This window comes from Rutidosis leptorrhynchoides, chromosome 11 (assembly GCF_046630445.1).
Source record: "Rutidosis leptorrhynchoides isolate AG116_Rl617_1_P2 chromosome 11, CSIRO_AGI_Rlap_v1, whole genome shotgun sequence".
NCBI lineage: Eukaryota > Viridiplantae > Streptophyta > Magnoliopsida > Asterales > Asteraceae > Rutidosis > Rutidosis leptorrhynchoides.
Window position 1 is genome coordinate 309,616,973 of NC_092343.1, and position 72,089 is coordinate 309,689,061.

Sequence of the window (72,089 nt, forward strand, 5' to 3'; positions counted from 1 at the left end):
TTAAAAAAAAAAAAAAATAGAAAGTACCTCAAATTTTCTTCAAGGTTTTGAGAGAATAACTTAATTTTTATTTTTGGCAAGAAAAAATGAATGAGGAGCCATGTATTTATAGGTAAAAATGGTTGATGAACAGGAAAAAAAATAAAATAAAATAAAATAAAGGTGCCAATTTTGACAAAAAAAGAAAACATGTTAAAAATGTTTTTAATAAGTTTTTGTCTTTGAAAATATTTAGTCAAAATTCATGGGCTCATTATTTAATATATAAAAAAAATCTTATTTTTTATTATTTTTTTATAAGCTAAAAATATAAATAATGATTAAAATAACTTATCATTTAATTAATAATTATGTTACATATAGTTTTATATATAATACACATTAATATTAATATTAACTAAAGTTATTTTATATAATTAGTATAAACTTTAGTTAACAAAACGTGTCGACTAAAAATAAATATTTAATCAACATCGAATTTAATCATATATTACGTATAGATAACAACCCTATGGGCAAATTAGTCAATTCAAGTATGGAAATATGAGGGTTGTTATAGTGACTAACCAACTTTATTTTTTAGCAACTTGTAAAGCAAGGTAATGGACTTTTAAGCCCCTCAGAAGATGGAAATCGGGAGATGATTGATATAAATTGAGGTTACATTTTGTGAATTAAATTTGAAAAAGAAAGTAGTAGTATTTATTAGACTACACTGTATTGATTCTATGTGTAGGCTTACTTAAAGAGGGACTTTGTTTCCTGAGCGTAGAGGAGGAAGAAGAAATCGACGACAAAAAAATGCAACAAAGTTATTAGAAGGACAACAACTTGTGTCACCTGGGAAAAAGACAACTGAATCTGGACAAAGTACATACGTTGACCATATCCAAGGTGAGTTTTGAGTAGATGTATATAAAAAAGGGATTATCACTAAAATGCCCATTTTCTCTCCCATATTTGACTCAGAGCCTATAAAAATAAAAATTTGACAATTTGCCCGCACAAGACGCAAGGGTGCAAGGTGCTCTTTGCGACCTTGCTCCCCGGTGGACGCAAGGACACATGGTGCCTCTTGCTCCCTTGCTTCCCGGGGACGCAAGGATGCAAGATGCCTCTTGCGATGAAACGACCCGTCCATATTACTATAAATACAGTACGTTGTCTTTGGTCCCATAGCGAGGTATTTGATCTCTATATGATACGTTTTAGAAAATATTGCATTCGTTTCATAAAAAGCACATCATTATTATACATAATGCATGTTTTAAACAAGTGGGCGATTATTTAAGAAATAATCCTCAAAATACATCGGTTTCTAAATACTACACACGTGACATAACAGTCGAATATAATACATAACAAAGGTTTTATTAAATGCAACACTTTATTTATATAAAAGTATGAGACTCCATGCACAGCTTGCTCAGATAATGCAACAGCGGAAGACTTTCTTAAGGACCTGAGAATAAACATGCATAAACAGTCAACACAAAGGTTGGTGAGATATATAGGTTTATCATCGATATAAATATAGACCACAAGATTTCATAGTTGTAAATATATGTACACTCGCAAGTGTATAAAAGTATTCTATAAGTTGTTGAGCGCTTCGGTAACCATACTTAACAATTATAGTGGCATATTCCCTTTAATATGAAATCTCCCTACACTGTACCAAGTGTAGTAAAATGAAGTACTATGCAACCGTTTACGATAGTAGAGCGACTACTCCGGTTGGGGTTGTCAAACCTGATAGATCTATCAATAGGATTCGCGCTTACATGTTCTTACAACATGTAAATATTAGTTACCAAGCTATTATGGAAGATATGCAATGTGGTACAACTCAACGTAGAATATATTTTAAGTACTTGTGTCCATGGCGTAAAATATAAAATGCATGTATTCTCATCCCAAAACATTTTTAGAGTTTAAAAATGGGACTATATACTCACAGTAGTAAAAGTATATTAATAATAAGTTTTTAACTTATTAAAAATATGACCGTCGTCCTTGGATTCACGAACCTATAACAATAATAACGATTCAGATAATAATACGACATATGAATAAAATAAAGCAAGTTCATAGAATACTTATATAATAATTTTTAACATTTTATGTTAGTAGTCCATTGTTAGTAGTCATTTGTAAGTAGTCCAAAATAGTCCAAAAAGTCCAACAGTCCAATAATCGGTATATATATATATATATATATATATATATATATATATATATATATATATATATATATATATATAATCTTAGAATTACCCCACGACGTATTGTATATGTATTGTATTTTCATCAACCTAGAGAGGTATTGTATACGTATTGTCTTGGAATTAACTGAGACGTATTGTGTACGTATTGTCTTAAGATTTATTAAAACGTATTGTATACTTATTGTGTTAGGACGTACCAAGAATATTATTATAGATATATACAATCACATGATTAACCAAGATTATAATATTTTGTTATACTACTGATAACATGTCCAAATATATATAGAATATAGGAAAAATTTAACAAGGATATGGTTAATATAGTTTTTATAATATAAATTTCGTCCATACAACGTTAATTTTAGCAGATTTTGTTTTGCTCGCCAAATATTCATTACAACTCCGTTTAAAGTGAATCAACTTGCTATGGATTCATTAAGAAGTAAATTTTACAAAAACAATTCAAAAAGTACATCCCAAGTTGTAATTTTTAGAGCTTTATCCTCTTTTTGTGTCGGTGGACAGATTTAGAAAAATCCCGACATCCACCCAATATATGATTTTTGATAAAATACTTTCACTTTGTCTAAAATCATGAAAAAAATACTGGAAGTCTTATTTATATATATTAACATATTTCCAAAGTCTTAGCCTTGAACTCAAAGTCTAAGATAGGTTTTTAATTCTCAACCCAAAACAGCCCGCTTTTTACCGAATGGAGATTAAAGGATATATGTTAAGTTTTAAGGTGTTCTTCATATGTACAAGTTATAAGTTCTTATATTAACTTAATATAACATCATAACACATATAAATAAGTGTTATTAGAGTTAAGTTATAAAGATTATATTAGTTTTTCAAACAAGCTTGGTGTTCACCAAAACAAGTTCTAGTTTTTAAAAGTTTTATAAGTTTAATAAGATAGCAACTATATAAGGAATTGAACAAGGATTTTGAGAAGTATTTTACCTTGATTATGAAGAGAAAATTTGCTGAGATTAAAGTATGATATGAGAGCATTCAAGTGTATGTTTTTACTTTAAGAAAATGTGGAGTAAAAATGAGTTAAAATGGTCCTTATTTATAAGTTTATAATTTTGACTTTTAGTAAAAATATCTAAGATAAGTTAAATTGTATTAAGTCATGCATGACATATTAAATTGATTAGGTCATGGATGACATATTACACAAATAATTTCAGATTTCTATTGGTATATACCAATAGTAAATACTTCTAGAAGCTGTGTATAATACGGGTAAAAATACTGTATGAATGCGAGTAGAATTCTTTGAGGAAATTGAACAGAAATACGAGTATAGCTATCCTTTATATGTATTGGTATATTATAAAGTGTATTCAATACTTGTAAGGATGTATTTACACTCGTAATACATTATATGTAAATACATTTTATCATAAGTTAATCACGTCGTTTAAATAGTAATATATATATTGTTTGAAAACTCTTTAAATTAGTAGTATGAAAATATATATATAATACTTTGTTAATATACTTAATGAGATATTTAATTATCATATTTTCAAGTTAAATTTATATAAATCCATATATATACACAATAATTAAACAATTAAATAATTAAATCAAGTTATGACGTTCGTGAATCGTCAGAATAAAAGGGTGACCAAAAGCTTGTGTAAAACTCTTTTCGAAGGTTGAAGATTTATTAAAATTCATTGCTTATCAAGTCAGAATTATATAAAGATTAAGTTTAAATTTGGTCAAAAATTTCCGGGTCGTTACAGTACCTACCCGTTAAAGAAATTTCGTCCCGAAATTTGATCGAGGTCGTCATGGCTAACAATAAGAATGTTATTATGACGAATATAAGTTGATTCATAGGGTTTTATCATGATTGAGAAATATGGATAAAATAATTCGATTACTCAAAACGTATGAGTGAAGCCATCGTAAAAGAGTGAAATGAGAAAATAGGGATTCGTCTTATCTTTTGACGTCTTCACACTTGATCTCCGAATTAAAGAAAATCTTTGTAATCTATATAAGATTTGATTCTTCGAAGATTAAGGAAATTATGATCCTCTTCGATTTAATGCAATAATCTGTCTCGATTTCTCTGTCGGATATTTTACTATAAATCAACCTCCTACGTTTCCTTATTTCCACATCTCCCATCTTTTATACTTTTTTCCTTTCTTTGTACTTCTAAAACATTCGTAAATATGCTCCATCCAGTTTTAATTCTTGATATATTCTTGACTATCACATCTGTCATTCTTCTTTTTCATCTTCCATCGGAGGAATTCGTTAATTTCTACTATGCTCTTGGGTTTATAGTGTTCTTAGTTTTCCCGTGTCTTTATATTGCTATACGCATCGATATACACGGTTTGTAATTTCTGCATTGTCTTCGTGCTTATATTTTTTCCTTATATTTTGGAGTTTCATGCTTTCGTCTTCTTTTTCCGACTTCAAGTCAAGCGAATAATGGTCTAGAATTCATAGATATGAAATTCGGAATGAACATAGCTAATGCTCTAAGAGAGAAACTGTAATAGCACAATTAGACTTGTGAAATTACCAGAATCCAAAGGAAAAGATAGAGCTATCAATAGAATATGTTCTTGATATGTTTAGAGATTAGATTGAATGTAAGAGTCATGTAACATGGAAAATGATGACGTTATGGTCTGTGAATCATTACGTTTCATTTAGAAACTCAGCATGACTTACTGTAATATAATCACGTTGATCAAGTGTCATTATATTATACTAACTCATGCTTCAGTTCCCAACATTACTTCAAAAACATTCATACTTTACACTCAGAGGTTTCAGATATTTAGAAACTAAAACAGTTTTCTTTATGATGTGATACAGATAACGTGAAGGAATAAATGATTTCAGATAAGAATGGTTATGAAAATATCTTCAGAAATATGAAGGATATTTATAATGGAAGATACGATGATATCTTAGAATATTTAAGATAAGAGGATGATGAAGAATATTGTCCGCAAGGGTTTTAGAGTAAGGAGCAAGGTATTTGTTAAGGATTTTAGCAGATACCGAATCATTTGGATCCTTTGAAGGTAGATTTCGTCCTTGTGATTTGTCCACAGCCTCCTTCAGGGTTTGCTCAATCTATTTTCTAGTTCCAAACCTTCTTTTTTTCTGTGCTTTGCTAACACAATATTCTTTATCATCAACTTTTGACTGTTATAGTTGTCTACAGTTTCTACTGCTTCATTCAGCTTTTTCAAAACTTCATAGTACTGATTCGTAGGCTGAAGTGCTATTCTGGATTTCAGAATTATAATTCCAGGAAATAACGTTATATGTATATGCAGAAATGATGTGAGATTCAAGAATAATTATTGATGCTTCCTGGGGTTTGGTATGACAATTATTGTTACAAGATGTAGATGGGTACATGACAAGGTTTTATAGTGATCTTTCAGAGAGATTTAAGTCAAAGAGCAATAAAGTTGCTGGTAAGCTTACTACTAATGTGGTGGAATATAAAAGGTTCCCCAGTAACGATGGCGAATAGAAAACGTATATATCAAGGTTATAATAAGGCTACTCCGGATGAAAAGTCGAAGTTGTCTTTTTGGAGCTGTGATAAAATTGGCTATTTTGAAAAGAGATTGTAAAGTTATTTTGGGTAATAATAATGCTAAAGGATCTGACACAGATACGTGTTGAACCTTTGCTTAGGTTCAAGTATCCTCCGAATGAATATCTATATGCATATATTCTTCGTATGTATCGTGTGATTGGTTCATTCTCTCGATTGTTCCTTAGTTGAGATGTTTTCAAGAATTTTGAAGGGTTTAGACGCAGGTTGTCATCGTCATTATCCGTATAATGAAGTCGTCATGAATATTGAATGATACGAATATCTTTATAAGTTCTGTGAATGAAAGTGACGTTCTAGTATAGTTTGAATTTAAAGTATGATTTTGAAGGATGTAGGAATTTGAGATTGATGGCACTTCTTAAATCTCGATTGATGGTTGTCTTGAAATTTGTGAAATGATGTATATTGCTATGAAAGGAGAGAGTATAATTAACGATTGTCGAAACATCATTGAAAATGTACAGTGTAACATATTAATGTGAACTTAAGTATTTATCGGGTATTACCTACCCGTTAAAATAAAATTTCACAAGTAATATTTTGTACAAAAGAATTTTTATTACAGTCTTTATGAAAATATATGAATGTATATTTTCTTCAGATGTAATATGAATTTAATGAGTTAATATTATATTAATCTCATTTGTTTTACGGTTAGAACTAGAAATGAATAATCCCTAAAACTGTAGAGATTACATAATTGCCGCGGAATATTTCTTCAACGTGAATGAAATAATGAATTAATACTTCATCACTCATTATTGTTGGTATCCCTCAGTGCCTGCGGTGCGTATGATGTTGATGCTCGTAATGCCCTTGCGATGTTGAGGCTTGTGATGTTGTTGGTAATGCTGGTGCTGGTGCTGGTAGTGGTTTGATGTGAGTATAGATGATGAGAATTTCTTTTGTTTTGTATTGTGAAAGAATATGTTTAAAGTTTCTTGAATAAAAAGAGAGGTCAAGAGCTTTATAAAGGGAATGAAATGATGTAGGATGCACTTGCTAATGAAGTTTTGCTTTTCATAACAGTAAAAAAAAAAAAATTTACTAAATAATTCACCATGCAAGATACGGAGTAAAGATCAGATAGCCTCAATAATATTAGTAATATTATACTCGTTGCGGCATATCCTGGAAAGGAGAGAGAAAATGGTGTTACGAACGGGTTCGCCGGTAAGTGCCTCATGTTCTTCACCAAGAGGGCAATGTGGTGGATGGAAGGGATCACCTTCTTCTTATCTCCAATGATTAAGTAGACTGCGAACCCATCCCCAATTCATCCAGAATAGATGATGGCTAATTGGTTGATCCATTTCAGTCACACTGGTTTCAGAGCTCGAGTGAAACTCCATATCGGAATCCGAGGGACTTGAACTAGTGGCGAGTTCCATTTCGTACGATTGAATAAAGGATTTTTTTGATATGAAATGATTTCCGACTATCGGATGGTATTCTAATTACATAGAATATCTATATATATAGAACAAAAGATTTCGTAGATTACGGAGGAATTTACGGAATATGTCACGCAAAGTTTATAGTAACAGATACGCTAAGATATGATTTAGTAGATATACTAAGATATGAATTTTGTCTATACACCATTCATGCAATCAATGCAGTAAGATGTGCCTAGACTAAGAATGATAAGCAAGTAATTTCCGACAAGAAATGATAAGCAAAACTTTTGACATGTAGACATGGCCGAAGTCCAGACTCACTAATGCATCCTAACAACTATCAGTTAGACACACTAATGAAAGACCTGGTTCACTAAGACCACCGCTCTGATGCCAACTGAAACAACCCGTCCATATTACTATAAACGCAGTACGTTCTCATTGGTCCCATAACGAGGTATTTGACCTCTATATGATACGTTTTAGAAAATATTGCATTCGTTTCATAAAAAGCACATCATTATTATACATAATTCATGTTTTAAACAAGTGGGTGATTATTTAAGAAATAATCCCCAAAATACATCGGTTTCCAAATACTACACACGTGACGTAACAGTCGAATATAATACATGACAAAGGTTTTATTGAATGCAACACTTTATTTAAATAAAAGTATGAGACTCCATGCACAGCTTGCTCAGATAATGTAACAGCGGAAGACTTTCTTAAGGACCTGAGAATAAACATGCATAAACAGTCAACACAAAGGTTGGTGAGATATATAGGTTTATCATCGATATAAATATAGACCACAAGATTTCATAGTTGTAAATATATGTACACTAGCAAGTGTATAAAAGTATTTTATAAGTTGCTGAGCGCTTCAGTAACCATACTTAACAATTATAGTGGCATATTCCCTTTATTATGAAATCTCCCTACACTGTACCAAGTGTAGTAAAACGAAGTACTATGCAACCGTTTACGATACTAGAGCGACTAGCCCGGTTGGGGTTGTCAAACCCGATAGATCTATCAATAGAATTCGCGCTTACATATTCTTACAACATGTAAATATTAGTTACCAAGCTATTAGGGAAGATATACAATGTGGTACAACTCAACGTAGAATATATTTTAAGTACTTGTGTCCATGGCGTAAAACATAAAATGCATGTATTCTCATCCCAAAATATTTTTAGAGTTTAAAAATGGGACTATATACTGACAGTAGTAAAAGTATATTAATAATAAATTTTCAACTTATTAAAAATATGACCGTCGTCCTTGGATTCACGAACCTATAACAATAATAACGATTCAGATAATAATACGACATATGAATAAAATAAAGCAAGTTCATAGAATACTTATATAATAATTTTTAACATTTTATGTTAGTAGTCCATTGTTAGTAGTCCTTTGTTAGTAGTCCAAAATAGTCCGAAAAGTCCAACAGTCCAATAATCGGTATATATATATATATATATATATATATATATATATATATATATATATATATATATATATATATATATATATATATATATATATATAATCTTAGAATTACCTCACGACGTATTGTATACGTATTGTCTTTGTATCAACCCAGATACGTATTGTATACGTATTGTCTTGGAATTAACTAAGACGTATTGTGTACGTATTGTCTTAGGATTTATCAAAACGTATTGTATACTTATTTTGTTAGGACGTACCAAGAATATTATTATACATATATACAATCACAGGATTAACCAAGATTATAATATTTTGTTATACTACTGATAACATGTCCAAATATATATAGGATATAGGAAAAGTTAACAAGGATATGGTTAATATAGTTTTTATAATATAAATTTCGTCCATACAACGTTAATTTTAGCAGATTTTGTTTTGCTCGCCAAATATTCATTACAACTCCGTTTAAAGTGAATCAAATTGCTATGGATTCATTAAGAAGTAAATTTTACAACACCAATTCGAAAAGTTCATCCCAAGTAGTAATTTTTAGAGCTTTACCCTCTTTTTGTGTCGGTGGACAGATTTGGAAAAATCCCGTCATCCACCCAATATATGATTTTTGATAAAATACTTCTACTTTGTATAAAATCATGCAAAAAATACTGGAAGTCTTATTTAAATATATTAAAATATTTCCAAAGTCTTAGCCTCGAACTCAAAGTCTAAGATATGTTTTTAATTCCCAACCCAAAACAGCCCGCTTTTTACCAAATGGAGATTAAAGGATATATGTTAAGTTTCAAGGTGTTCTTCATATGTACAAGTTATAAGTTCTTATATTAACTTAATATAACATCATAATACATATAAATAAGTGTTATTAGAGTTAAGTTAGAAAGATTAGATTAGTTTTTCAAACAAGCTTGGTGTTCACCAAAACAAGTTCTAGTTTTTACAAGTTTTATAAGTATAATAAGATAGCAACTATACAAGGAATTGAACAAGGATTTTGAGAAGTATTTTACCTTGATTATGAAGAGGAAAGTTACTGAGATTAAAGTATGATATGAGAGCATTCAAGTGTATGTTTTTAGTTTAAAAAAATGTGGTGTAAAAATGAGTTAAAATGGTCCTTATTTATAAGCTTATAATTTTGACTTTTAGTGAAAATATCTAAGATAAGTTAAATTGTATTAATTCATGCATGACATATTAAATTGATTAGATCGTGGATGACATATTACACAAATAATTGCAGATTTCTATTGGTATATACCAATAGTAAATACTTCTAGAAGTTGTGTATAATACGGATAAAAATACCGTATGAATGCGAGTAGAATTCTTTGAGGAAATTGAACGGAAATACGAGTATAGCTATCCTTTATATGTATTGGTATATTATAAAGTGTATTCAATACTTGTAAGGATGTATTTACACTCGTAATACATTATATGTAAATACATTTTAACATAAGTTAATTACGTCGTTTAAATAGTAATATATATATTATTTGAAAACTCTTTAAATTAGTAGTATGAAAATATATATATAATACTTTGTTAATATACTTAATGAGATATTTAATTATCATATTTTCAAGTTAAATATATATAAATCCATATATATACACAATAATTAAACAATTAAACAATTAAACAATTAAATCAAGTTATGACGTTCGTGAATCGTCGGAATAAAAGGGTGACCAAAAGCTTGTATAAAACTCTTTTCGGAGTATCAAGATTTATTAAAATTTATTGCTTATCAAGTCGGAATTATATAAATATTAAGTTTAAATTTGGTCGGAAATTTTCGGGTCGTCACATGCGACCTTGCTTCCCGGGGACGCAAGGACGCAAGGTGCCTCTTGCTCCTACCTGATGTCATAATTAATGTTTTCTTTCAGACATTTCATCAAACACCTTACGTGCATATCTTTGGAGATGGTCAATGTATGTACTTTGTAGGAGCAAGGTGCCTCTTGCACGTAAGGTGTTTGATGACATCAGCTATTTATATTTATACTAGTAATATGTTTTTTTAATTAAATTTTCAAAGCAGTATCATTTCAAAAATATGTCATAACTTTACTTACCTAACATTTCAAGTGTATTACTCCGTAATACATAAGAAGCCTTACCCAAAAGACAGCCACACATATTTTCAATTCAATCAAATACCCTTACAAACAAATGATCCTTTAAATTATCTTCAAAAAGGCAGTTAATGGGTGAAACAATTGTTAGCGCAGCCGTGAATGTGCTGATCAAGAAGCTAATCTCTGGTCTGTTGTTGAATTTGGCTAAACATGAAGGAATCGAATCTCAGCTGAAGAAATGGAAGAAAGATTTGTGCCTAATCCAAGATGTGCTCGTTGATGCAGGTCACAAGCAAATAACTCATAATGCTGTTAGAACATGGCTAAAGGAGCTTCAGGAATTGGCTTATGACATGGAGGGTATAGTGGATGATATGGCCATTGAAGCTATGAAGCGCGAGCTGAATCAAAAATCTGATACCAGCACCAGTACTAGTCGTAAGTTAATTAAGAGTGTCCGTGGTGTTTTTACTCGGTACGTGTATGGTCGTAACATTAGTTCAAAGCTAGATGAGATTTCCATTAGATTAACTGAACTTATTTATCAGAAAACTAATCTCGGTCTAGATGTTTACGGGAAATTCAAAAGATCATCAGATTATTCAACAGACGGTTGGAAACTTCACTTGTTGATGTGTCCAAAGTTTTGGGTCGGGAAGCGGATAAAGAGGCATTACTCGAGCAGCTATTGGGGGGTGAAGCAAGTACTCAAAACGTGAGCATCTTGCCCATAGTTGGTATGGGTGGCGTTGGCAAAACAACTCTAGCTAAACTAGTGTACAACGATAAGAAAGTTAAGGATCACTTTGAACTCAGGGCATGGGTTTGTGTTTCTGACGAGTTCGATGTATTGAGTATTAGTAACACCATTTATCAGGCTGTCACCGGGGAGGAGGATAAAACATTTACAGATCTAAATCTACTTCATGTGGCACTTAAAAAAAACTGTCACAAAAACGGTTCTTAATAGTGTCGGACGACGTCTAGAACGAAGACAACAAGGTGTGGGATATTCTTGAACAACCACTTGTAGATTTACCTGGTAGTAAAATTATCGTGTAACGCCTCACTTTTTGAACCCTTCGTCTGATGAATATGCTCTGTCTTTATTTGCCAAAGGCGCGCTAGATGAACATAACTTTGAGAATCTTCCCTCACTTGTACCATATGCTCAAGGTATCGTTGAGAAATGTGGTGGTTTGCCTTTGGCTTTGATAGCACTTGGGAGGGTCTTGAAGAATAAAGTAAACGATGAAGATGAATGGGAAAAGTTGTTGAACAGTGAGATATGGAGTTCAGATGTTGGAAGTGATCATATTCTACCGGCTCTTAATCTAAGCTATTATGATCTCCCATCTCAACTTAAGAAACTTTTTGCATATTGCTGCTTATTCCCAAAAGACTACGTGTTCGATAAGAAACAACTGGTGTTACTTTGGATGGCAGAGGGGTTTCTAAACCCACCAAAAGGCAACATGTCAATGGAGTTTTTGGGTCATTTTTTCAACATTCTGTAGATAGTGAATCCGAATACATCATGCACGACTTGATGAATGACCTGGCCATAAGTGTTGCGGGTGAGTTTTTTTGTATGTTGGATGAGAAGATGGATCTAAATGGTAGGATAGAAGCTTTTGAAAAGTTCCGTCACTTTTCATTCATACGTGAACAAGATGTAGCATATAGAAAGTTTAAGGAATTACACAAAGCTACACTTAAGAACCTTCCTACCTGTGTCAGTGCGGGAATCAATGCATCAGTATTATTTTAAATATAAGTGGGAATTTAAAATCGGATTGGACAACGTTCTTGTTGAATTACTTCCAAAACTACAATTGCTAAGGGTGTTGAACTTGAGTTATTGTAACATTACCGAGGTTCCAATGTTTTTTGGGAATCTCAAACATATAAGGTACCTTAATTTCTCAGGAACTAGTATTGAAAGATTACCTGAACAATTCGGTGAGCTACGTAATCTGCAAAGCTTGCTGGTTCGTGAGTTTCCTAATTTAGCTAGCTTGCCAGTTAGTTTTGAGAAGTTGATAAACTTACGACATCTCGACTTTGATGATACTACAAGGTTGATGAAGACTCCATCAGGGATTGGTGAGTTGACTCAACTGTAGACTCTACAGAAGGTTTTCATTGAAGGAGGTAGTGGGTTTAATTTATCAGGACTGAAACACCTTGTTGATCTTCAGGGTGGATTTTCCATTAATGGGTTGGAAAATGTGATGGATCCAATACAAGCAAAGGATGCCAACTTGCAACAAAAGAAGGGTCTTGATGATATTGTTTTGAAATGGACATACGTGTTTGATGATCCTCGAAATTTGCAGGCTGAATATGAAGTTCTTGAATATCTAAGACCTCACTGTAAGTTGAAGACACTCGAGATTTTTTGGTACGGGGGAGTGAAATTTCCTAGTTGGGTTGGAGATCCATCATTCAATCAGTTAAGGAAACTTGAATTAAATGGTTGTAGAAGTTGTACACAATTAACAACTGATGATGGTAACAACGCTAGAACTTGTGACGATCGGTCCAAATCCATATGGACGAACACGTCATTCATTGATTTCATTGCGAGGTATTTGACCTCTATATGATACATTTTGTAAACATTGCATTCTTTTGAAAAGGCACACCATAAATGAATATTTAAATCAAAGGTTTTCGACATCTGATGATTTCTACATATAGACAATCACCATAAATAATAGTTTACAACAGTATTTCTGTTGACAATGCAGTCAAAATAAGATACATGGTGATGATTTGGTGAATGCAACGTCTCCTTGAAAAATATGTCATGTAAGACTCCATGCACATAGCTTGTTTAACATCTAAGAAAACAGCGGAAGACTTCTAGGAAACCTGAGAATAAACATGCTAACAAGTGTCAACACAAAGGTTGGTGAGTTCATAGTTTTAGTGTTTCGCATAATCTGTATATAAAAGTGGATCACAAGATTTCAGTTGTTTCATCCAGAAACGTTTATCAAAATATTCTACGAAATTGAGCACCCTGGTAACTAAACTTAGCGTATATATAATTTGTACCCTTTGTATAATCATCTTAATAATACACGCAAACCAACGTGTACGCTTCTCAAATAGCATACGTCCGTTAAAAGGCTAGTGCTCTAGCTCGGACGGGGATATCAAACCCTATGGATCCATATACTACTACTCGCGCCCACCAGTTCTTATAACTGGCAGTTACTAGTTACCAAAGCTAAGGGATTTTCGGTTCAAACTCAGTGTAGAATTTAGTATGTACTTGTATCCATTGTTTTTAAAATAAAGTGCATGTATTCTCAGCCCAAAAATATATATTGCAAAAGCAATTAAAAAGGGAGCAAATGAAACTCACGCATATAAATATTGTAAATCAGTTAATAAAGCATTTGCATGTATTCTCAGCCCAAAAATGTAGAGAGTAAAAGGGATCATATGAAACTCACCTTAGCAGCATATAAAGTCGTTCACCAAAATGTGATCGAAACACGGATTACCAAATAACCGTAGATCTCAACCTAGAGAACATATGTTGGTCAATAAATGTCTATCAAGCTAGGTCAGGTCATAGTGTATCACAATCCTAATGCTCGTTATTGACATACAAAAGTTATCCAATGTTGTTTCAAAAAGTCAATTTTGATAATAGTTCAACAAACGAGACGTACCTTATATAAGGATTCATTTACTCGGTTGGTAATATTTAAAAGTTCACTTTATCAATCTCGTAAACAAGTTGTTTAAATCTTAATTGCAGATTCAAAAGCAATTTCGATTAACGTCAATCATAATTCAGTTGATCATATCTTTTAATCCGTTCATCGAAACTATTCGATATCTAAATGAAAAGTTATTGATTTTTCGCCGGCTTTCCAAAAACATGTATATCATATACCTTTTGCCAGTAGTATATGTATTTAATTAGTGATTCATTATAAACTGTTTAACGACGAAATTTAGTATACAAGCATGCATAAACATATATACTCGAGCACTAGACATGGATACACTATTAATTTATAAAAGATAAAATATAAATGCTTACGTATCAATATTGTGATTCAATATTTCAGAAAAGTACGTAGAAGCAACGAAGATGATAAACACTAGGTTTGACTTGAGAACAATACCCTTGAATATTATCCATAATGTCCATAGCTATAACCCATAGTTTTCTTATCTCTATCCCGCTCGAAAACCCGTTTTGAAAGTGACACGCCCATAACCTCGTCGTAATATTTTATGTAATAATATTACTAATAATAATAATAGTAATAATAATAATAATAATAATAATAATAATAATAATAATAATAATAATAATAATAATAATAATAATAATAATAATAATAATAATAATAATAATAATAAGATTAATAATATATAAATATAATACGAGAGAGATAGATAAGAGTTGGAGTGCATCAGAAATCAGAAAAACGCTCGAATTTATAGATGTGGCCAGATACAGACTGCCATGCGATCGCATGGCCTTCAAGCACATTTCCCATGCGATCGCATGGGAAGGATTTACAGCTCACAAATTTTTGTCTCGTTGTTTGTCGACATATTATTTAATTATAAATATAATATAATTAATTTATATAATTAATTATATATTATATTAAATTCACGTGCATAGTGGACTTGTAATTTTTGTTCCGATAAGTCGTACGTTGTCACTCGACTTATGTCCCGGTTCCGGTTTCTCGAACGCATTTTCGTACGCTTAGAAAAATAATACTTTATGTTTCGTGACACGTACCTTTGTCAAAATATAGCCTTAAATTATCCATAAACTGTACCACTCAAAGTATATCTTAAACTTTCGAGTGTTTTGGTCATTTACTTCTATAAATTATCGTCTCGCTATTTGTTAAAATACATTTTAAAATAGTGTTTACTGTAGCAAAGTTACTGTAGCAAAGTCAATTTTTACTGTAGCAATTCACTGTAGCAATTCAATTTCACTGTAGCAAGTAGTGATTTTCGAAAAAACTGTAGCATTTTGGGTACTGTAGCAATTTGAAAATACTGTAGCATACTGGTTCATCTTAAACGCTTTAGTTAACTTATCTGAATATCAATCGAATCAATAAACGAATGTTACTATCGTTTACTAAATAACTTGAAATTATATATATGTATATATCTTTTTAATATACATAAATCAGTTTTTAAATACACATTAGAAGTTATTTATAAATAAATTTTAATAATAAGTATTTCAACTTATCATATATATTCAAATAGATATTTAAACCAATAAGTTTAATGTACGGTATCAAACAATTAATACATTGTTAACTTTTCAAGTTATAGTATATATGTATCTATTTACATATAATTGTTCGCGAATCGTCGAAAACAACCGAAGGGTATTTAAATATATAAAAGTAGTTCAAAAATTTTGAGATTCAGTTTTACAGACTTTGTTTATCGTGTCAGAAATATTAATCATACAAAGATTAAGTTTAAATTTGGTCAGAAATTTCCGGGTCATCACAGTACCTACCCGTTAAAGAAATTTCGTCCCGAAATTTGAGTGAGGTCGTCATGGCTAACAATAAAAATATTTTCATGACGAATATGAGTCGATAACTAGAGTTTTATCACGGTTGAATAATATAGATACAATAATCCAATTACTCAAAGCGTATGAGAGAAGTTATCGTAATCAAGTGAAATGGAGAATAGAGATGCGTCTTATCTCTTGATGTAGTAACAATTGATTTCCGGATTTTAAGGAATAGAAAATCTTCATAATCTAAATAAGATTTGATTCTTCAGAATTTGCGGAAATTAGGATTTTCTTTGATTAAATGTGTAATCTGCCTCGATTGCTATGTCTGATATTTTGCTATAAATTGACCTCTTCCGTTTCATTTATTTTCACCACTCCTATAATCTTCTTCCTTATTTCATACTTCCTAATAGATTGTGAAAATGCTTAATCCAGTTCTGATTCTTGATATTTTCTTAGCTATCGTATCATTCATTCTTCTTTTTCATCTGCCACCAGAGGAGGTTATTTTCTTCTACTATTACCTTGGGGTTATATTGTTTTTCATTCTCCCGTATCTTTATATTGCTATACGCATTGATATACACGGTTTGTAATTTCGGGGTTGTTTTCGGGCTTCATATTTTCCATTATATTTTGGAGCTTCATGCTTTCGTTTTCTCTTCCCGACTTTAAGTCAAGTGAATAATGGTCCAGAATTCGTAGGTATGAAGTTTCAGATGAACATAACTAATGTTCTAAGAAAGAAATGGTAATAGCACAATCTGACTTGTCAAATTACCAGAATACCTCGAAAAAGACCGAATCATTAAGAAAATATTTTCTTGATATTTTTAGAGATTATATAGAATGAAAGAGTTATGTAACATGGTTCATGATGAGGGTGTGATCTGTGAACCTTTGTCACGTTCCATTAGAAACTCAACATGACTTACTGTAATATAATCACGTTGATCAAGTGTCATTATATTATACTAACTCATGCTTTAGCTCCCAACACCACTTCCAAAATATTCATATTTTAAACTTGAAAGTTTCAGAATTTAGAAACTAAAATAGTTTCTTTTATAGGGTAACACAGATATCGTAAAGAGAAAATTGATTTTCGATAAGAATGATTATGAAATTATCTCCAGAAATATGGAGGATATTTATAATGAAAGATACGATGATATCCTAGAATTTCTAATATCAGAGGATGATGAAGAATATTGTCTGCAAGGGTTTAGATTCGGAAGCAAGGTATTCGTTAATGGCTTCAGCAGATACTGAATCATTTGGATTCTTTAAAGACAGGTTTCGTCCTTGTGATTTATCCACAGCCTCTTTCATACTTTGCTCAATCCGTTTTCCAGTTCCAAACTTTCTCGTTTACAGTTTTTGCTGCTTCATCAACATTTTTCCAAAATTCGGAGAACTAGTTTCGTAGTTTGGGGTGTTTTTCGGAAACTTCACATTCGAAGTATGTAAGTCCAGGAGGTAGACGTTATATGTACACATATAACTGTTGGCGTAGACGTGCTACAAGATTTCAAAATACTGATTGCTAATTCCCGATAGTTGGTATGGCAATTGCCGTTACAAGATGTGGATGAGTACATGATACGGTTTCAATGAGTATAAGGATTTTTTTGGAAGGTCAAAGATCAATGAAGTTGTTGGTAAATTTACTGCTAATGTGGTGGAACATGAAAGGTTCCCCAGTAACGAAAACGTATATGCCAAAATTACAAGTCTGAAAGGTCGTCGTTGACTGGTTGAATGGTTGATAATACTGGATACTTTGAAAAGGAATTGCAAGGTTATTTTCGGTAAAAACAATTTTAAAGGATCTTGCATAGTTTTGAAGTCAAAGTATAGATTTGAAAGATGTAGAGATCTAAGAATGATGTCACCGGTTCAGAGTTATGGCTTGGATTCTGATCCGTCGATATCAGAATATGTGATTGAATTTGCATGAAATGATTGTGTATCATTGTGAAGATAGTAAGTATAGTTAATGATTTTTGAATCAAAATTGAAGAATGTACAGTGTAACATATTAATTGTGAACTTAAATATTTCTCGAGTAGTACCTACCCGTTAAAGATTTCACAATTAATACTTTGTACAAAAGAATTTTTTTTTTTTTTATTACCGTCTTTATGAAAATATATGTATGTATATTTTTTTTTTTTCAAATCTAATACAGATTTAATGAGTTAATATCATATTAAGCTCATTTGATTTTCGAATTGACTTAGAAATGATTAATCTCTAAAACATTAAAGATTACATAATCTTTGCGGAGTATTTCGCTAATGTAATCGATACTCCATTATTTATTCTTATTTCTCGGTGAAGGATGTTGATGCTTGTGGAATCTTTGTGAACCTTACAAGGCACAGATGATGTTTTCTGGAAAGTTTCGAGTACATCGAAAATGAAAATGTAAAATCAATTATGTAATTGAATAATACACTTGGTTTATTATGAAATGAAATTCATTAAGTTGAAACAGAGATTGTAGTTAACAATGGTTAAGTTATTAAGGAAGGATGCACATCATTGCATATTAGTAATATGAACTAACCGAGTAGTACCTACCAGTTAAGATTCACACGTAATAGCTTAGTACGAAAAGATTTATTTTGATTTCAAAATTCATATATATTAAATATACATAAAATTCCTTCAGGGGAAATAAGTTAATACTTCATCGGTTATTGTTGCTGGTATTTCTTGGTAACTACGATGCGTATGACGTTGATGTTCAAAGTACATATTGTGATGTTGAGGCTTGCGGTGAGGATGTTGTTGGTGGTGGTAATGGTACTGTTGGTTTTGTTGTTGGTGGTACTGTTGATGCCGGAGATTCTGCTGGTGCTTGTAACCTTTGCACCATATTCTCCAAAGCCACTACCCGAGCGCGAAGCTCGTTGACTTCTTCTACTATACCGGGATGATTGGCGGTTCGGACGAGCGGATGAATAAGATCCAGAATTTGAGAGAGTATATGATCATGACGAGATATTCTGGAGATGAGAGAGAAAATGGTATTACGAACAGGTTCGCCGGTAAGTGCTTCGGGTTCTTCGCCAAGAGGGCAATGTGGTGGATGGAAGGGATCGCCTTCTTCTTGTCTCCAATAATTAAGTAGGCTACGAACCCATCCCCAATTCATCCAGAATAGATGATGGCTAATTGGTTGATCCATTCCGGTTACACTGTCTTCGGAATTCAGGTGAATATCCATATCGGAATAGCTGTCGGAATTTAAGGAATTTGAACTAGATACGGGATCCATCTTGTATAATTAGAGAGATGATTTTTGATATGAAATAGATTATAAAATTTGATTGGTACTCTTCAATACATAATTTACATATGTATATATAATACCAAAATCCCGTAAATTACGGAGAAATTTTCGGAAGATGGCAGTCAAAGTTTACTGTAATAGATATGCCAAGATATGAATTTTGTCTATACACTATCTATGCAATCAATGCAATTAGACGCATTTAGACTTAAGATGATAGACACGTAATTTCTGATAAGAAATGATAATCAAAACTTTTGACATGCAGACACAGTCGAAGTCCAGACTTACTAATGTATCCTAACAACTATCAGTTAGACACACTTATGCAAGACCTGGTTCACTAGGACCAACGCTCTGATACCAACTGTGACGATCGGTCCAAATCCATATGGACGAACACGTCATTCATTGATTTCATTGCGAGGTATTTGACCTCTATATGATACATTTTGTAAACATTGCATTCTTTTGAAAAGGCACACCATAAATGAATATTTAAATCAAAGGTTTTCGACATCTGATGATTTCTACATATAGACAATCACCATAAATAATAGTTTACAACAGTATTTCCGTTGACAATGCAGTCAAAATAAGATACATGGTGATGATTTGGTGAATGCAACGTCTCCTTGAAAAATATGTCATGTAAGACTCCATGCACATAGCTTGTTTAACATCTAAGAAAACAGCGGAAGACTTCTAGGAAACCTGAGAATAAACAAGCTAACAAGTGTCAACACAAAGGTTGGTGAGTTCATAGTTTTAGTGTTTCGCATAATCTGTATATAAAAGTGGATCACAAGATTTCAGTTGTTTCATCCAGAAACGTTTATCAAAATATTCTACGAAATTGAGCTCCCTGGCAACTAAACTTAACGTATATATAATTTGTACCCTTTGTATAATCATCTTAATAATACACGCAAACCAACGTGTACGCTTCTCAAATAGCATACGTCCGTTAAAAGGCTAGTGCTCTAGCTCGGACGGGGATATCAAACCCTATGGATCCATATACTACTACTCGCGCCCACCAGTTCTTATAACTGGCAGTTACTAGTTACCAAAGCTAAGGGATTTTCGGTTCAAACTCAGTGTAGAATTTAGTATGTACTTGTATCCATTGTTTTTAAAATAAAGTGCATGTATTCTCAGCCCAAAAATATATATTGCAAAAGCAATTAAAAAGGGAGCAAATGAAACTCACGCATATAAATATTGTAAATCAGTTAATAAAGCATTTGCATGTATTCTCAGCCCAAAAATGTAGAGAGTAAAAGGGATCATATGAAACTCACCTTAGCAGCATATAAAGTCGTTCACCAAAATGTGATCGAAACACGGATTACCAAATAACCGTAGATCTCAACCTAGAGAACATATGTTGGTCAATAAATGTCTATCAAGCTAGGTCAGGTCATAGTGTATCACAATCCTAATGCTCGTTATTGACATACAAAAGTTATCCAATGTTGTTTCAAAAAGTCAATTTTGATAATAGTTCAACAAACGAGACGTACCTTATATAAGGATTCATTTACTCGGTTGGTAATATTTAAAAGTTCACTTTATCAATCTCGTAAACAAGTTGTTTAAATCTTAATTGCAGATTCAAAAGCAATTTCGATTAACGTCAATCATAATTCAGTTGATCATATCTTTTAATCCGTTCATCGAAACTATTCGATATCTAAATGAAAAGTTATTGATTTTTCGCCGGCTTTCCAAAAACATGTATATCATATACCTTTTACCAGTAGTATATGTATTTAATTAGTGATTCATTATAAACTGTTTAACGACGAAATTTAGTATACAAGCATGCATAAACATATATACTCGAGCACTAGACATGGATACACTATTAATTTATAAAAGATAAAATATAAATGCTTACGTATCAATATTGTGATTCAATATTTCAGAAAAGTACGTAGAAGCAACGAAGATGATAAACACTAGGTTTGACTTGAGAACAATACCCTTGAATATTATCCATAATGTCCATAGCTATAACCCATAGTTTTTTTATCTCTATCCCGCTCGAAAACCCGTTTTGAAAGTGACACGCCCATAACCTCGTCGTAATATTTTATGTAATAATATTACTAATAATAATAATAGTAATAATAATAATAATAATAATAATAATAATAATAATAATAATAATAATAATAATAATAATAATAATAATAATAATAATAAGATTAATAATATTTAAATATAATACGAGAGAGATAGATAAGAGTTGGAGTGCATCAGAAATCAGAAAAACGCTCGAATTTATAGATGTGGCCAGATACAGACTGCCATGCGATCGCATGGCCTTCAAGCACATTTCCCATGCGATCGCATGGGAAGGATTTACAGCTCACAAATTTTTGTCTCGTTGTTTGTCGACATATTATTTAATTATAAATATAATATAATTAATTTATATAATTAATTATATATTATATTAAATTCACGTGCATAGTGGACTTGTAATTTTTGTTCCGATAAGTCGTACGTTGTCACTCGACTTATGTCCCGGTTCCAGTTTCTCGAACGCATTTTCGTACGCTTAGAAAAATAATACTTTATGTTTCGTGACACGTACCTTTGTCAAAATATAGCCTTAAATTATCCATAAACTGTACCACTCAAAGTATATCTTAAACTTTCGAGTGTTTTGGTCATTTACTTCTATAAATTATCGTCTCGCTATTTGTTAAAATACATTTTAAAATAGTGTTTACTGTAGCAAAGTTACTGTAGCAAAGTCAATTTTTACTGTAGCAATTCACTGTAGCAATTCAATTTCACTGTAGCAAGTAGTGATTTTCGAAAAAACTGTAGCATTTTGGGTACTGTAGCAATTTGAAAATACTGTAGCATACTGGTTCATCTTAAACGCTTTAGTTAACTTATCTGAATATCAATCGAATCAATAAACGAATGTTACTATCGTTTACTAAATAACTTGAAATTATATATATGTATATATCTTTTTAATATACATAAATCAGTTTTTAAACACACATTAGAAGTTATTTATAAATAAATTTTAATAATAAGTATTTCAACTTATCATATATATTCAAATAGATATTTAAACCAATAAGTTTAATGTACGGTATCAAACAATTAATACATTGTTAACTTTTCAAGTTATAGTATATATGTATCTATTTACATATAATTGTTCGCGAATCGTCGAAAATAACCGAAGGGTATTTAAATATATAAAAGTAGTTCAAAAATTTTGAGATTCAGTTTTACAGACTTTGCTTATCGTGTCGGAAATGTTAATCATACAAAGATTAAGTTTAAATTTGGTCAGAAATTTCCGGGTCATCACAGAACTGGATCGTTTGCTCATCTTGTTGAACTACATATAATAGATTGGCTTATGGCATGGAAGATGTAGTGGATGATATGGCCACTGAAGCTATGAAGCGTGAGCTGAATCGAAAATCTGATGCCAGCACCAGCACCATCACTAGTCGTAAGTTATTTAAGAGTGTCCATGGTGTTTTTACTCAGTACGTATATGGTCGTAACATTAGTTCAAAGCTAGATGAGATTTCCATTAGATTAACTGAACTTATTGATCAGAAAACTAATCTCGGTCTAGATGTTTACGGGAAATTTGAAAGATCACCAGATTATTTGAACAGACTAATCACCAGATTATTCCATTAGATTACAAAGTTTTGGGTCGGAAAGCGGATAAAGAGGCATTGCTCGAAAAGCTATTGGGGGGTGAAGCAAATAATCAAAATGTAAGCATCTTGCCAATAGTTGGTCTTGGCGGGGTTGGCAAAACAACTCTAGCCAAACTTGTGTACAACGACAATCAAGTTAAGGATCACTTTGAAGTCATGGGTTGGGTTTGTGTTTCAGACGAGTTCAATGTATTGAGTATCAGTAACATCATTTATCCGCCGGGGAGGGGGATAAAACATTTACTGATCTAAATCTTCTTCATGTGGCACTTAAAACAAAACTGTCACAAAAACGGTTCTTAATAGTGTTGGACAACGTCTGGAACGAAGAATATAAGGAGTGGGACACTCTTGAACAACCACTTGTTGGGTTACCTGGTAGTAAAATTATCGTGACAACCCGGAAGACGAGGGTTTCATCGGTAATGACCAGTGTAAAACCTTACATTCTGAACCCTTTGTCTGATGAATACGCTCTTTCTTTATTTGCCAAATGTGCGCTAGATGAACATAACTTTGAAATCAGAGGCGGTACTATGTGTTAGTAAAAGAGGGCCATGGCCATCCTTAAATTTTGGCTTCTAGTGTAAAAATTACTTATATTATAAGATAAATTTAGAATATTACCTTTATGGCCCTCTTAAAAGTTTATAAATTTAGCAATAGCCCTCCCAAAATAGTTTTTCACCTTCCGCCACTGTTTGAAATCATCTGTCACTCAAACCATTTGCTCAAGGTATCGTTGAGAAATGTGGTGGTTTGCCTCTGACTTTGATAGCACTTGGGAGGGTCTTGAAGAATAAGGGAGATGATGAATGGGAGAAGTTGTTGAACAATGAGATATGGAGTTTAGATGTTAGAAGTGATCATACTCTTCATGCTCTCAAGCTAAGCTATTATGACTACGTGTTTGATAAGAAACAACATGTGTTACTGTGGATGGCAGAGGGCTTTCTAAACTAACCAAAAGGCAACATGTCAATGGAGAGTTTGGGTTTCCGGTATTTTGAAGAGTTACAATCAAGGTCGTTTTTTTCAACATTCAACATATAGCAAATCCAAATACATCATGCACGACTTGATGAATGACCTGGCCATTAGTGTCGCGGGTGAGTTTTTCTATATGTTGGATGAGAAGATGGATCTAAATGGTAGGATCGAAGCTTTTGAGAAGTTCCGTTACTTTTCATTCATACGTCAAGGAGATGCAGCATATAGAAAGTTTTGGGGCGGGAAGAGGATAAAGAGGCATTGCTCGAAAAGCTATTGGGGGGTGAAGCATGTAACCAAAATGTGAGCATCGTGCCCAAAGTTGGCCTTGGAGGTGTTGGAAAAACAACTCTAACAAAACTAGTGTACAACGATAAGAAAGTTATGGATCACTTTGAAGTCATGACTTGGGTTTGTGTTTCAGACGAGTTCAATGTATTGAGTATTAGTAACACCATTTATCAGGCTGTCACCGGGGAGGAGGATAAAACATTTACAGATCTAAATCTACTTCATGTGGCACTTAAAACAAAACTGTCACAAAAACGGTTCTTAATAGTGTTGGACGACGTCTGGAACGAAGACTGCAAAGTGTGGGATACTCTAGAAAGACCACTTGTTGGGTTACCTGGTAGTAAAATTATCGTGACAACCCGAAAGACCCAGGTCGCATCATTAATGACCAGGGTAACACCTCACTTTCTGAACCCTTTGTCTGATGAATACGCTCCGTCTTTATTTGCCAAATGTGCGCTAGATGAACATAACTTTGATAATCATCCCTCACTTGTACCGTTTGCTCAAGGTATCGTTGAGAAGTGTTGAAGAATAAAGGAAACGATGAAGATGAATGGGAAAAGTTGTTGAACAATGAGATATGGAGTTCAGATGTTGGAAGTGATCATATTCTACCTGCTCTCAAGCTAAGCTATTTTGATCTCCCTTCTCAATTAAAGCAACTTTTTGCCTACTGTTGTTTATTCCCGAAGGACTACGTGTTTCATAAGAAAGAACTGGTGTTACTATGGATGGCAGAGGGGTTTTTAAACCCATCAAAAGGCAACATGTCAATGGAGAGTTTGGGTTTCCGGTATTTTGAAGAGTTACAATCAAGGTCGTTTTTTCAACATTCAACAGATAGTGAATCCGAATACATCATGCACGACTTGATGAATGACTTGGCCATAAGTGTTGCGGGTGAGTTTTTCTGTATGTTGGATCAGAAGATGGATCTTAATTGTAGGATCAAAGCTTTTGAGAAGTTCCGTTACTTTTCATTCATACGTCAACAAAATGCAACGTATAGAACATTTAAGGAATTACACAGAGCTACACACTTACGAACCTTCCTACCAGTGTCGGTGTCAGTGTCAATACGGTGGATGAGGTTCGAACCACAATTCAAATTGAGCAACGTACTACTTGAATTAATTCCAAAACTACAATTACTAAGGGTGTTGAACTTGAGTTATTGTAACATTACTGAGGCACCAATGTTTATTGGAAATCTCAAACATATCAGGTACCTCAATTTTTCAGGAACTTGCATCAGAAGCTTACCTGAACAAGTCGGTGAGCTATATAATCTGCAAAGCTTGCTGGTTTGTAATTGTGAGAATTTTTCCAGTTTGTCGTTCAGTTTTGAGAAGTTAATAAACTTACGACATCTTGACTTGAAATATACTCCATTGTTGAAGAACTTTAGCTTTGGGATTGGTGAGTTGACAAATCTACAAACTCTATCCAAGGTTATCATTGAAGGAAATATTGGGTTTAAATTATCAGAATTGAAAGACCTTGTTGATCTTAAGGGTGAACTTTCCATTGAAGGGTTGGAAAAGGTGATGGATCCAATACAAGCAAAGGATGCCAACTTGCAACAAAAGAAGGGTCTTGATGATATTGTTTTGAAATGGACAAAAGTGTTTGATGATTCTCGAAATTTGCAGGCTGAATATGAAGTTCTTGAATATCTAAGAGTTGAAAACACTCGAGATTTTGTTCTATGGGGGAGTGAAATTTCCTTCTTGGGTCGGAGATCCATCATTCAATCAGTTAAGGAAACTTGAAATAAATGGTTGTAGAAGTTGTACACAATTAACAACTGGTGATGGTAACGTTTCCTCATCTTGTTGAACTACATATAACAGATTATCCGAAACTTGCCGACGTTTCAATTGGATCATTACCGTTACTTGAGGATTTAAATATAGAAAGATGCTCCGAAGAAGTGGTAAGATCTATAATTTGTGCGTCTTCGTCAATTCGTGAGTTGAAAATTACTCGTATTGAAGGACTTACGAAACTGGATGGGGATGTTTTGAAACATCTCAAGGCACTTGAATATCTATATATTTATGGATGTGATGATTTGAGATACTTGTGGGATTCAGAATCGAAGGCATACGGGTTTCTTGTGAGTTTAAAAGAGTTGGAAGTATATAAATGTAATAAGTTGGTATCAATGGAAGAGAAAGAGGAGGTTAGTGTTAATGTGGGGAGTAACAACATTGACAAAGGATCTGTTCTTATTCTTAGATATGTGTTTCTTAGTGGTTGTAATTCATTGGAGAGTTACAATTGCCCTATTAGTGTTGTGAAGTTGAAGATCGAGAGTTGTGATTCATTGACATCATTGACATTGGGATCAATGGTAAAGAAAGCGGATGTCCCATCCTCTCTCAAGTCTCTTGAAATAAGTTATTGCACGAATTTGAAGTCATTTTCTCATGAACATTTGAAAAGTCTCACATGTTTGAACGGGATGACGATAACAGATTGTCCAAGTATGGATGATTCATTTCCATGTGGGTTGTGGCCTCCTAATTTAAGGAAGCTAACAATAGGAAGGTTAAAGAAGCCAATGTCAGAGTGGGGGCTTCAGAGTTACCCACCCTCACTTGTTCAACTAACATTATGGGGTGATGATTCAGGAGTGAAATCATTTGCAATGGAAGAAGATGCAATAAATAATACTACTGATTCAACATCGTTTCTTCTTCCACCATCTGTAACTTGTTTAAATATCTGTTGGTTTAAGTATGTTGAATCAGTTTCAGAGGTCGTACAACACCTTACTCATCTTCAACAACTTGATATTTGGAGGTGCCCTAATCTTAAAGATGTGCCAGACACAACTTCATCTTTGAGAGTGAAGGTGGAAAAGTAGAGAAGGAATCCAGATGTATTTTGCCACGTGAAATAACATCATGGTATTTTTTTAGATCTTTTTACGCGTTTTACTTTGCAAGGCACTATAAATTAATAAAGTTGTGTATTAATTGGTTTGGGGCTTTTGTTTTGCAAAGTTTTGTATATATTGTGTTGCTTTGGTTATCTACTTATCTTACCATATGCAACTAATAAACTAGCCCTCTACCTGTTTGATACAATTCCTCAGAGAGACATTTTCTTGTATTTCTTTAATTGATGTTTATAATGTTTTGGGAAATATATGAACATACACTAGACTACATATGTGTTACAAAAACTATCAAATTAGGAGTAACAAAAACTTAAGTGTAGTGGTCAGCTTATTTGGTATTTTACCTAATCTGATGCTAATTCGGGAATTTCATATGATATTTGACAGGTGATTCATCTGGAGTAAAATGGGGACTGACGGCTTTCAAAACACCAAAGGAGAAGCAGTGCAAAAGTTTCAGAGTTTGTTGTGATTATCGTGTTGTAGTTTTTTTTGTAACTTGAAAATTCTGTTTGCGATGTAACCTTGTAATGATTAATAAAGATTTTCACAATTCCCTGTTGATGGCATAACAACTGTGCTTTTAATGTATCCTATTTATTGAGCTATGAAGGTTATTAGTTAGATCATGTATTCCATATGTATTTCACGCTGACAACAAATATATTGCACAACAAATATATTGCACTCTGGTATTTTTTATAGTTGATCATCTTTAGCTCAACATTTTAACGACATAATTATGTCGCAACTTATTAGAAGCTATAGATGACTACCCAAAAAATTTTTGTTACCACCTTTCAAAAGTATGAAGTGAATGGCAATTTACTTAGCTGATCAATTCTCCCTTTGCAGGGTCTGTGAAATTTGTGCAAATTCTCCCTTTTTAAACACAAAAACAATCCATCTGCATTCGTATTTGTACCAGTCTTGAACTTAGGCACATTATCGCCATGTTTCTATGACACACACACAACCAAAAAAAAGAAAAAAAAAGGCTATAAGCACTTAATTAGTTTGGCGGTTTCATACGCGGAATCAGTATCATTTTGGTGGAGATCGTGTAAAGGGTTGTAATTTTAATACTAGATACTCTTTTAAATCAAGGTATCAGTATCTGAAAACAACAAGTTGACCCTATATGTATGGGTTACACTTGTTCAAGATGTTCTTGATAGAGGCAACAAAACAAACACATAGTTGTTAGGGAGTTTTTAAAGTATGTATATTTTTTATATCAATAGTTATAGACACCAACTTATAATGATCCATGGGTTAAATAATATACAATGCTTTGCCAAAGGTCTAAGCAGTTACAAGCAGCAACAACAGTTACAGAAAATGGGTCTAAATTTCCGTTCAACCCATCTGTTATTGAAGGGGTTAGAATTGTCACCCGGCCAGTTTGCTGTCAAATGAGTCAGAATTGCCACCCTCAGCTGTGTGCAGTTTGGGACAAACTTGTCTACGTTGTGGGTTGTTGTCTACCATTAGGTCATTGTGTGCTATTAGGCCCTTATATGCCATAAGGGTGGAGATACATGTCAACAACAGATTTTATTTGTACCACACTTACTTTTTTTTTTTTTCGAACAGCCATATATAAACAACCTCAACCTAGCAAGACGCTAGGAGAGGAGAAAAACCAAAACGATTACAAGGGATATTTGAACCAATCAGTCCTAGATAAAATACATTTGCTTCTATATCTAATCCAAGAAAAGGAAAAATTACATATAGAATCAAAAAGATCACATATCTTCATTCTTTGAGGACCGAAAATCTTCTCGTTTCTGAACCGCCACATAATCCACATATAAGCCGCACCTATGACGTATGCATGCTCCTTTTGTCTTCTCGTGCTCGACCACGCATCCATCCAAGCGATCCATAGTTGCCAGGAATCGAACGAAGGAATACCAACATTTGTCCATCTCTGAATTCTAGCCCATACCTGTTTAGCAATTTGACAACCAAACAAAATATGGTCCAAAGTTTCGATAGCATGAGAACAAAAAGAACAAGTAATTTGTTGAATCTCCAGGCCCTTTTTCGAGAGATTGAGACGTGTTGGAAGCTTGTCAAGAGCCACCCTCCATAAAAAAATATTGACTTTTCGAGGTAACGTTGATAACCATTTTGACGTGTTGGTCAGTGATGTTATCAACTTACTGGGCGTACAATACTAATATACTAATCCATTTCCACGTGTACTAACCTCATCCCTCATATATACTAAATTACAACATATCATCATCTAGTTTTCGACAAGAACCTCAATTTTGTTGGATATGAAATTCTTTTGCGAATTCAAGTTCAACAATATGAAGTGCACTGTTCCTGTTTTTGTTCATAAGTATACACCAACATATTGCATGATGTTTCAGTAACAGTAACATGTATCAAGTTACAAATAACTTAAAGTTTAGGTTTGTTTCAATTCGTATTTCGTTATCATTCAGTGGTCAAATAAAACTTTCAAAAATACAAAGACGAATAAAAAGCTTATGAGCAAACTCTGCTTTTCTTAACTCTAACAATGCAAGCCTTAACGAACTGGTTTGGCTATAACATAAAAGCATCTAATAAGTCATTGTTTACAAAAAAAAAAACCATGTTGTGTAACACTAACACCATTATTCAAAAGAGTACAGCTTATACGTTTGTAATTACTACATTAAGTTTCATGAAAGGCCTTTTACCATCCGAGTAATAGCATCGAAATCAATGTCATAAAAACAAGGTCTGGTGTAGGAAGCTCAGGTATGGTGCTGATGGTCCCCACTATCGGATAAATAAATCCCGCCTCAAATCCTGTCTGAAAACGAGTGCTGAGTTTTCACCATACAAATTGAGAGTTCTGAGAACCCTTGCTTGGTATACATGTTTTATCTGTTTTTCTGCCTACAAGAAATGGCGATATAAATAAATTACACATATTATTCTTAAGTTGAAAAACAAATGAAATTCATTAGTACCTGTTTAGAGTATTCAACACCACTAGAAAACAAATGGCATTGGATCACACTGACCTCTCTACACATGAATTCACAGGAAAACTATTGACATATCTAATTTATTTATTTAACAATATACTAATTTACGTAATAGTCCGCTACAGTATAACAGTGCTCAACACCATCTGCCATCATCGTCACTAATTAACGTAAACATTCCTGCAATCTCATTGGCTAGCACTACATCCAATCCTGTTATACTGTAGCAGTGTCTTCCCCCCCCCCCCCCCTCTCCCCCCCCCCCCTCTTTTTTTCCTGTACCGCACCTTCTCATATCTACACAGCCCTTCCATAGCTTTCTGCCCCCCCAAAAAAAACCTAGCATCATCAATTAGGGTTTCAGTCGTAGATTTGAGATCAACCGTTACATTTGTGTATAACGTTAGGGTTTCAGGCTACTAATTAGGGTTTCTGATATCCAAATCAAATGGTTATCATGGCTGCGTTTGTTCGATGGGTACCGTTAAAATTTAAGCCTTTCGGGCGGTGTTTATTCGATGGTTACAGATTCGATTGTTAAGGTATTTTATTTATCTATTGCTTTTTCTTATCAATTTTTGGGTTTACTATCTATTACTCCGTATAATTTTCTGTTTAGGTAATCATTAGTGATTTTGTGTTTGATTTTAAGTTTGTAGCACTAATTTTCATGCTTGAATGTATACATGACCATCTCTTAAACCCTTTGTTAGATTGACGCATCAGGTTTTTTTGTATTACTATCAACTTATTACTTTAATTAAATATATTTAAATTCAATTCAATATTCTAATATGAGTTTGAAACAGTTACTCTTTTAGGTAGCATTATGGCTTTGTTATTCTTTTAGGTTGATATATTACTTTTTGTGTGTATCGTTTCAGTCATTTTGTTACTATATGATAACTCTGTTTTCAAAATGTTAAATTTTATGTGTATATATATATATATATATATATATATATATATATATATATATATATATATATATATATATATATATATATATATATATATAACTGTAAAAAGTAAGGATATCTGCTGTAAACTGCCTATGATATTAGGTGCTTCAAGAGTAAATTACGTGCTAATGTGTTCATTCAGTAAATTATTAGAAGGTTCAAAATGTGAACTTTGTTGCTGTTTGTTGCACGGAATGTATTGAAATGACCCGTTCATATACATTATAAACGATTCACAATAGTTGATTACATTGCGAGGTATTTGACCTCTATATGATACATTTTACAAACATTGCATTCGTTTTTAAAAGACAATCTTTCTTTACATCGAAAATTGACAGGCATGCATACCATTTCATAATATCCACTATCCAATTATAAATTGATTTAATAATAATCTTTGATGAACTCAATGACTCGAATGCAATGTTTTTCGAAATATGCTATGAAAGACTCCAAGTAATATCTTTAAAATGAGCAAATACACAGCGAAAGATTTCTTTAACACCTGAGAATAAACATGCTTTAAAGTGTCAACCAAAAGGTTGGTGAGTTCATTAGTTTATCATAATCATTTATTTCCATCATTTTAATAGACCACAAGAATTTCATTTCCAGTTCTCATAAATATACGTCCCATGCGTAGAGACAAAAATAATCATTCATATGGTGAACACCTGGTAACCGACATTAACTAGATACATATAAGAATATCCCCTATCATTCCGGGATCCTCCTTCGGACATGATATAAATTTCGAAGTACTAAAGCATCCGGTACTTTGGATGGGGTTTGTTAGGCCCAATAGATCTATCTTTAGGATTCGCGTCAATTAGGGTGTATGTTCCCTAATTCTTAGATTACCAGACTTTAATAAAAAGGGGCATATTCGATTTCGATAATTCAACCATAGAATGTAGTTTCAATTACTTGTGTCTATTTCGTCAAACATTTATAAAAGCGCATGTATTCTCAGTCCCAAAAATATAAAGGGTAAAAAGGCAAATGAAACTCACCATACTGTATTTCGTAGTAAAAATACATATAACGTCATTGAACAAGTGCAAGGTTGGCATCGGATTCACGAACCTAAATTAATTATATATATTTATGTGTTGGTCAATATTTGTCTAACAAATTAGGTCAAGTCATAGTGTACCACAATCCTAATGCTCGAGACTAATATGCAAAAGTCAACAAAAGTAAATTTGACTCAAAATAATTTCCAAAAATCTATACATGATTAATATATAGTTTAAATATCGTCATTTTATATTTTTAAATATTTTTAAAAGATTTATTAGAGTAAATAATATAATTTATTTATTAATAAATAAAATTTTATATTAAATTTATATAATAAAATATACTTTTATATATATTAAGTAATAAAATTTATTGGGTTCATTTAATATTATAAAGATAATATGATAGGTATTATTAAAGTAAGTTATTACACGTAGTAAAATATGTTTGTATAACATATTTATTTGATAAAATAATATCTATAATGATAGTAAGTAAAATTTGTATTATTTTGTAATAATAATAATTATTATAAAAATATCAATATTTATAATTACTAAGATGACATTATGATAAAACGATAATTCTAATTATGATAACTTTAATATTTACCATAATTTTTAATATTATCTTTAAAATAATAATTATATTTAAAATAATAATAATAATGATATTTTATAGTAACAATGACATGTCTATTAAAATGATAATTTTTATTAAAATGATAGTTTTAATACTAACGATACTTTTAATAATAATAGTAATGATAAAAATAATAAGAACGATAATTTTATCTAAATCAATATCTTATAATATTTAATTTCATCATGATACTCTTACCCATTATTTCCTAATCGTTTCGTTTAATAGCTTTTAATCGTCTTTTATATCGTGTTCATAATAATGATAATAATAGTAATCAAAATAATTAGGTGTTACAAATATTTGTTTTAATTACACTAATATTAATAATGATAGTTACTATAACATTATTAACGATAATACTATTAATTATCTTAATGATAATATAGTAATAATAATAATAACAATAACAATAACCATTTTTAAATAATGATATATATATTAATAATGATAATAATAATAATAATACCAATAATAATAATAATAATTGGATAATAATAATAATACTAATTATAACTTTAACGATAATAACGATAGTAATAATAAAAAAAATAACAATTTTTAATGATAAATCCCTTTTATTGATAAAGATAATAATAATGATAATAATAAGATAAAACTAGAACGACGATAAAAACGACGATAATAATAATCATTTTTAATAAAAATATCGAAAATTCAATTGATTATAACTTCTAATCCGTTCATCGAAACCATTCGATATCTAAAGGAAAAGTTCTTAATTTTTCGCTAGCTTTCCAAGGACATGCATATCTTATACCTTATCTCAACCGCAAGTGTAACTAATTCAAGATTCAACCTAATCTGTCTAAGGGCAATATCAAAAGTACAAGCATGCATAATCCTAAATACTCGAGCACTAGTCAGGGATACACTATTAGTATGTAAAAGTTAAATTATGAGGACTCACGTATCAATATTGAGATTCAATATTGCAGGAAAGGTACGTAGACGCAACGGAAATGATAAACACTATATTGACCTCACGAGCATACCCATGAACCATACTCAATCACCTCCATAGCTATAACCCATAATTTTCTTAATCATATCCCACTCGAAAAACAATTTCGAAATCACTCGGACAGCACTCCGTAGTAATATTTTATGTATACTAATAATATCTTGAAATAATACGGAGTAAATATATATATGTATATCGATTGAGATAGTTTAGAGAAAAATATTTTCAAGTTTCTATGAAATAATGAAACCTATTGAATTCTATTTATAATAGATTTTTGAATTATTAAAGTGAATTATTAAAGTATGAATTATTAAAGTGAATTATTAAAGTATGAATTATTAAAGTGAATTATTAAAGTATGAATTATTAAAGTGAATTATTAAAGTATGAATTATTAAAGTGAATTATTATAGTTAAAGTAAAGTAAAAATAAAGTAAAGGTAAAGTTTAAGTATAGTAAAAGTATAAAACTATGTACGTATAATACGCGTATAAATATATATAATATTAATTTAAATCGTTATATATATTTAATAAAATAAAATATAAATATCGTTATCTTTATCATACTAGTTAAGTAATGAGTTGTCAAAAGTGGTTCTAGATATTTATAAAAGTTATATACGTTTTAATAATAAAGTTCTTTTTAAACTAAAAACGTTTTTTGTACGTTTGAAACTAAATAGATCAATCGAGTCTTTATGAAATTCAATCTTCCACTATCCTTTGTCTAGTTCTCAATAATTGACAATTTGTTCTTATTTATAAATCACTTTACCATTTTTCGAATATTGTTAAAATGGAAAGATTTCTCAAATCAACGTGGGCCTTTCAACAGAGACTTGTAATCATAATTCAATATATCTGATAATTCAATCATTTGATCTTATCTTCTAATTCCATTGATAAACATTTTGAAACATATACAATCATATAAAGTATTTAATCTAATATTTTATTTACGTTTCAAGTTATAATATATATACACATATACATATATAATCATATTCGTTTAATGGTTCGTGAATCGTTGGAACTTTGTCGAGGTTGAATGAATGTATGAACATAGTTTAAAATTCTTGAAATTTAACTTAACAAATATTGCTTATCGTGTCGGAAACATATAAAGATTAAAGTTTAAATTTGGTTGGAAATTTCCGGGTTGTCACAGTACCTACCCGTTAAAGAAATTTCGTCCCGAAATTTGAGTGGAAAGGCCGTGAATGATAATAAATATGTTTTCATGATGCATACGGGCTGAAAATTAGAGTTTTATCATCAGCGAATAATTTGGATAAACAATCCATTTATATGAAGAGTACGAATGAAGCTAACATAGAAGAGTGAAATGAGTAAGTGTAGATTCATCTTATCATTTGACGTAGATATGATTGATTCCCAGATTTCAAGGGATTTGAAGAAAATCTTCTTAGTAAGATTTGACTCTCCGGTAATCAAGGGAATTAGGACCCGCTTTAAATGCGATCGTCCATTTTAATTGTTCTATCGGAGATTTTCTTATAAATTCACCTCCTTCGTTTCCTTACAACTCACACCTTCCGTTGATGCATTTTATGCAAGTCCCTAGACATCTACCCATGTCCATTGCAGGTACAACAGTTTACAGGCCACCATGATTGCTCATTATTATCCTATCCGTGTTTGTATGTGGTTACAAGAACTGCAGGAACGAGATTTAGATGTTTGACTATATTAGACTTAGTCAGACGTACGAGTGAAGCCTCACTAGTACAACTGACAGGCTCATACGCACGGTTGATGCTGAGCTAAGTCACAATTACAACCTAAATGAGAAGACACGAGTGAGTGATCACCCGTACGGCTGATGAAGCCAACTCGTACGTGTGATGAATGAATCGTATGGATGAGTCAACAGCAGGGGTATATAAAGTCTTATGTTCTTCATTTTAGGTTAAGCCTCTCATTTGTTACACACACTCAGATCTAGTGAGCTCCTCCGATTCTCTCTTAGTCCAAATCACCCAGGTGTTGAATAATAGCTCTAGGTGTTGATCTAATCACACTTGATTTAGTTGTGGTTTGACTAAATTAATAAAAAAAAAAAAAAAACTTAACCTATTCACTAGAGGGTTTGATTCACTTATTCCGCCATTGTGTGAGTTAAATCTGTTGATTTCTAAGTTCCTAATCATGTTTCATCACCTTCTATTCTTTCCCCCTCAACTCATATTTTAAAGTATTCATCAATATGCTCCATCCAGTTCTGATTCTCGATATACTTCTAACTTTCATATCGGTCATTCTTCTTTTTCATCTACCGCCGGAAGAATCTATTTACTTCTACTATACTCTTGGGTTTATAGTGTTTCTAGTTCTCCCGTGTCTTTATATTGCTATATGCATCGATATATATGGTTTATAATTTCTGGTTTATCGTTGGGCTTTATATGTTCCCTTATATTTCAAAGTCTCTGCTTCTGTCTTCTATAATCATTATCATTCACAGTTAATGCTCTCTTTTATTTGCTGAAATTTATACCCCAATTTCTATTTCGGAGTTTTGTCCTTTCGTTTCTTCTTCTTGCGATTAAGCACCGCTTGTAATGGTCCAGAATTCACAGATATGAATTTCGGAATGAACATTGTTAATGTTATAGGAAGGAAATTGTGATGGCACGATCTTGACTTGTCAAATTACTAGAATACCTTGGAAAAGGCCGAATCATCAAGAAATATTTTCTTGATATTTTAGAGGTTAAATAGAATACAAGAGTCGTATAACATGGCACATGATGATGTTATGATCTGTTAATCATCACGTTCCATTTAAAAACTCAGCATGACTTACTGTAATATAATCACGTTGATCAAGTGTCATTATATTATACTAATTCATGCTTCAGTTCCCAACACTACTTCAAAATATTCCTATTTTAAACTTGAATGTTTCAGAATTTAGAAACTAAAATAGTTTCTTTTATGATGTAATACATATAGCGCGAAGAGGTAAATGATTTCAAATAAGAAAAATTAAGAAAATATCTTCAGAAATATGGAGGATATTTATAATGAAAGATATGATGATATTTTAGAATTTCTAATATCAGAGGATGATGAAGAATATTGTCCGCAGGGGTTTAGAGTCAGGAGCAAGGTATTCATTAATGACTTCAGCAGGTACTGAATCATTTGGATCCTTTGAAGTCAGGTTCAGCCTTTGTAATTTGTCCACAGCCTCCTTCCTACTTTGCTCAATCCGTTTTCCAGTTCCAAAACTTCTCTTTTTCTGCGCTTTGCCAGCACACTTCATTATTATCATCCAGCTTTTACCGTTTAAAGTCGTTTATAGTTTTTGCTGCTTCATCAGTATTTTTTTTCCCATTTTCGGAGAACCAATTCGTAGTTCGGAGTGTTTTTCAGAAACTTCACATTCAAATTAAATCCAGAAGATAGACGTTATATATACACATATAACTGTTGGCGTAGACATGCTGCGAGATTTCAAAATACTGATTGCTAATTCCCAATGATTCGTATGACAATTCTCATTACAAGATGCGAATGAGTAAATGATGGGGTTTCAATAAATAATTATAATGACTTTTTGGAGAGGCTAAAGTCAAAGGGTAATGAAGTTGTTGGTACATCTGCTAATAATGTGGTGGAATGTAAAAGGTTTCCTGGTAACGATGGTGTATATCTCAAGGTTATAAAAAGGTTAGTCTGACTGAAAAGTCGAAGTTGACTTGCTGGAGCTGTGACAAAACTGGCTACTTTGAATAGGAGTCGCAAAGTTATTTTTGCTAATAAATGCCAAAGAATCTGACGCGGATACGTTGTTTAAACTTTTACTTTGGTTTCAAGAGTTTTTCGGGTACATAACTGTGGGTAACATGTGGTTGGATCCTCATCTCGATTGCTCATCATTCGAAGTGTCTTCATAAATTTTCGAAGGGTTTGAACAAAGATTGTAATCGTTAACATACATTTGATGTTCTAACACAGTTTTGAAGTCAAAATATAGCTTGTGAAAGATGTAAGGATCTAAGAGTGATGATTTTGGTCATATCTCGAGTTGAATTTTGAGATTTCAAGATCAGAATATGTAATTAAATTTTGAATGAGTATGGTTGTTTTGATTTCTATAAAAGAATGTATACTGTTGTGAAAGTAGGGAGTATAATGGATGATTTGATGAATCAGATTCGAAGAATGTAACATATTATTTGTGAATTTATATATCTCTCGGGTATTACCTACCCGTTAAAAAAAATATCATAATTAATATTTTGTACAAAAGAATTTTATTACAGTCTTTATGAAAATATATATATGTATATTTTCTTCAGATGTAACATAGATTTAATGAGTTAATGTTAAATTAAACTCATTTGATTTACGGTTGAAACTAGAATTGAATAATCCCTAAAGGCTTTAAAAAGTACATAACTTTTACGCAGTATTTCTTTAATGACATTGAAATTATGAATCAATACTTCGTTATTTGTTGATGTATGATGTTCGGTTCGTGGAATTCTTGTGAATTTCACAAAGTACGAATGATGTTATCTGAAAAGTTTCGGGTACATCGATGATGAAAGTGTAAAATCAAATATATACTTGATTTATTATGAATTGGAATTTGTTGAATTGCGACAGAGATTGTAGTTAACGCTGGTTAAGTTGCGGCCAAAGGACGTACATTATTGCATATTTGTAATATGAATTAACCGAGTAGTTAAGATTCACACACAATAGCTTAGCACGGAAAGATTTATTTCAATATATATATATATATATATATATATATATATATATATATATATATATATATATATATATATATATATATATATATATATATAAAATATACATATAATTTCTTCAGAGGGAATGACTTAATTCTTCATAACTCGTTGATACAATATACACGTTATTGATTCGTAATGATGTCCACAGTGATTCTTGAACTGACGGAGTTTGTGATGTTATCGGTGTTGTTGATTCGGATGTTGACTGTACTGACGATGCTGGTAACGCTGACGGTACTGTTGATGCTGTTGGTAAAGCAAGTTTAGCTTGTTAATCACACACCATTTTTGTCAGGGTTTCTACTCTTCCTTCTATCATTTTGGTACGCTTAACTGATTTATGGTTAGGGCTAGATTAGATAATCTCTAAGACTTTAGAGATTACATAATCGCCGCGGAATGTTTCTCCAATGAAGTTATGAATTAATACTTCGTCAGTTATTGTTGTTGGTACTCCTTGGTATCTATGGTGCGTATGACGTTGATGCTCGTGGGACAGATTGTGAAGTTGAGGTTTACGACGCGGTTGTGGTTGGAGGTGGTAATGGTACTGTTGGCGTTGATGATGGTGGTACTGGTTATGCTGCTGATGCTGCTGCTGGTGTTTGTAATCTCTGCACCATATTCTCCAAAGCCACTACCCGAGCGCGAAGCTCGTTGACTTCTTCTATTACACCGGGGTGATTGTCGGTTCGGACGAGCGGATAAATAAAATCTAAAATTTGATGTAATATATAATCATGATGAGATACTCTGGAAATGAGCGAGAACACGGTATTTCGGACAGGTTCGCTGGTAAGTGCTTCAGGTTCTTCGTCAAGAGGGCAATGTGGTGGATAGAAGGGATCACCTTCTTCTTGTCTCCAATGATTGAGGAGGCTACGAACCCATCCCCAATTCATCCAGAATAGGTGATGACTGATTGGTTGATCTATTCCGGTCACACTGCTTTCGGAGCTTGAATGGGATTCCATTTCGGAATCTTAGTGACTTGAACTGATGACGAATTCCATTTCGTACGATTGGATAAAGGATTTTTTTTCTATATGAAATGATTTTGGCTAACGAATGGTATTCTAATTACATAGAATATATATATATATATATATATATATATATATATATATATATATATATATATATAGATCAAAAGATTTCCTAGATTACGGAGGACTTTGCGGGATATGTCAGGCAAAGTTTAAAGTAACAGATACGATAAGATATGAGTTAGCAGATATGCTAAGATATGAATTTTTGTCTATACACTATTCATGCAATCAATGCAGCAAGACGTGTCTTAGACTAAAAATGATAAGCAGGTAATTTCCTGAGGATGATAAGTAGTTAATTTTCGACACAAAATGATAAGCAAAACTTTTGACATGCAGACACGGTCGAAGTCCAGACTCACTAATGCATCCTATCGACTTATCAGTTAGACACACTAATGCAAACCTGGTTCGCTAAGACCACCGCTCTGATACCAACTGAAAGGACCCGTTCATATACATTATAAACGATTCACAATAGTTGATTACATTGCGAGGTATTTGACCTCTATATGATACATTTTACAAACATTGCATTCGTTTTTAAAAGACAATCTTTCTTTACGTCGAAAATTGATAGGCATGCATACCATTTCATAATATCCACTGTCCAATTATAAATTGATTTAATAATAATCTTTGATGAACTCAATGACTCGAATGCAACGTTCTTCGAAATATGCTATGAAAGACTCCAAGTAATATCTTTAAAATGAGCAAATGCACAGCGGAAGATTTCTTTAACACCTGAGAATAAACATGCTTTAAAGTGTCAACCAAAAGGTTGGTGAGTTCATTAGTTTATCATAATCATTTATTTCCATCATTTTAATAGACCACAAGAATTTTATTTCCAGTTCTCATAAATATACGTCCCATGCGTAAAGACAAAAATAATCATTCATATGGTGAACACCTGGTAACCGACATTAACTAGATACATATAAGAATATCCCCTATCATTCCGGGATCCTCCTTCGGACATGATATAAATTTCGAAGTACTAAAGCATCCGGTACTTTGGATGGGGTTTGTTAGGCCCAATAGATCTATCTTTAGGATTCGCGTCAATTAGGGTGTATGTTCCCTAATTCTTAGATTACCAGGCTTTAATAAAAAGGGGCATATTCGATTTCGATAATTCAACCATAGAATGTAGTTTCAATTACTTGTGTCTATTTCGTCAAACATTTATAAAAGCGCATGTATTCTCAGTCCCAAAAATATAAAGGGTAAAAAGGTAAATGAAACTCACCATACTGTATTTCGTAGTAAAAATACATATAACGTCATTGAACAAGTGCAAGGTTGGCCTCGGATTCACGAACTTAAATTAATTATATATATTTATGTGTTGGTCAATATTTGTCTAACAAATTAGGTCAAGCCATAGTGTACCACAATCCTAATGCTCGAGACTAATATGCAAAAGTCAACAAAAGTAAATTTGACTCAAAATAATTTCTAAAAATCTATACATGATTAATATATAGTTTAAATATCGTCATTTTATATTTTTAAATATTTTTAAAAGATTTATTAGAGTAAATAATATAATTTATTTATTAATAAATAAAATTTTATATTAAATTTATATAATAAAATATACTTTTATATATATTAAGTAATAAAATTTATAGGGTTCATTTAATATTATAAAGATAATATGATAGGTATTATTAAAGTAAGTTATTACACGTAGTAAAATATGTTTGTATAACATATTTATTTGATAAAATAATATCTATAATGATAGTAAGTAAAAGTTGTATTATTTTGTAATAATAATAATTATTATAAAAATATCAATATTTATAATTACTAAGATGACATTATGATAAAACGATAATTCTAATTATGATAACTTTAATATTTACCATAATTTTTAATATTATCTTTAAAATAATAATTATATTTAAAATAATAATAATAATGATATTTTATAGTAACAATGACATGTCTATTAAAATGATAATTTTTGTTAAAATGATAGTTTTAATACTAACGATACTTTTAATAATAATAGTAATGATAAAAATAATAAGAACGATAATTTTATCTAAATCAATATCTTATAATATTTAATTTCATCATGATACTCTTACCCATTATTTCCTAATCGTTTCGTTTAATAGCTTTTAATCGTCTTTTATATCGTGTTCATAATAATGATAATAATAGTAATCAAAATAATTAGGTGTTACAAATATTTGTTTTAATTACACTAATATTAATAATGATAGTTACTATAACATTATTAACGATAATACTATTAATTATCTTAATGATAATATAGTAATAATAATAATAACAATAACAATAACCATTTTTAAATAATGATATATATATTAATAATGATAATAATAATAATAATACCAATAATAATAATAATAATTGGATAATAATAATAATACTAATTATAACTTTAACGATAATAACGATAGTAATAATAAAAAAAATAACAATTTTTAATGATAAATCCCTTTTATTGATAAAGATAATAATAATGATAATAATAAGATAAAACTAGAACGACGATAAAAATGACGATAATAATAATCATTTTTAATAAAAATATCGAAAATTCAATTGATTATAACTTCTAATCCGTTCATCGAAACCATTCGATATCTAAAGGAAAAGTTCTTAATTTTTCGCTAGCTTTCCAAGGACATGCATATCTTATACCTTATCTCAACCGCAAGTGTAACTAATTCAAGATTCAACCTAATCTGTCTAAGGGCAATATCAAAAGTACAAGCATGCATAATCCTAAATACTCGAGCACTAGTCAGGGATACACTATTAGTATGTAAAAGTTAACTTTTGAGGACTCACGTATCAATATTGAGATTCAATATTGCAAGAAAGGTACGTAGACGCAACGGAAATGATAAACACTATATTGACCTCACGAGCATACCCATGAACCATACTCAATCACCTCCATAGCTATAACCCATAATTTCCTTAATCATATCCCACTCGAAAAACAATTTTGAAATCACTCGGACAGCACTCCGTAGTAATATTTTATGTATACTAATAATATCTTGAAATAATATGGAGTAAATATATATATGTATATCGATTGAGAGAGTTTAGAGAAAAATATTTTCAAGTTTCTATGAAATAATGAAACCTATTGAATTCTATTTATAATAGATTTTTGAATTATTAAAGTTTATTATTAAAGTATGAATTATTAAAGTGAATTATTAAAGTATGAATTATTAAAGTGAATTATTAAAGTATGAATTATTAAAGTGAATTATTAAAGTTAAAGTAAAGTAAAAATAAAGTAAAGGTAAAGTTTAAGTATAATAAAAGTATAAAACTATGTACGTATAATACGCGTATAAATATATATAATATTAATTTAAATCGTTATATATATTTAATAAAATAAAATATAAATATCGTTATCTTTATCATACTAGTTAAGTAATGAGTTGTCAAAAGTGGTTCTAGATATTTATAAAAGTTATATACGTTTTAATAATAAAGTTCTTTTTAAACTAAAAACGTTTTTTGTACGTTTGAAACTAAATAGATCAATCGAGTCTTTATGAAATTCAATCTTCCACTATCCTTTGTCTAGTTCTCAATAATTGACAATTTGTTCTTATTTATAAATCACTTTACCATTTTTCGAATATTGTTAAAATGGAAAGATTTCTCAAATCAACGTGGGCCTTTCAACAGAGACTTGTAATCATAATTCAATATATCTGATAATTCAATCATTTGATCTTATCTTCTAATTCCATTGATAAACATTTTGAAACAGATACAATCATATAAAGTATTTAATCTAATATTTTATTTACGTTTCAAGTTATAATATATATACACATATACATATATAATCATATTCGTTTAATGGTTCGTGAATCGTTGGAACTTGGTCGAGGTTGAATGAATGTATGAACATAGTTTAAAATTCTTGAAATTTAACTTAACAAATATTGCTTATCGTGTCGGAAACATATAAAGATTAAAGTTTAAATTTGGTTGGAAATTTCCGGGTTGTCACATGTATGTGCTTTAACTCTACATAACGGTACATGTGTCAAGTCTTCGAGAACGTTTAAAAGTAGCAAAATTTCTAATGTGTGGAACTTAAGATAGAACTCATTTTTTTGTTACGAAGTCAGTAGGCAAAGTAAAAAAGGTATAATATGGATCTGAATCATGGTTTATGCATTGTGTTTTAACCAGTTGGTTGCTTTCATAATTTATCTAATTATAATAAGTTATACTTTAGTTTTCATTTGTCTTAATGTTGTGTGCTTTGGCTGTATATTATTATATTATTGCTTAGAATGTTAACTGTTCTTAAATTAGTTCGCCTTAAGTTTATATCAAATTAAATTTAATCTCTCTTTTGGTATATCAAGTTCATCACATTTATAAGCTATTATTTTTAAGTAAGCCTACTGTGGTTTTACATTGAAGAGTGGTTAACATTTTGACGCATTTCACATGAACTTTTTATTGAATTTACTGACTGTAGCCGGGCTGGTAACTCTTACAGGGTCTTCAAACGAAAACGTTGATCTCGACAAAAAAAAAAAAAAGAAAAAAAGATTTCTAATTTGTATGATATTGTATCTTTTGATCAAGTTAGACATAATTTCATGATGCTGGCTCTGTACACTCATACATGTATACATGTTTGTATTTTATTTTAAGGGCAGGTTTTCAATGATACAACCACATCTTCGAATATAGCAGCTCACAATCTGAAGAAACGTTAAATGAGCATTACAACGGAGTTCATGAAAGTCTCTACCATCAAGTTTCTGATGAATCTACACTTCATGGTGAGTGCATTTGTTTTGTTAAGTTTTATCTTTTTCTGATTGTTTATCTTTTTTGTTATTTAGTTGTGATTTGAATTTAGTACGTGTTTAAGTTCCTTTATTTAATTGAGTATGCTCATATTAGCGGTTTTTTTTATTTGTTAGACTTTTGGAAGTAACTCTATAGTAAAATTACAGTCAAAATTGAGAAAAGTCTTGGTTTCGACTATTTGAACACTTGACACGATTGGCCAAAAAGTGTCAAAATGGGTAACGGTCAATGTGGAGACGTCCCAGATGTCGAGTCAAGTGAGTTTAGAAGTTTTGGTGTCTCAAGATTGAGTTTTGGGTGTGTTTTGGTTGAAATTGGAAATTGGAAATTATGACCCGTAAGGGCCATATGAATATATGTAGAGTGCGGTAAGATGTATACTTTAAACCAACTGCATTCATTTTCAGAGTATTAGTTTCCAGTCAAATTATGTATTATCTAATGCATGTAAAAAGAGTGGGTTTAGGTTTAGAATTTTTTTCCCTAACAGTAATGTCGCAATGGGTACCACAACACCACTTTACCTATTTGGACAAAAAAAAAGTAAGAAGTATCATGTATACAAATGGAGTTTAAAATACATTAATACCTTCTATTACAATATGCACACCTAAATAATGTTTTAATTTGTTATTCATGTGTATTCGATTTTTTTTTTAATTTATGTTGATTTGAGTTGTAATACTTTGTGACTGAATTGTTATTCATTTGATTAATACAGAATAGAACCAATAACGATGATTGCATATCTCAAACTGAACGATATCAACAAAGTTCTAGAAGCAAGAGTGTACTGAATATCAATCTCGCGTCACCCGAGAAATACAAAAGCAAACTCTTTTTGTTGTCTGCTGCTAGATAAAGATGCTACTTAAACTAAATCAACTATATACATATGAGTTTTCAAAAAATAAGTGTTAAATCACATGTTCATATTATTAGTGTTAAACACATTCTATCACTGTTAACATATTCATAATAATATGTTTTTAGCACGTACTTAATCGTTTTTCGACCTTTTATTGGCTTGTAATTTCTGGAATTTCTAACAGGTAGTTTACATGTAAAGTTCCCTTTTTTAGTTCGACAAGTGGTGACAAATGTACCATTACAACATAGTTATTTAAAAGTGTGGTGTACAATATGTGTTTTTGTATGCTATGTATTTCTACATGGGTTCTTGCATACATTTAACCATATAGTCAAGAAGTGCATCACCATTATAGGTGTCCAAATAGTCAGGTCAAACAAGTTTGCAATTTTTTTAGGTAACAATCTCTTCTTGCCACCTGAATAATGTTTTATAATTGTTATTCATATGCATTTTGTTTAGCTTTTTTTTTATTTTTTATTTTTTAATTTATGTTGATTTGATTTGAGTTGTAATGTTTTGTTACTGGACTGTTATCTTTGGTAAAAGAGAATGAATAGAAGCATATGATTTGGCAGCTAACGGGATTTTGCTTTATAACATGTATGAAAACAGAAGCGTATAATTGGGCTACTGTGTTGGTCGGGAAATGGATCAAATACAAGTTTATTGGTTCAAATTTAAATTTATATTTCCCGGAAATTATAATATATAAATGATTATAATTAAAATAATCTTTGGTGACTCTTGGCCCAAATTGCATAATACGCATGATCAGTGAAAATTTTAAGACATTTTAATGTCGTGAAATTTCCATGGTCAAAGGATTTATCTCATCATGTTTGGCCACAGTTGTTCAACATTTGTTTTTGTTATGTTAGTGCCAACATTTCTTATGCATGGTTAACTTTAAGAAATATGTGTAACTATATAAATTGGGAAATTTTGGAAGGTTAAGGGATATGTATGGAATTATAGAATTTGTTGACGAGTGACAGACGCAAAACGATTGAGGCTAGGGTATGTCGAAAATGGATAGCAAGAATATCAACAAGCACATCCCCAATTCAATACTGTTGGCAATTGTCAATTTCGACGGGGCGTACCAAAATCCGCCGCGAAGCGCGGACCACATATCTAGTTCTAATACAATATTACAATATTCTTATAAAGTAAAACCAACCAATTACAATCTTACTTCTTACTTATTCCTTATAATAAGAAGGGTCGATAAGGGTAAACCCAGGAGCAAAATTTATTTATTTTAATCATATATTTTTAACACCTCAAGAATCAAAATTCAAACTCAAGAAAACCCAATTCCTCAAAAAGATGTTTAGAAAATTAACCCAATTGTAAACTCTCATAGAAAATTTATAGAACAGAATAAGAAAAATAACACAAATACTTAATTCCAAAATGGAAAGTATTGTCAGTAGAGACTTGAATGAAAGGAACATAGAAGGGGATCGTTTACCTCGTTCGACGATTATAGTGACATTGAAATAAAAGGTTGTAAGAGATTCAAAAATCAAAATACAATGACACTAAATTTTCCATCAACGATTATTCAACCCTAGTCGTGATATTCTTTTGATTATGAATTTTTAGTTTCAAGTTTTTAAGTTGTAGTTTTTGGTTTGACGTCTTGCGTATCATAGATCAATTTTCCACTACAATTTTAGTTTCGCGAAACGTGAAACAAAAAACTGAAATCTGAAAACTGGAACTCGAATCGAGAAAATAAATGAGAATCTGAAAAATGAAACGCGTATCGGAAAGTTGAACGCATATATGAAAATTGAAACGCAAATATGAGAACCGAAACACAAATATGAAAACTGAAATGTGAATATGAAGACCGAACAAAATTAGAAATGCGAAAATGAAATTGCAATGAAAAACTAACTGAAACTGAATTGCAAAATCCGAAGCAGAAAATCTAAAAATGAAATGTGAAATTGGAACTTGAAGATGGGTCTCGACCCATCTCGACCTAACCCGAACCAAAACGTTAAGATGAAAAATGACCCAATTAGACACAATCGACCATGGTCTCAACCCAACCTGTTAGACGTATTTGAAAGTTAACCCGTTTTAACCCAAACTCATTTGATTCCTGAGTGGTATCGGGTGGTGTTGATTTGAAAGTCGGGTCAATTTTAAATTGTTGGATTATAATTATATTTGTTGTACTTTTTTGAGGCCGATGTATTTTTTTTTAATCGAGTTATAAGGTCTTCAGAAGTTGAGGTATTGATTGTGAAGTCGTGTTGGTGGATACACTACAACAAACATGGCCTTTTCGAGACCCCCAAAAAGGTCCTATAATGTACCTTTATAGGACATTTGGGCTGATATGACCCTTATGTAAAAGGTCCTCCAAAGGTGGTGTCCCAAAAACTCAAAATGAAAAAGGGTTCTAAAAACATATTAGGACCTTATTTGATGGTCTTATAATATGACTAGTATATGGTCCTAATAGATTTATAAGAACCCTTAAAATGGGTCCTACAAACATTTAAGGACCTTCACATAGGATCCTATAATGTGACTGTTAATATGTGTAAAAAATTTATAATGACCTTACTAACTACACAATTAGGGTCCCAAAAGACATATTAGGATCCTGAAAAGGGTCCTAATATCCCAAAATCATTATGAAACACACGAATAAGGTCCTATGATATGACTAATGACCACATGAATAGGGTCCTTACTAATATATTAAGACCTTTCAAAAGAGTCTCAATATCTAAAATTAGATTAAGAACTTTTAACCTGGGTCCTAAAATGTAACTAGTCTATAACACAAAAAAGGGCCTAAAACACATAATGGAACCCTTAAAGAAAAGGTCATATTACCTAATATGTTTATGGTACCATTAAAGAAAGGTTCCTAGTACCTAATATGTTTATAAAACCCTTAAAGAAAGGGTCCCATTACCTAACACGTTTATGGTGTAGTGACCCGAACTTTTCCATGTTTATATATATATATATATATATATTAAATGAAATTGTTATTTACATGATTAAGTGTTTCCAACATGTTAAGCAATCAAACTTGTTAAGACTTGATTAATTGAAATAGGTTTCATATAGACAATTGACCACCCAAGTTGACCGGTGATTCACGAAAGTTAAAACTTGTAAAAACTATATGATGACATATATATGGTTATATATATAGTTAACATGATTTTATTATAAGTATGTATCTCATTAGGTATTTTAACAATGAGTTATATACATAAAAATGAGACTATTAATTTAAGAAACTCGAAAATGATATATATAACGATTATCGTTATAACAACGTCTTACTAGATACATATGAATCATATTAAGATATTGATACACTTGGTTAATTATGTTAAATGATAAGTAAATATATTATTAAGTGTATTAACAATGAAATACATATGTAAAAATAAGACTACTAACTTAATGATTTCGAAACGAGACATATATGTAACGATTATCGTTGTAATGACATTTAACTGTATATATATCATACTAAGATATATTATATATCATAATATCATGATAATATAACAATTTAACATCTCATTTGTTATAATAAACAATGGGTTAACAACATTCAACAAGATCGTTAACCTAAAGGTTTCAAAACAACATTTACATGTAACGACTAACGATGACTTAACGACTCAGTTAAAATGTATATACATGTAGTGTTTTAATATGTATTCATACACTTTTGAAAGACTTCAAGACACTTATCAAAATACTTCTACTTAACAAAAATGCTTACAAATACATCCTCATTCAGTTTCATCAAAAATTCTACTCGTATGCACCCGTATTGGTACTCGTACAATACACAGCTTTTAGATGTATGTACTATTGGTATATACACTCCAATGATCAGCTCTTAGCAGTCCATGTGAGTCACCTAACACATGTGGGAACCATCATTTGGCAACTAGCATGAAATATCTCATAAAATTACAAAAATATGAGTAATCATTCATGACTTATTTACATGAAAATAAAATTACATATCCTTTATATCTAATCCATACACCAACGACCAAAAACACCTACAGATACTTTCATTCTTCAATTTTCTTCATCTAATTGATCTCTCTCAAGTTCTATCTTCAAGTTCTAAGTGTTCTTCATAAATTCTACAAGTTCTAGTTACATAAAATCAAGAATACTTTCAAGTTTGCTAGCTCACTTCCAATCTTGTAAGGTGATCATCCAACCTCAAGAAATCTTTATTTCTTACAGTAGGTTATCATTCTAATACAAGTTAATAATCATATTCAAACTTTGGTTCAATTTCTATAACTATAACAATCTTATTTCAAGTGATGATCTTACTTGAACTTGTTTTCGTGTCATGATTCTGCTTCAAGAACTTTGAGCCATCCAAGGATCCGTTGAAGCTAAATCCATTTTTCTCTTTTCCAGTAGGTTTATCCAAGGAACTTAAGGTAGTAATGATGTTCATAACATCATTCGATTCATACATATAAAGCTATCTTATTCGAAGGTTTAAACTTGTAATCACTAGAACATAGTTTAGTTAATTCTAAACTTGTTCGCAAACAAAAGTTAATCCTTCTATTTACAACGATAAAATTCACACCAAACTTATATTAAATTAAATTAAAAATTCACACCAAACTTAAATTAAAAATGCATAAAATTAAAAATTCACACCAAACTTATATTATATTTTTGTTTTTATACATACAAACTTATATTAAAAATATTAATTTTTTCAAATATTTACAATTTTAAATATATTGATTTTACAAAGTTCAAAATATTAATTTAATTTTTAAATATTAATTTTAAAAACATGGTAAAAATAAAATTAAAAATCTTTTTTTTTTGCTTTTTATCCCACTTTAATCAATCAAATATTATCAAAAACATACGCCCCTCTTTTTGGTAAAGTAATTTCGGTTCTATGACCTAATTTAACTCATGACGAATTTTTGAAATATTTTGGGTTGATTGATTAAAGATATTTATACCTTAAGAATAAACGTTAAATTTGGCAGTGATGTAATAAATTTTTGTATGATATCAATAATTTCGGTCGCAAGACCTAATTTTATTGAATACCAAATTAATACTTTATAGCGAACAAATTAGCGTTTATTATCAAAAGGTTAAAAATAAAAATAAAAATAAAAACTGTACAAACTTACCTGTGAGATAGTATTCTTAGTGATGTGCTCTAGCCCACTCATAAGATAGTCGGACTAATTGATTTTCCATGGCTACATAGGCGTAACCTTGAGCATTTAATGTTTTTTCTTCTAAACATATGAACGGTCCATCTCTGCAAAAAGTAACAAATTCGGTGTTTGAATAGGTTTGATTATTTGAACATTTACCTTCGTGTGACCATTTTCTGCATTTGTGACATTTTTCAAGGTGTCGTGCTCTTCTTTTCGCTGCGGATTTTGATTTTCCTTTACCAAATTGTAACTTATTATCTTCGCATCTGGATTCTTTTCTTACTCCGTCCAATTTTTCTCTGATTACTGATACCAGTTCACTTGGAAGTGTGTCATTATTACGTTTAGTAATCAAAGCGTGTAGCATTATGAAATGTCCCGTTCTTATTGATTAAAAACGTTCCATATTAATTGATTTCGTTGCGAGGTTTTGACCTCTATATGAGACGTTTTTCAAAGACTGTATTCATTTTTAAAACAAACCATAACCTTTATTTCATAAATAAAGGTTTAAAAAGCTTTACGTAGATTATCAAATAATGATAATCTAAAATAGCCTGTTTACACACGACCATTACATAATGGTTTACAATACAAATATGTTACATCGAAATCAGTTTCTTGAATGCAGTTTTACACAATATCATACAAACATGGACTCCAAATCTTGTCCTTATTTTAGTATGCAACAGCGGAAGCTCTTAGTATTCACCTGAGAATAAACATGCTTTAAACGTCAACAAAAATGTTGGTGAGTTATAGGTTTAACCTATATATATCAAATCGTAACAATAGACCACAAGATTTCATATTTCAATATACATACCATACATAGAGATAAAAATCATTCATATGGTGAACACCTGGTAACCGACATTAACAAGATGCATATATAAGAATATCCCCATCATTCCGGGACACCCTTCGGATACGATATAAATTTTGAAGTACTAAAGCATCCGGTACTTTGGATGGGGTTTGTTAGGCCCAATAGATCTATCTTTAGGATTCGCGTCAATTAGGGTGTATGTTCCCTAATTCTTAGATTACCAGACTTAATAAAAAGCGGCATATTCGATTTCGATAATTCAACCATAGAATGTAGTTTCACGTACTTGTGTCTATTTTGTAAATCATTTATAAAACCTGCATGTATTCTCATCCCAAAAATATTAGATTTTAAAAGTGGGACTATAACTCACTTTCACAGATTTTTACTTCGTCGGGAAGTAAGACTTGGCCACTGGTTGATTCACAAACCTATAACAATATATACATATATATCAAAGTATGTTCAAAATATATTTACAATACTTTTAATACATTTTGATGTTTTAAGTTTATTAAGTCAGCTGTCCTCGTTAGTAACCTACAACTAGTTGTCCACAGTTAGATGTACAGAAATAAATCGATATATATTATCTTGAATCAATCCACGACCCAGTGTATACATATCTCCGTATTGATCACAACTCAAACTATATATATTTTGGAATCAACCTCAACCCTGTATAGCGAACTCCAACATTCACATATAGAGTGTCTATGGTTGTTCCGAAATATATATAGATGTGTCGACATGATAGGTCGAAACATTGTATACGTGTCTATGGTATCTTAAGATTACATAATATACAATACAAGTTGATTAAGTTATGGTTGGAATAGATTTGTTACCAATTTTCACGTAGCTAAAATGAGTAGTTTTTACCAATTTTGTTTTGCTCGCCATTTCTTCGTTTCTAATCCGTTTTGAGTGATTTAAGCGGCCACGATTTCGTATTGAACTTGACTTTATGAAAATAAACAGAAAAGGTATAGGTTTATAGTCAGAAATACAAGTTACAAGTCGTTTTTGAAAGAGGTAGTCATTTCCGTCGAAAGAACGACATCTTGATGACTGTTTTGAAAAACATACTTTCACTTTGAGTTTAACCATGATTTTTGGATATGGTTTCATGTTCATAAGAAAAATCATTTTTCCAGAAGTATAGCTTTTAAATCAAAGTTTTTCATAGTTTTTAATTATCCAAATCAAAACAGCCCCCGGTTGTAACTACGACGGCGTAAATCCGGTTTATTGGTGTTTATCGTGTTTTCGGGTTTTAAATCATTAAGTTAGCATATCATATAGATATAGATCATGTGTATAGTTTATTTTAAAAGTGTAGTTAGAAGGATTAACTTTATTTGCGAAAAAGTTTAGAATCAACTAAACTATGTTCTAGTAATTACTAGTTTACCACTTCGAATATGATAGCTTTTTATGTATGAATTGAATGATGTTATGAACATCATTACTACCTTAAGTTCCTTGGATAAACCTACTGGAAAAGAGAAAAATGGATCTAGCTTCAACGGATCCTTGGATGGCTCGAAGTTCTTGAAGCAGAATCATGACACGAAAACAAGTTCAAGTTAGATCTTGAAATAAGATTGTTATATTTATAGAAATTGAACCAAAGTTTGAATATGGTTATTACCTTGTATTAGAATGATAACCTACTATAAGAAACAAAGATTTTTTGAGGTTGGATGATCACCTTACAAGATTGGAAGTGAGCTAGCAAACTTGAAAGTATTCTTGATTTTATGTAACTAGAACTTGTAGAATTTATGAAGAACACTTAGAACTTGAAGATAGAACTTGAGAGAGATCAATTAGATGAAGAAAATTGTAGAATGAAAGTGTTTGTAGGTGTTTTTGGTCGTTGGTGTATGGATTAGATATAAAGGATATGTAATTTTGTTTTCATGTAAATAAGTCATGAATGATTACTCATATTTTTGTAATTTTATGAGATATTTCATGCTAGTTGCCAAATGATGGTTCCCACATGTGTGAGGTGACTCACATGGACTGCTAAGAGCTGATCATTAGAGTGTATATATCAATAGTACATACATCTAAAAGCTGTGTATTGTACGAGTACGAATACGGGTGCATACGAGTAGAATTGTTGATGAAACTGAACGAGGATGTAATTGTAAGCATTTTTGTTAAGTAGAAGTATTTTGATAAGTGTCTTGAAGTCTTTCAAAAGTGTATGAATACATATTAAAACACTACATGTATATACATTTTAACTGAGTCGTTAAGTCATCGTTAGTCGTTACATGTAAGTGTTGTTTTGAAACCTTTAGGTTAACGATCTTGTTAAGTGTTGTTAACCCAATGTTTATAATATCAAATGAGATTTTAAATTATTATATTATCATGATATTATGATGTATAAATATCTCTTAATATGATATATATATATACATTAAATGTCGTTACAACGATAATCGTTACATATATGTCTCGTTTCAAAATTATTAAGTTAGTAGTCTTGTTTTTACATATGTAGTTCATTGTTAATATACTTAATGATATGTTTACTTATCATAATATCATGTTAACTATATATATATCCATATATATATGTCATCATATAGTTTTTACAAGTTTTAACGTTCGTGAATCACCGTTCAACTTGGGTGGTCAATTGTCTATATGAAACCTATTACAATTAATCAAGTCTTAACAATGGAAACACTTAATCATGTAAATAAAAATTTCATTTAATATATATATAAACATGGAAAAGTTCGGGTCACTACAGTACCTACCCGTTAAATAAATTTCGTCCCGAAATTTTAAGGAGTTGGAGGTGTTGACGTATCTTCTGGAAATAGATGCGGGTATTTCTTCTTCATCTGATCTTCTCGTTCCCAGGTGAACTCGGGTCCTCTACGAGCATTCCATCGAACCTTAACAATTGGTATCTTGTTTTGCTTAAGTCTTTTAACCTCACAATCCATTATTTCGACGGGTTCTTCGATGAATTGAAGTTTTTCGTTGATTTGGATTTCATCTAATGGAATAGTGAGATCTTCTTTAGCAAAATATTTCTTCAAATTCGAGACGTGGAAAGTGTTATGTACAGCCGCGAGTTGTTGAGGTAATTCAAGTCGGTAAGCTACTGGTCCGACACGATCAATAATCTTGAATGGTCCAATATACCTTGGATTTAATTTCCCTCTTTTACCAAATCGAACAACGCCTTTCCAAGGTGCAACATTAAGCATGACCATCTCTCCAATTTCAAATTCTATATCTTTTCTTTTAATGTCAGCGTAGCTCTTTTGTCGACTTTGGGCGGTTTTCAACCGTTGTTGAATTTGGATGATCTTCTCGGTAGTTTCTTGTATTATCTCCGGACCCGTAATCTGTCTATCCCCCACTTCAGTTCAACAAATCAGAGACTTGCACTTTCTACCATAAAGTGCTTCAAACGGCGCCATCTCAATGCTTGAATGGTAGCTGTTGTTGTAGGAAAATTCTGCTAACGGTAGATGTCGATCCCAACTGTTTCCAAAATCAATAACACATGCTTGTAGCATGTATTCAAGCGTTTGTATCGTCCTTTTGCTCTGCCCATCAGTTTGTGGATGATAGGCAGTACTCATGTCTAGACGAGTTCCTAATGCTTGCTGTAATGTCTGCCAGAATCTTGAAATAAATCTGCCATCCCTATCAGAGATAATAGAGATTGGTATTCCATGTCTGGAGACGACTTTCTTCAAATACAGTCGTGCTAACTTCTCCATCTTGTCATCTTCTCTTATTGGCAGGAAGTGTGCTGATTTGGTGAGACGATCAACTATTACCCAAATAGTATCAAAACCACTTGCAGTCCTTGGCAATTTAGTGATGAAATCCATGGTAATGTTTTCCCATTTCCATTCCGGGATTTCGGGTTGTTGAAGTAGACCTGATGGTTTCTGATGCTCAGATTTGACCTTAGAACACGTCAAACATTCTCCTACGTATTTAGCAACATCGGCTTTCATACCCGGCCACCAAAAATGTTTCTTGAGATCCTTGTACATCTTTCCTGTTCCAAGATGTATTGAGTATCTGGTTTTATGAGCTTCTCTAAGTACCATTTCTCTCATATCTCCAAATTTTGGTACCCAAATCCTTTCAGCCCTACACCGGGTTCCGTCTTCCTGAATATTAAGATGCTTCTCCGATCCTTTGGGTATTTCATCCTTTAAATTTCCCTCTTTTAGAACTCCTTGTTGCGCCTCCTTTATTTGAGTAGTAAGGTTATTGTGAATCATTATATTCATAGATTTTACTCGAATGGGTTCTCTGTCCTTCCTGCTCAAGGCGTCGGCTACCACATTTGCCTTCCCCGGGTGGTAACGAATCTCAAAGTCGTAATCATTCAACAATTCAATCCACCTACGCTACCTCATATTTAGTTGTTTCTGATTAAATATGTGCTGAAGACTTTTGTGGTCGGTATATATAATACTTTTGACCCCATATAAGTAGTGCCTCCAAGTCTTTAATGCAAAAACAACCGCACCTAATTCCAAATCATGCGTCGTATAATTTTGTTCGTGAATCTTCAATTGTCTAGACGCATAAGCAATCACCTTCGTTCATTGCATTAATACACAACCGAGACCTTGCTTTGATGCGTCACAATAAATCACAAAATCATCATTCCCTTCAGGCAATGACAATATAGGTGCCGTAGTTAGCTTTTTCTTCAATAACTGAAATGCTTTCTCTTGTTCATCCTTCCATTCAAATTTCTTCCCTTTATGCGTTAATGCAGTCAAGGGTTTTGCTATTCTGGAAAAGTCTTGGATAAACCTTCTGTAGTAACCAGCTAGTCCTAAAAACTGGCGTATGTGTTTCAGAGTTTTCGGGGTTTCCCACTTTTCAACAGTTTCTATCTTTGCCGGATCCACCTTAATACCTTCTTTGTTCACTATGTGACCGAGGAATTGAACTTCTTCCCACCAAAATGCATACTTTGAAAATTTAGCGTACAATTCTTCCTTCCTCAATACTTCTAACACCTTTCTCAAATGTTCACCGTGTTCTTGGTCATTCTTTGAGTAAATAAGTATGTCATCAATGAAAACAATGACAAACTTGTCAAGGTATGGTCCACACACTCGGTTCATAAGGTCCATGAACACAGCTAGTGCATTAGTTAAACCAAACGGCATGACCATAAACTCGTAATGATCTTAACGTGTTCTGAAAGCAGTCTTTGGAATATCATCTTCTTTCACCCGCATTTGATGATACCCGGAACGTAAGTCAATCTTTGAATAAACAGACGAGCCTTGTAGTTGATCAAATAAGTCATCGATTATCGGTAATGGGTAGCGGTTCTTGATGGTAAGTTTGTTCAACTCTCGGTAGTCGATACCCAACCTGAATGTACCATCTTTCTTCTTGACAAATAAAACAGGAGCTCCCCACGGTGATGTGCTTGGTCGAATGAAACCACGCTCTAAAAGTTCTTGTAATTGGCTTTGCAGTTCTTTCATCTCGCTGGGTACGAGTCTGTAAGGAGCACGAGCTATTGGTGCAGCTCCTGGTACAAGATCTATTTGAAATTCAACAGATCGATGTGGAGGTAGTCCCGGTAATTCTTTCGAAAATACATCGGAAAATTCTTTTGCGACGGGAACATCATTGATGCTCTTTTCTTCAGTTTGTACTTTCTCGACGTGTGCTAGAACAGCATAGCAACCTTTTCTTATTAGTTTTTGTGCCTTCAAATTACTAATAAGATGTAGCTTCATGTTGCCCTTTTCTCCGTACACCATTAAGGGTTCTCCTTCTTCTCGTACAATGCGAATTGCATTTTTATAACATACTATCTCTGCTTTCACCTTCTTCAGCCAGTCCATGCCAACTATTACATCAAAACTCCCTAACTCTACTGGTATCAAATCAATCTTAAATATTTCGCTACCCAGTTTAATTTCTTGATTCCGGCATATATTATCTGCTGAAATTAATTTACCGTTTGCTAATTCGAGTAAAAATTTACTATCCAACGGCGTCAATGGACAACTTAATTTAGCACAAAAATCTCTACTCATATAGCTTCTATCCGCACCCGAATCAAATAAAACGTAAGCAGATTTATTGTCAATAAGAAACGTACCCGTAACAAGCTCTGGGTCTTCCTGTGCCTCTACCGCATTAATATTGAAAACTCTTCCGCGGCCTTGTCCATTCGTGTTCTCCTGGTTCGGGCAATTTCTAATAATGTGGCCCGGTTTTCCACATTTATAACAAACTACATTGGCATAACTTGCTCCGACGCTACTTGCTCCGCCATTACTCGTTCCGACACCATTTGTTCCTTTCGTTCTGTTAACCCCTGGTCCGTAGACGTCACACTTCGCCGCGCTATGACCATTTCTTTTACACTTGTTGCAAAATTTGGTGCAGAACCCCGAGTGATACTTTTCACACCTTTGGCATAGCTGCTTCTGATTGTTGTTGTTGCGGTTGTTATTGTTGTTGGGATGCTTGTTGTAGTTGTTGTTGTTGTTGTTGTTGTTGTTGTTGTTGGGCCGTTTGTTGTAGTTGCGATTGATGTTGCGATTGTTGGGATAGTTGTTGCGATTATTGTTGTAATTGCTGTTGTTGTTGTATTGGTGATTCTTATCACCATTTTCCTCCCACTTTCTTTTGACTTGCTTCACATTGGCCTCTTCAGCAGTCTGTTCTTTAATTCTTTCTTCAATCTGGTTCACTAGTTTGTGAGCCATTCTACATGCCTGTTGTATGGAGGCGGGCTCGTGTGAACTTATATCTTCTTGGATTCTTTCCGGTAATCCTTTCACAAATGCGTCGATCTTCTCTTCCTCGTCTTCGAACGCTCCCGGACACAATAGGCACAATTCTGTGAATCGTCTTTCGTACGTGGTAATATCAAATCCTTGGGTTCGTAACCCTCTAAGTTCTGTCTTGAGCTTATTGACCTCGGTTCTGGGACGGTGCTACTCGTTCATCAAGTGCTTGAATGCGGAGCACGGTAGTGCGTACGCATCATCTTGTACCACTTGCTCTAGATAGGTATTCCACCATGTTAACGCAGAACCTGTGAAGGTATGTGTAGCGTACTTCACTTTGTCCTCTTCAGTACACTTACTTATGGCAAACACCGATTAGACCTTCTCGGTCCACCGTTTCAATCCGATCGGTCCTTCGGTTCCATCAAATTCCAAAGGTTTGCAGGCAGTGAATTCTTTGTAGGTGCATCCTACACGATTTCCTGTACTGCTAGATCCAAGGTTATTGTTGGTATGTAGCGCAGCCTGTACTGCGGCTATGTTTGAAGCTAGAAAAGTACGGAATTCCTCTTCATTCATATTCACGGTGTGTCGAGTAGTCGGTGCCATTTCCTTCAAAATAGTCAAATGGAACAAGTTAATCATACAGAATATTAAGAGTAGTTAATAGTATTTCGTAGCATAATATGAACTCATTTATAAAAGCTTTTTCTTCATATTAGCGTTTTATAAGTTTAAATTCGGGTAGTACCTACCCGTTAAGTTCATACTTAGTAGCTAATATACAATTCAACTACTACAATTCTATATGAAAAACTGATTATAATAATATTTCGCGTTCAAATTTTTATACTATATTTTACAAACTTACAATACCGCTTATTTTACATAAAGCATGAAATATAGCACACAATAACTTTGATACAAGATAGTTGTGAAGATAATTCTAGCTAGTACACAAATCGTTCAGCAAAGGCAATAAAGACACGTAATTCATACGTCCAGAAACAAGTCATGCATTCTGGTCTTACTAGGACTACTTCCCATCCTTGGTCTTGTGAAACATAACCGTTATGGCCGTTGATAAGACAGCGTGTTGTAACGTCGTCAAAGGGACGAGGGTTACGTAATGACCAACAGTCTCGTAATAACCTAAAAACCTCATTTTTTACCCCAATTACCGACTCCGTCACTTGTGGGAACATTTTGTTTAATAGTTGTAGCCCGATGTTCTTTTTCTCACTTTGGTGAGAAGCGAACATTACTAACCCGTAAGCATAGCATGCTTCTTTATGTTGCATGTTAGCCGCTTTTTCCAAATCATGAAGTCCTATATTCGGATACATTGAGTCAAAATAATTTCTTGACCCGTTGCGTAAAATAGCATTTGGGTTCCCCGCAATATATGCGTCAAAGTAAACACATCGTAACTTATGGGTTTCCCAATGTGATATTCCGCATCTTTCAAACGAAAGTCTCTTATAAACCAAGGCATTCTTGGAACGTTCTTCGAATGTCTTACAAACTGATTTCGCCGTAAATAGTTGTGCCGAAGAATTCTGACCGACTCTAGACAAGATTTCATCAATCATGTCTCCGGGTAGGTCTCTTAAAATATTGGGTTGTCTATCCTTTTTGTGTTTTTATACTGTAAAATAGACAAGAGTTAGATTCATAAAAAAAAAACTTATTAATACAAGCAATTTTTACATATATCATAAAACATAAGCACACTATATTACATATATTACACCATACGAATACAACTATCTTATTCTGACTCGCTCGTTTCTTCTTCTTCGGTTTTGGTTCGTTTTGTCAAGTTTCTAGGGATATATGATGTTCCCCTAATACTAGCTGTCGTTTTCCACAACGGTTTAGAAAAACCTGGTGGTTTAGAGGTTCTTGGGTTATTGTCACAACTTAAGAAATACGGGTGTTGACGATACATATAAAGTTCATCGGGTTTGGAATCAAATTTCTCTATTTTTATGCCCTTTCTCTTATTGTTCTCTTTTGCCTTATTAAATTGTGTTGGGGTAATTTCTATAACATCATCGGAATCCTTGTCGGGATCCGATTCATCGAAGAATTGGTAATCCTCCCAATACTTTGCTTCCTTGGCGGAAACACCATTGACCATAATTAACTTTGGTCGGTTGGTTGAGGATTTTCTTCTACTTAACCGTTTTATTATTTCCCCCACTTGTTCTATTTCTTCTTCCGGTTCCGATTCTTCTTCCAGTTCCGACTCTTCTTCCGGTTCCGACTCTTCTTCCGGTTCCTCTTCGGGAACTTGTGAATCAGTCCACGAATCATTCCAATTTACATTTGACTCTTCATTATTATTAGGTGAGTCAATGGGACTTGTTCTAGCGGTAGACATCTATCACATAATATCAAACACGTTAAGAGATTAATATATCATATAATATTCACATGTTAAAAATATATAGTTTCCAACAAAATTTGTTAAGCAATCATTTTTCAAGTAAACACGGTCGAAGTCCAGACTCACTAATGCATCCTAACAAACTCGATAAGACACACTAATGCAAAATTCTGGTTCTCTAAGACCAACGCTCGGATACCAACTGAAATGTCCCGTTCTTATTGATTAAAAACGTTCCATATTAATTGATTTCGTTGCGAGGTTTTGACCTCTATATGAGACGTTTTTCAAAGACTGCATTTATTTTTAAAACAAACCATAACCTTTATTTCATAAATAAAGGTTTAAAAAGCTTTACGTAGATTATCAAATAATGATAATCTAAAATAGCCTGTTTACACACGACCATTACATAATGGTTTACAATACAAATATTTTACATCGAAATCAGTTTCTTGAATGCAGTTTTTACACAATATCATACAAACATGAACTCCAAATCTTGTCCTTATTTTAGTATGCAACAGCAAAAGCTCTTAGTATTCACCTGAGAATAAACATGCTTTAAACGTCAAAAAAAATGTTGGTGAGTTATAGGTTTAACCTATATATATCAAATCGTAATAATAGACTACAAGATTTCATATTTCAATATACATCCCATACATAGAGATAAAAATCATTCATATGGTGAACACCTGGTAACCGACATTAACAAGATGCATATATAAGAATATCCCCATCATTCCGGGACACCCTTCGGATATGATATAAATTTCGAAGTACTAAAGCATCCGGTACTTTGGATGGAGTTTGTTAGGCCCAATAGATCTATCTTTAGGATTCGCGTCAATTAGGGTGTCTGTTCCCTAATTCTTAGATTACCAGACTTAATAAAAAGGGGCATATTCGATTTCGATAATTCAACCATAGAATGTAGTTTCACATACTTGTGTCTATTTTGTAAATCATTTATAAAACCTTCATGTATTCTCATCCCAAAAATATTAGATTTTAAAAGTGGGACTATAACTCACTTTCACAGATTTTTACTTCGTCGAGAAGTAAGACTTGGCCACTGGTTGATTCACGAACCTATAACAATATATACATATATATCAAAGTATGTTCAAAATATATTTACAATACTTTTAATACATTTTGATGTTTTAAGTTTATTAAGTCAGCTGTCCTCGTTAGTAACCTACAACTAGTTGTCCACAGTTAGATGTACAGAAATAAATCGATATATATTATCTTGAATCAATCCACGACCCAGTGTATACATATCTCAGTATTGATCACAACTCAAACTATATATATTTTGGAATCAACCTCAACCCTGTATAGCTAACTCCAACATTCACATATAGAGTGTCTATGGTTGTTCCGAAATATATATAGATGTGTCGACATGATAGATCGAAACATTGTATACGTGTCTCTGGTATCTCAAGATTACATAATATACAATACAATTTGATTAAGTTATGGTTGGAATAGATTTGTTACCAATTTTCACGTAGCTAAAATGAGTAGTTTTTACCAATTTTGTTTTGCTCGCCATTTCTTCGTTTCTAATTCGTTTTGAGTGATTTAAGCGGCCACGGTTTTGTATTGAACTTGACTTTATGAAACTAAACAGAAAAGGTATAGGTTTATAGTTGGAAATACAAGTTACAAGTCGTTTTTGAAAGAGGTAGTCATTTCCGTCGAAAGAACGACATCTTGATGACTGTTTTGAAAAACATACTTTCACTTTGAGTTTAACCATGATTTTTGGATATGGTTTCATGTTCATAAGAAAATTAATTTTTCCAGAAGTATAGCTTTTAAATCAAAGTCTTTCATAGTTTTTAATTATCCAAACCAAAACAGCCCCCGGTTGTAACTACGACGGCGTAAATCCGGTTTTATGGTGTTTATCGTGTTTCCGAGTTTTAAATCATTAAGTTAGCATATCATATAGATATAGATTATGTGTATAGTTGATTTTAAAAGTGTAGTTAGAAGGATTAACTTTATTTGCGAAAAAGTTTAGAATCAACTAAACTATGTTCTAGTGATTACTAGTTTACCACTTCGAATATGATAGCTTTTTATGTATGAATCGAATGATGTTATGAACATCATTACTACCTTAAGTTCCTTGGATAAACCTACTAGAAAATAGAAAAATGGATCTAGCTTCAACGGATCCTTGGATGGCTCGAAGTTCTTGAAGCAGAATCATGACACAAAAACAAGTTCAAGTAAGATCATCACTTGAAATAAGATTGTTATAGTTATAGAAATTGAACCAAAGTTTGAATATGATTATTACCTTGTATTAGAAAGATAACCTACTGTAAGAAACAAAGATTTCTTGAGGTTGGATGATCACCTTACAAGATTGGAAGTGAGCTAGCAAACTTGAAAGTATTCTTGATTTTATGTAACTAGAACTTGTAGAATTTATGAAGAACACTTAGAACTTGAAGATAGAACTTGAGAGAGATCAATTAGATGAAGAAAATTGTAGAATGAAAGTGTTTGTAGGTGTTTTTGGTTGTTGGTGTATGGATTAGATATAAAGGATATGTAATTTTGTTTTCATGTAAATAAGTCATGAATGATTACTCATATTTTTGTAATTTTATGAGATATTTCATGCTAGTTGCCAAATGATGGTTCCCACATGTATTAGGTGACTCACATGGGCTACTAAGAGCTGATCATTGGAGTGTATATACCAATAGTACATACATCTAAAAGCTGTGTATTGTACGAGTACGAATACGGGTGCATACGAGTAGAATTGTTGATGAAACCGAACGAGGATGTAATTGTAAGCATTTTTGTTAAGTAGAAGTATTTTGATAAGTGTCTTGAAGTCTTTCAAAAGTGTATGAATACATATTAAAACACTACATGTATATACATTTTAACTGAGTCGTTAAGTCATCGTTAGTCGTTACATGTAAGTGTTGTTTTGAAACCTTTAGGTTAACGATCTTGTTAAGTGTTGTTAACCCAATGTTTATAATATCAAATGAGATTTTAAATTATTATATTATCATGATATTATGATGTATAAATATCTCTTAATATGATATATATATACATTAAATGTCGTTACAACGATAATCGTTACATATATGTCTCGTTTCAAAATCATTAAGTTAGTAGTCTTATTTTTACATATGTAGTTCATTGTTAATATACTTAATGATATGTTTACTTATCATAATATCATGTTAACTATATATATATATATCCATATATATATGTCATCATATAGTTTTTACAAGTTTTAACGTTCGTGAATCACCGTTCAACTTGGGTGGTCAATTGTCTATATGAAACTTATTTCAATTAATCAAGTCTTAACAAGTTTGATTGCTTAACATGTTGAAAACACTTAATCATGTAAATAACAATTTCATTTAATATATATATATATAAACATGGAAAAGTTCGGGTCACTACACATTAAACCATGGTTTAGTTCACAGGAAGTCTTCATTTCATAAAACCTAAAAAAAATAAAAATTCAGAATGGGGGGAGAAGACTAGTTCTTTAGGGTCTGCTAGGGAGAGACCATTCGGGTTCTATTTTCGAGAACTACACGAAAACAGAAAATCTAACTCTAACAGAAATGCATATTATCCTTTACAGACTTGATTCTCCCCACACTTGATTCTCCCCACACTTAGTTAGCTGTGGTATCGAAATTGTGATTAACTTCATTGTCAACTTCCATTGGACTATCTATCTAATGTTTAACTCTGTGACCATTAACCTTAAATTCAATCCCATTTGAATTTATCAATTCTACTGTTCCGTATGGGAAAACTCTTTTGACTATGAATGGTCCAGACCATCTGGATTTCAATTTTCCAGGAAATAGCTTGAATCGTGAATTGAAAAGAAGAACTCTGTCTCCTTTAAATTCTTTTGAACTTCTGATTCTTTTAACGTGCCATTTCTTCGTTCTTTCCTTATAGATTAACAAATTTTCGTATGCTTCTTGTCTTAATTCTTCTAATTCGTTTAGTTGACTTAACCGTAGACGTCCAGCTTCATGTAAATCAAGATTACATGTCTTCAAAGCCCAAAATGCTTTGTGTTCAATTTCTACTGGAAGATGACATGCTTTTCCGTAAACGAGTCTAAAAGGTGTGGTTCCAATTGGAGTTTTGTAGGCTGTTCTAAAAGCCCAGAGTGCATCCTCCAATTTTATGGACCATTCCTTCAGATTTGATCCTACAGTTTTCTCTAGAATACGTTTTAAAGCTCGGTTGGTATTTTCAACTTGTCCACTTGTTTGTGGATGATATGCGGTGGAGATTTTATGAGTTACTCCATATCTTTTAAGAACTTTCTCAAGTTGATTATTACAAAAATGAGTTCCCCGATCACTTATTAAAGCTTTCGGTGTTCCAAACCTTGCAAAAAGACGTTTTAAAAAGTTGACTACGACTCGTGCATCGTTAGTTGGGATAGCTTGTGCTTCCGCCCATTTAGATACATAATCAATGGCAACGAGAATGTAGAGATTATTATGAGATTTTGGAAATGGACCCATAAAGTCAATACCCCAAATGTCAAATACTTCACATACTTGATTGACATTTTGTGGCATTTCATCACGTTGACTTATTTTTCCGGCCCTTTGACATGCATCACAGGATTTGCAAAGAAGGTGTGTGTCTTTGTAAATTGTAGGCCAATAGAATCCAGCATCATAAACTTTTCTTGCTGTGAGTTGAGGCCCATAATGCCCTCCTGTTGGTCCTGTGTGACAATGGTTTAAGATTTTACTAGCTTCATCTCCGAATACACATCGGCGTATTATTCCATCTGGACAACTTTTAAACAAATGTGGAACTTCCCAGAAATAGTGTTTTATATCACTAAAGAATTTCTTTCATTTTTGGTACGACAATCCTTTTTCAAGGAATCCACATACTAAGTAGTTTGCATAGTCTGCAAACCATGGAATTTCATTATGATCTATCTTCAATAGATATTCATCAGGAAAGTTGTCTTGTATGGCCGATTCATTTAGAACTTCTAATTCAGGATTTTCAAGACGAGAAAGATGATCAACGGCGAGATTTTCTGCTCCCTTTTTATCTCGGATTTCAATATCAAACTCTTGTAATAGTAAGATCCAACGGATTAATCATGGTTTGGCATCTTGTTTCGAAAATAGGTATCTAAGAGCAGAATGGTCGGTATAGACCACCGTTTTAGCTAGAATGAGATATGAACGAAATTTGTCAAAAGCAAAGACAATAGCAAGGAGTTCTTTTTCAGTAGTTGTGTAATTTGTTTGTGCTCCTTGTAACGTCTTACTAGCATAATATATAGGTTGAAATCGTTTTTCAATCCTTTGTCCTAAAACGGCTCCCATTGCAAAATCACTTGCATCGCACATTAGTTCAAACGGTAAATTCCAATTTGATGTTATCATGATCGGTGCATTAGTGAGTTTCTCTTTAAGAATATTAAAAGATTTGATGCATTCATCTAAAAAGATGAATGGAGCATCCTTTTCTAGGAGTTTATTCATAGGAGTGGCAATTTTAGAAAAATCTTTTATGAAACGTCGGTAAAAACCGGCATGTCCTAGAAAACTCCTAACTCCTCTAACATTGGTGGGATGTGGAAGTTTAGCAATTACATCTACTTTAGCTCTATCCACTTCAATTCATTCCTTTGAAATTTTATGTCCAAGAACGATGCCTTCTTTAACCATGAAATGGCATTTCTCCCAATTAAGCACTAGATTTGATTGTTCGCATCTAATAAGCATTCGTTCCAGATTAACTAAACATGATTCAAATGTATCACCGAAGACTGAAAAGTCATCCATGAAAACTTCCATGCATTCTTCTATCATGTCGTGAAAAATTGCCATCATGCACCTTTGAAAGGTTGCAGGGGCGTTGCAAAGTCCAAATGGCATGCATTTGTAAGCAAAAGTACCATAAGGGCACGTGAATGTGGATTTCTCTTGGTCTTCGGGTGCTATTGGAATTTGAAAATATCCGGAAAAACCATCAAGAAAACAATAGTAACTATTTCCAGCTAATCTTTCCAACATTTGATCAATAAAAGGTAAGGGAAAGTGATCTTTTCTGGTGGCGTCATTTAATTTTCTATAATCAATACATACACGCCATCCTATTACAGTCCTAGTAGGAATAAGCTCATTTTTCTCATTTGTAATGACAGTCATGCCACCCTTCTTAGGCACGCATTGAACTGGGCTTACCCATGGACTATCAGAAATCGGATAAATTAAACCTGCATCAAGCAGTTTAATAATTTCTTTCTTAACAACATCTTGCATATTAGGATTTAGTCTTCATTGGCGTTGCACATACATTTTATGACCTTCTTCCATAAAGATTTTATGTGTGCAATACGAAGGACTTATTCCTTTAATATCATGAATTTTCCATGCAATGGCTGGTTTATGAGCTTTTAACACAGAAATGAGTTGAGATTTTTCATTTTCAGTAAGAGAAGACGATATTATTACAGGTAATTCAGATTCACCATGTAAATAAGCATATTCCAAATGGTTTGGAAGTGGCTTTAACGCTAATGTCGGTGGTTCTTCTATCGATGATTTATATCGATATCTGTCTTCTTCTTTTATCATTTGAATTTCTTCTGTTGTTGGTTCATATCCATTAGCCATAAGTGTAGCTAACATTTCAGTTTCATCAATTGGTTCAGTTCCTTCTCCTAAAGAACATTCTCCTGTTCCTTGTAATTCTGGAAATTCTTCTAACAATTCTGCATGTGAATCTATAGTTTGAATATAATAACATGTATCATCTGCAGATTGCGGTTGTTGCATTGCTCTATCAACTGAAAAGGTAACACTCTCATCCTCTATACTTAGGGTCAGTTTCTTACCAAACAAGTCTATCATTGCTTTAGCCGTGTTTAAGAATGGTCTTCCTAATATGAGAGGAACTTGAGAATCTTCTTCCATGTCCAGAACAACAAAATCTACTGTAAATACTAAAGTACCAACTTTAACTAGCATGTTCTCCATTATCCCTCTAGGATATTTTATTGATCGATCAGCTAGTTGTATGCTTATTCGTGTTGGTTTTAATTCTCCAAGGTCTAGTTTAGCATATAGTGAATACGGCATTAAATTTATACTAGCACCTAAGTCTGCCAATGCTTCTATTGAACTAAGACTACCCAGAAAACATGGAATTGTGAAACTTCCTGGATCAGATAATTTTTCTGGTATCTTATTTAACATCACTGCTGAACAATTAGCATTCATAGTAACAGCCGAGAGTTCTTCCATTTTCTTTCTATTTGTGATTAGATCTTTCAGAAATTTAGCATATCTAGGCATTCCTGAAATTACATCAATGAAAGGAAGATTTACATTTATCTGTTTAAACATATCCAAGAATTTGGATTGCTCGGCTTCAAGTCTCTCTTTTTTCATTTTACTCGGGTAAGGAAGTGGTGGTTGGTATGGTTTAACATAAGGTTTAGCCTTAACTGTGTTATCTTCATTAACCTTTTCAACTACCGGTTCTTTTTCCTTATCTTGTTCAGGTTGTGGTTCTTGTGGAGTAGGAATAGCTTCATCAGAAGTTACAGGTATTTCAGGTGGTTTAAGTGTAATACCACTTCTTGTGGTAATGGCTTTAGCTGTTTCATTCCGGGGGTTAGCATTTGTATCACTAGGTAAACTTCCCGGTTTTCTTTCACCTATTAACCTTGCTAGGTTACTTACTTATTGTTCCAAATTTTGAATAGAAGCTTGTTGATTTCTAAATGCTTGAGCATTTTGTTCATTGGTTTGTTTCTGAGATGTGAAAAACTGTGTTTGAGATTCAACTAGCTTCGTCATCATATCTTCTAAATTCGGCTTTTTATCATCGGTTTGTGGTGGTTTGTTTTGAAAATTAGGTCTTTGCTGATTGTAAGTATTATTGGATACTTGTTGATTGCTAGGACCTTGTTGGTTGTTGTATGGAACATTTCGGTTATAATTCTGGTTTTGATTGTAGATTGGTCTTGGCGGTTGATAATTATTTTGATAATTATTTCCAGGCCTTTGGTTTATGTATGAAATATTCTCTCTTTGTTCCATTGTTAGTTCAATACTGAGACAATCTTTTATCAAATGTGGTCCTTCACACTGCTCACAACTAATTCGTATTGAGTGTATATCCTTAGTCATCTTTTCCATTCGTCTCTCGACAGCATCTATCTTTGCAGAAATGGAATCTAAGTCATGGCTAGAATCGGCTCTAGCTGCTTTAGATGATCTAACGATATATTTTTCTTGGTGCCACTCATGTGAGTGGGAAGCAGTGTTATCAATAATTTTATAAGCATCAGTTTCGGTTTTCTTCATAATAGAACCACCAGCTGCTATATCGATGTCTTTCCTTGTAGTGATGTCGCATCCTTGGTAGAATATTTGTACTATTTGACAAGTGTCTAAACCATGTTGCGGACATCCTCTTAATAACTTTCCAAATCTTGTCCACGCCTCATATAGAATTTCATTCGGTTTCTGTGTGAACGTAACAATTTCTCCTTGAAGTCTTACGGCTTTAGATGCCGGAAAGAATTGTTTAAGAAATTTTTCAACTAAAACGTCTCATGTATCAATCGCCCCTTCAGGTAACGATTCCAACCAATCTTTAGCTTCTCCCTTTAAAGTCCAGGGAAATAACATGAGATATATCTGTTCATCCTCAACTTCTTGGATTTTAAATAGTGTGTAGATCCTATTAAAGGTACGAAGATGTTCATTTGGATATTCCTTCGGCGCACCACTAAATTGGCATTGATTAGTCACCATATGTAGAATTTGTCCTTTGATTTCATAATCTGGCGCATTAATGTCTGGATGAGTAATTGCGTGACCTTGGCCAGTGCGTTTAGCTCTCATTCGGTCTTCCATACTTAGAGGTTCCAGATTCTCCATAATTGAATTTGTTGAATCTGAATCACTAGAGGATTCTGATTTAATGGTTCGTTCCTCAACAATCTCTGTTTGAATGATTGGTGGTTCCGGAGGAAAAATTAATGGTTCAGGATCTATGAATTGTCCCTGAATATTCTCCGGATTCTCAATTGTGAGGTTGGGTTCAAAAAATGGATTATCGGAAATTTGAATTGGAGTACTTGGTCGACTGGATGACGATTCTAAAGAAAAATCAACGGAGACAATATTTGCTAGATGTCTTGATCTGGTTACAGGTGGTGAACGTACAAAAGGTGGTGAACGTCTTGCTCGGTGCATTCACTGAATATCCTATTAGTTTTTAAAAGGAAAGAAAAATTATATAAGTTATCCAATTAATAGACTTTTCTGATTTTGCCCACGTTTCGAATAGCCAAAAGATGCAGCAGAGGGGCAGGATTCGTTTGGTCTCAATATAATTGAGTATTGTTTGGCTCTAATAACCCGGTCCACGTACAAATCCAACTATTACTACGAACCAGAAAATTTTGATGTCTATCAATTTAACCACTTAAAATAAATTTTCGTAATTTTAAGAAGTTTTAGATAAGAAATAGAGAAAATTCTAAGTCCTAAAAACTAGAATGGCGAGAAATAAGAAAGAAAAAGAGCGCGTCAGAAAAGGGTCGAAAAAGAAAAGGGTTGAAAAATAAAAGGCGTCGAAAAATAAGAAAGAAAAAGAGTGACTTATAAAACTTAAAAACACTCGACTAACCCAACCTTATTACTATCACTAACTTAAAATTAAAATTACAAATTGAGATTACTAATTGGAGTGATAATTGATACATAGGTAAAAGGCGTCGAAAAATAAAAATAAGAAAGTAGCGCTTTGAAACTTAAAAAAAAGAACTAAAAACTAAGAATTAAAAGTTGCGTCTAAAAATATTAAAGCTTACAAGTAAAACTATATCCCAAATGGCAATAACTTAAAAAGGTACTAAAACTTAAAAAGGCGTCGCAAAATTCTAAAGCACCTAGATCTTAGTCTAAAGAAAAAGCACTTAAGGGATTTTACGGCAAAGCCTAAAAATCTATAAATAAAAATAATAAGCTACGGCAAAACTAAACTTAACACTAGCTACGAACGATAAATATACAATATTACGATTAAACGATTAAAAAGTTAGGAAATATGAAAATATATAAAAAGTGATAAATTTATTTATTTTTATAAAAATATGATTTTTATATTTATTATTTTATAAAAGTATTAATTTTTATATATTTAAAACTAATTAAAACTTTTAATATTACAATTAATTAAAACTTAAACTAAATACTATTTTAATTAAAACCTAAATACTAAGTAATTAATAATAATAATAAATACTCCGTAATAAATGTGTTTTAGGGTTTCTGTCGGTGGCCTGACACGGCGGCTCCGCGAGTCGCGGTGAACCCAGTTCAAAACCCCCACAAGTCGCGGAGATTGCAGGTTCAAAAGAGACAGGTCAAGTTTCGACAGGTCAGTTTTTTATTTATTTATTTTTATATTTTTCTGTTTTATATTTTCTGTTTTAATAATTAAATAAAATATTTATATAAATTAAATAAAAACTTATGTTTTAAAAACTAAAATAAAAATAGAAATACTTTATAATTTTATAAAAATCTTAAAAATATATTTATATATATATATATATATATTTTTTTTCGTTTTAATTTTTTATATTTTTTTTATATTTAAAAAGTATATATTTTACAAAAACTAATTAAAACTTAATAAATTTTTTTTTCTATAGCGTTTCGCTTCGGCGATCCCCGACAGCGGCGCCAAAAATACTTGATGTTATGCGAGGTGTATATGAAATAGCTTATATTTTACTAGGAAAAACTATTAAATACGATACAATTTTACACAAGTTATTTATTTATTTATAGAATGGATATACTTAAACCTTGCTACAACACTATAGGCAGTGTACCTAATCGTAGAGTAGTGTAGTTTTTAGTAAGTCCGGTTCATCCACAGGGAATCTTTTAAACAAAGCTTAACGCTATATTAGTTTTAATTTATAAAAATACAAATATATAAATAAGTAATATTATTATTATAAAGGGGGTTTTTTACCATTTAATGACCGGTT

The 72,089-nt window shown here is 32.2% G+C and overlaps 1 protein-coding gene, 1 long non-coding RNA gene and 1 pseudogene across 3 annotated transcripts; all 3 read left to right on the forward strand.

Annotated features, from left to right (window-relative positions):
- Positions 1 to 10,956: 10,956 nt before the first annotated feature.
- On the forward strand, positions 10,957 to 12,345 carry LOC139875644 (putative disease resistance RPP13-like protein 1). Its single transcript, XM_071862964.1, has 3 exons — positions 10,957 to 11,303; positions 11,396 to 11,787; positions 11,948 to 12,345. Exons 1-3 carry the CDS (start codon positions 10,957 to 10,959, stop codon positions 12,343 to 12,345), a joined length of 1,137 nt encoding a protein of 378 aa, XP_071719065.1.
- An 89-nt stretch (positions 12,346 to 12,434) lies between these two features.
- LOC139875645 (putative disease resistance RPP13-like protein 1) lies at positions 12,435 to 27,546 on the forward strand (annotated as a pseudogene).
- Positions 27,547 to 30,844: 3,298 nt separating this feature from the next.
- Positions 30,845 to 45,953, forward strand: LOC139874219 (uncharacterized). Of its 2 annotated transcripts, none has more exons than XR_011767843.1 (3): positions 30,845 to 31,120; positions 44,734 to 44,864; positions 45,617 to 45,953. It is a non-coding gene; the product is annotated as an uncharacterized lncRNA (long non-coding RNA). The 2 variants fall into 2 exon arrangements; XR_011767842.1 differs by having other exon boundaries at positions 44,739 to 44,864.
- The last annotated feature ends 26,136 nt before the right edge of the window (positions 45,954 to 72,089 follow it).

Coding starts and splice junctions, on each gene's coding strand:
- LOC139875644 (XM_071862964.1), top strand. CDS start 10,957: ATGGGTGAAACAATTGTTAGCGCAGCCGTGAATGTGCTGATCAAGAAG. Junction 11,304..11,395: donor GTCCGTGGTGTTTTTACTCG/GTACGTGTATGG, acceptor ATCTCGGTCTAG/ATGTTTACGGGAAATTCAAA. Junction 11,788..11,947: donor AAAAAACTGTCACAAAAACG/GTTCTTAATAGT, acceptor TATTTGCCAAAG/GCGCGCTAGATGAACATAAC.